Raw genomic sequence first — 72089 nt, 5'->3', positions numbered from 1 at the left:
GTGTATCATGTCAGGTGTGTGTGTATCATGGCAGGTGTGTGTGGATCATGTCAGGTGCATGTGTATCATGCTGCTGCATCTGTATCATGTCAAGTGCATGTGTATCATGTCAGGTGCATGTGTATCATGTCAAGTGCATGTGTATCATGTCAGGTGCATGTGTATCATGCTGCTGCATCTGTATCATGTCAAGTGCATGTGTATCATGTCAGGTGCATGTGTATCATGTCAAGTGCATGTGTATCATGTCAGGTGCATGTGTATCATGCTGGTGCGTGTTTATCATGTCAGGTGCATGTGTATCATGTCAGGTGTGTGTGTATCATGCTGGTGCGTGTGTATCATGTCAGGTGCGTGTGTATCATGTCAGGTGCGTGTATATCATGTCAGGTGCGTGTGTATCATGTCAGGTGCGTGTGTATCCTGTCAGGTGCATGTGTATCATGCTGCTGCATGTGTATAATGTCAAGTGCATGTGTATCATGTCAGGTGCATGTGTATCATGTCAAGTGCATGTGTATCATGTCAGGTGCATGGGTATCATGCTGGTGCGTGTATATCATGTCAGGTGCGTGTGTATCATGTCAGGTGCGTGTGTATCATGCTGGTGCGTGTGTATCACGTCAGGTGCGTGTGTATCATGTCAGGTGCATGTGTATCATGCTGGTGCGTGTGTATCATGTCAGGTGCGTGTGTATCATGTCAGGTGCGTATCATGCTGGTGCATATGTATCATGTCAGGTGCATGTGTATCATGTCAGGTGCATGTGTATCATGTCGGGTGCATGTGTATCATGTCAAGTGCATGTGTATCATGTCAGGTGCATGTGTATCATGTCAGGCGCATGTGTATCATGTCAGGTGCATGTGTATCATGCTGGTGCATGTGTTTCATGTCAGGTGCGTGTGTATCATGTCAGGTGCATGTGTATCATGCTGGTGTGTGTATATGAAGTCAGGTGCGTGTGTATCATGTCAGGTGCATGTGTATCATGTCAGGTGCATGTGTATCATGACAGGTGCGTGTGTATCATGTCAGGTGCATGTGTATCATGCTGGTGCATATGTATCATGTCAAGTGCATGTGTATCATGTCAGGTGCATGTGTATCATGTCAAGTGCATGTGTATCATGTCAGGTGCAAGTATCATGCTGCTGCATGTGTATCATGTCAAGTGCATGTGTATCATGTCAGGTGCATGTGTATCATGTCAAGTGCATGTGTATCTTGCTGGTACATGTGTATCATGCTGGTGCGTGTATATCATGTCAGGTGCGTGTGTATCATGTCAGGTGCGTGTGTATCATGCTGGTGCGTGTGTATCATGTCAGGTGCGTGTGTATCATGTCAGGTGCATGTGTATCATGCTGGTGCATATGTATCATGTCAAGTGCATGTGTATCATGTCAGGTGCATGTGTATCATGTCAAGTGCATGTGTATCATGTCAGGTGCATGTGTATCATGCTGCTGCATGTGTATAATGTCAAGTGCATGTGTATCATGTCAGGTGCATGTGTATCATGTCAGGCGCATGTGTATCATGTCAGGTGCGTGTGTATCATGCTGGTGCGTGTATATCATGTCAGGTGCGTGTGTATCATGTCAGGTGCGTGTGTATCATGCTGGTGCGTGTGTATCATGTCAGGTGCGTGTGTATCATGTCAGGTGCATGTGTATCATGCTGGTGCATATGTATCATGTCAAGTGCATGTGTATCATGTCAGGTGCGTGTGTATCATGTCAGGTGCGTGTGTATCATGTCAGGTGCGTATCATGCTGGTGCATATGTATCATGTCAGGTGCATGTGTATCATGTCAGGTGCATGTGTATCATGTCGGGTGCATGTGTATCATGTCAAGTGCATGTGTATCATGTCAGGTGCATGTGTATCATGTCAGGCGCATGTGTATCATGTCAGGTGCATGTGTATCATGCTGGTGCATGTGTATCATGTCAGGTGCGTGTGTATCATGTCAGGTGCATGTGTATCATGCTGGTGTGTGTATATCAAGTCAGGTGCGTGTGTATCATGTCAGGTGCATGTGGATCATGTCAGGTGCATGTGTATCATGTCAGGCGCATGTGTATCATGTCAGGTGCATGTGTATCATGCTGGTGCATGTGTATCATGTCAGGTGCGTGTGTATCATGTCAGGTGCATGTGTATCTTGCTGGTGTGTGTATATCAAGTCAGGTGCGTGTGTATCATGTCAGGTGCATGTGTATCATGCTGGTGCGTGTATATCAAGTCAGGTGCGTCTGTATCATGTCAGGTGCGTATCATGCTGGTGCATATGTATCATGTCAGGTGCATGTGTATCATGTCAGGTGCATGTATACCATGTCGGGTGCATGTGTATCATGTCAAGTGCATGTGTACCATGTCAGGTGCATGTGTATCATGTCAGGCGCATGTGTATCATGTCAGGTGCATGTGTATCATGCCGGTGCATGTGTATAATGCCGGTGTATGTGTATCATGCTGGTGCATATGTATCATGTCGAGTGCATGTGTATCATGCTGGTGCATGTGTATCATTTCAAGTGCATGTGTATCATGTCAGGTGCATGTGTATCATGCTGGTGCGTGTGTATCATGTCAGGTGCGTGTGTATCATGTCAGGTGCGTGTGTATCATGCTGGTGCATGTGTATCATGACAGGTGCGTGTGTATCATGTCAGGTGCGTGTGTATCATGGTGGTGCATGTGTATCATGTCAGGTGCGTGTGTATCATGTCAGGTGCATGTGTATCATGCTGGTGTGTGTATATCAAGTCAGGTGCGTGTGTATCATGTCAGGTGCATGTGTATCATGCTGGTGCGTGTATATCAAGTCAGGTGCGTGTGTATCATGTCAGGTGCTTATCATGCTAGTGCATATGTATCATGTCAGGTGCATGTGTATCATGTCAGGTGCATGTGTATCATGTCGGGTGCATGTGTATCATGTCAACTGCATGTGTATCATGTCAGGTGCATGTGTATCATGTCAGGCGCATGTGTATCATGTCAGGTGCATGTGTATCATGCCGGTGCATGTTTATAATGCCGGTGTATGTGTATCATGTCAGGTGCATGTGTATCATGTCAAGTGCATGTGTATCATGTCAGGTGCATGTGTATCATGCTGGTGCGTGTATATCATGTCAGGTGCGTGTGTATCATGTCAGGTGCGTGTGTATCATGCTGGTGCGTGTGTATCATGTCAGGTGCGTGTGTATCATGTCAAGTGCATGTGTATCTTGCTGTTACATGTGTATCATGCTGGTGCGTGTATATCATGTCAGGTGCGTGTGTATCATGTCAGGTGCGTGTGTATCATGTCAGGTGCGTGTGTATCATGTCAGGTGCATGTGTATCATGCTGCTGCATGTGTATAATGTCATGTGCATGTGTATCATGTCAGGTGCATGTGTATCATGTCAGGTGCATGTGTATCATGCTGCTGCATCTGTATCATGTCAAGTGCATGTGTATCATGTCAGGTGCATGTGTATCATGTCAAGTGCATGTGTATCATGTCAGGTGCATGTGTATCATGCTGGTGCGTGTTTATCATGTCAGGTGCATGTGTATCATGTCAGGTGCATGTGTATCATGCTGGTGCGTGTGTATCATGTCAGGTGCATGTGTATCATGCTGGTGCATGTGTATCATGTCAGGTGCATGTGTATCATGTCAGTTGCATGTGTATCATGCTGGTGCATATGTATCATGTCAAGTGCATGTGTATCATGTCAGGTGCATGTGTATCATGCTGCTGCATGTGTATCATGTCAAGTGCATGTGTATCATGTCAGGTGCATGTGTATCATGTCAAGTGCATGTGTATCTTGCTGGTACATGTGTATCATGCTGGTGCGTGTATATCATGTCAGGTGCGTGTGTATCATGTCAGGTGCGTGTGTATCATGTCAGGTGTGTGTGTATCATGGCAGGTGTGTGGATCATGTCAGGTGAATGTGTATCATGCTGCTGCATCTGTATCATGTCAAGTGCATGTGTATCATGTCAGGTGCATGTGTATCATGTCAAGTGCATGTGTATCATGTCAGGTGCATGTGTATCATGCTGCTGCATCTGTATCATGTCAAGTGCATGTGTATCATGTCAGGTGCATGTGTATCATGTCAAGTGCATGTGTATCATGTCAGGTGCATGTGTATCATGCTGGTGCGTGTTTATCATGTCAGGTGCATGTGTATCATGTCAGGTGTGTGTGTATCATGCTGGTGCGTGTGTATCATGTCAGGTGCGTGTGTATCATGTCAGGTGCGTGTATATCATGTCAGGTGCGTGTGTATCATGTCAGGTGCGTGTGTATCATGTCAGGTGCATGTGTATCATGCTGCTGCATGTGTATAATGTCAAGTGCATGTGTATCATGTCAGGTGCATGTGTATCATGTCAAGTGCATGTGTATCATGTCAGGTGCATGGGTATCATGCTGGTGCGTGTATATCATGTCAGGTGCGTGTGTATCATGTCAGGTGCGTGTGTATCATGCTGGTGCGTGTGTATCACGTCAGGTGCGTGTGTATCATGTCAGGTGCATGTGTATCATGCTGGTGCGTGTGTATCATGTCAGGTGCGTGTGTATCATGTCAGGTGCGTATCATGCTGGTGCATATGTATCATGTCAGGTGCATGTGTATCATGTCAGGTGCATGTGTATCATGTCGGGTGCATGTGTATCATGTCAAGTGCATGTGTATCATGTCAGGTGCATGTGTATCATGTCAGGCGCATGTGTATCATGTCAGGTGCATGTGTATCATGCTGGTGCATGTGTTTCATGTCAGGTGCGTGTGTATCATGTCAGGTGCATGTGTATCATGCTGGTGTGTGTATATGAAGTCAGGTGCGTGTGTATCATGTCAGGTGCATGTGTATCATGTCAGGTGCATGTGTATCATGACAGGTGCGTGTGTATCATGTCAGGTGCATGTGTATCATGCTGGTGCATATGTATCATGTCAAGTGCATGTGTATCATGTCAGGTGCATGTGTATCATGTCAAGTGCATGTGTATCATGTCAGGTGCATGTGTATCATGCTGCTGCATGTGTATCATGTCAAGTGCATGTGTATCATGTCAGGTGCATGTGTATCATGTCAAGTGCATGTGTATCTTGCTGGTACATGTGTATCATGCTGGTGCGTGTATATCATGTCAGGTGCGTGTGTATCATGTCAGGTGCGTGTGTATCATGCTGGTGCGTGTGTATCATGTCAGGTGCGTGTGTATCATGTCAGGTGCATGTGTATCATGCTGGTGCATATGTATCATGTCAAGTGCATGTGTATCATGTCAGGTGCATGTGTATCATGTCAAGTGCATGTGTATCATGTCAGGTGCATGTGTATCATGCTGCTGCATGTGTATAATGTCAAGTGCATGTGTATCATGTCAGGTGCATGTGTATCATGTCAGGCGCATGTGTATCATGTCAGGTGCGTGTGTATCATGCTGGTGTGTGTATATCAAGTCAGGTGCGTGTGTATCATGTCAGGTGCATATGTATCATGTCAGGTGCATGTGTATCATGTCAGGCGCATGTGTATCATGTCAGGTGCATGTGTATCATGCTGGTGCATGTGTATCATGTCAGGTGCGTGTGTATCATGTCAGGTGCATGTGTATCATGCTGGTGTGTGTATATCAAGTCAGGTGCGTGTGTATCATGTCAGGTGCATGTGTATCATGCTGGTGCGTGTATATCAAGTCAGGTGCGTGTGTATCATGTCAGGTGCTTATCATGCTGGTGCATATGTATCATGTCAGGTGCATGTGTATCATGTCAGGTGCATGTGTATCATGTCGGGTGCATGTGTATCATGTCAAGTGCATGTGTATCATGTCAGGTGCATGTGTATCATGTCAGGCGCATGTGTATCATGTGAGGTGCATGTGTATCATGCCGGTGCATGTTTATAATGCCGGTGTATGTGTATCATGTCAGGTGCATGTGTATCATGTCAAGTGCATGTGTATCATGTCAGGTGCATGTGTATCATGCTGCTGCATGTGTATCATGCTGCTGCATGTGTATCATGTCAAGTGCATGTGTATCATGTCAGGTGCATGTGTATCATGTCAAGTGCATGTGTATCTTGCTGGTACATGTGTATCATGCTGGTACGTGTATATCATGTCAGGTGCATGTGTATCATGTCAGGTGCGTGTGTATCATGTCAGGTGCGTTTGTATCATGTCAGGTGCGTGTGTATCATGTCAGGTGCATGTGTATCATGCTGCTGCATGTGTATAATGTCAAGTGCATGTGTATCATGTCAGGTGCATGTGTATCATGTCAAGTGCATGTGTATCATGTCAGGTGCATGTGTATCATGCTGGTGCGTGTATATCATGTCAGGTGCGTGTGTATCATGTCAGGTGCGTGTGTATCATGCTGGTGCGTGTGTATCATGTCAGGTGCATGTGTATCATGTCAGGTGCATGTGTATCATGCTGGTGCATATGTATCATGTCAAGTGCATGTGTTTCATGTCAGGTGCATGTGTATCATGTCAAGTTCATGTGTATCATGTCAGGTGCATGTGTATCATGCTGCTGCATGTGTATCATGCTGCTGCATGTGTATCATGTCAAGTGCATGTGTATCATGTCAGGTGCATGTGTATCATGTCAAGTGCATGTGTATCTTGCTGGTACATGTGTATCATGCTGGTGCGTGTATATCATGCTGGTGCGTATATATCATGTCAGGTGCGTGTGTATCATGTCAGGTGCGTGTGTATCATGTCAGGTGTGTGTGTATCATGGCAGGTGCGTGTGGATCATGTCAGGTACATGTGTATCATGCTGCTGCATGTGTATCATGTCAAGTGCATGTGTATCATGTCAGGTGCAAGTGTATCATGTCAAGTGCATGTGTATCATGTCAGGTGCATGTGTATCATGCTGCTGCATCTGTATCATGTCAAGTGCATGTGTATCATGTCAGGTGCATGTGTATCATGTCAAGTGCATGTGTATCATGTCAGGTGCATGTGTATCATGCTGGTGCGTGTTTATCATGTCAGGTGCATGTGTATCATGTCAGGTGTGTGTATCATGCTGGTGCCTGTGTATCATGTCAGGTGCGTGTGTATCATGTCAGGTGCATGTGTATCATGCTGGTGCGTGTGTATCATGTCAGGTGCGTGTGTATCATGTCAGGTGCGTATCATGCTGGTGCATATGTATCATGTCAGGTGCATGTGTATCATGTCAGGTGCATGTGTATCATGTCGGGTGCATGTGTATCATGTCAAGTGCATGTGTATCATGTCAGGTGCATGTGTATCATGTCAGGCGCATGTGTATCATGTCAGGTGCATGTGTATCATGCTGGTGCATGTGTATCATGTCAGGTGCATGTGTATCATGTCAAGTGCATGTGTATCATGCTGCTGCATGTGTATCATGCTGCTGCATGTGTATCATGCTGCTGCATGTGTATCATGTCAAGTGCATGTGTATCATGTCAGGTGCATGTGTATCATGTCAAGTGCATGTGTATCTTGCTGGTACATGTGTATCATGCTGGTGCGTGTATATCATGTCAGGTGCGTGTGTATCATGTCAGGTGCGTGTATATCATGCTGGTGCGTGTGTATCATGTCAGGTGCGTGTGTATCATGTCAGGTGCGTGTGTATCATGCTGGTGCGTGTGTATCATGTCAGGTGCGTGTGTATCATGTCAGGTGCATGTGTATCATGCTGGTGCATATGTATCATGTCAAGTGCATGTGTATCATGTCAGGTGCATGTGTATCATGTCAAGTTCATGTGTATCATGTTAGGTGCATGTGTATCATGCTGCTGCATGTGTATCATGCTGCTGCATGTGTATCATGCTGCTGCATGTGTATCATGTCAAGTGCATGTGTATCATGTCAGGTGCATGTGTATCATGTCAAGTGCATGTGTATCTTGCTGGTACATGTGTATCATGCTGGTGCGTGTATATCATGTCAGGTGCGTGTGTATCATGTCAGGTGTGTGTGTATCATGTCAGGTGCGTGTGTATCATGTCATGTGCGTGTGTATCATGTCAGGTGCATGTGTATCATGTCAGGTGCATGTGTATCATGTCAGGTGCGTGTGTATCATGTCAAGTGCATGTGTATCATGTCAGGTGCATGTGTACCATGCTGTTGCATGTGTATCATGTCAAATGCATGTGTATCATGCCAGGTGCATGTGTATCATGTCAAGTGCATGTGTATCATGTCAGGTGCATGGGTATCATGCTGGTGCGTGTATATCATGTCAGGTGCGTGTGTATCATGTCAGGTGCGTGTGTATCATGCTGGTGCGTGTGTATCATTTCAGGTGCGTGTGTATCATGTCAGGTGCGTGTGTATCATGCTGGTGCGTGTATATCATGTCAGTTGCGTGTGTATCATGCCAGGTGCATGTGTATCATGTCAAGTGCATGTGTATCATTTCAGGTGCATGTGTATCATGTCAAGTGCATGTGTATCTTGCTGGTACATGTGTATCATGCTGGTGCGTGTATATCATTTCAGGTGCGTGTGTATCATGTCAGGTGCGTGTGTATCATGTCAGGTGCGTGTGTATCATGTCAGGTGCGTGTGGATCATGTCAGGTGCATGTGTATCATGTCAGGTGCATGTGGATAATATCAGGTGCATGTGTATCATGCTGCTGCATCTGTATCATGTCAAGTGCATGTGTATCATGTCAGGTGCATGTGTATCATGTCAAGTGCATGTGTATCATGTCAGGTGCATGTGTATCATGTCAAGTGCATGTGTATCTTGCTGGTACATGTGTATCATGCTGGTGCGTGTATATCATGTCAGGTGCGTGTGTATCATGTCAGTTGTGTGTGTATCATGTCAGGTGCGTGTGTATCATGTCAGGTGCGTGTGTATCATGTCAGGTGCATGTGTATCATGTCAGGTGCATGTGTATCATGCCAGGTGCGTGTGTATCATGTCAAGTGCATGTGTATCATGTCAGGTGCATGTGTACCATGCTGTTGCATGTGTATCATGTCAAATGCATGTGTATCATGCCAGGTGCATGTGTATCATGTCAAGTGCATGTGTATCATGTCAGGTGCATGGGTATCATGCTGGTGCGTGTATATCATGTCAGGTGCGTGTGTATCATGTCAGGTGCGTGTGTATCATGCTGGTGCGCGTGTATCATTTCAGGTCCGTGTGTATCATGTCAGGTGCGTGTGTATCATGCTGGTGCGTGTATATCATGTCAGGTGCGTGTGTATCATGTCAGGTGCATTTGTATCATGCTGGTGCGTGTGTATCATGTCAGGTGCATGTGTATCATGTCAGGTGCGTGTGTATCATGCTGGTGGGTGTGTATCATGTCAAGTGCATGTGTATCATGTCAGGTGCATGTATATCATGTCAAGTGCATGTGTATCATGTCAGGTGCATGTGTATCATGCTGCTGCATGTGTATCATGCTGCTGCGTGTGTATCATGCTGCTGCATGTGTATCATGTCAACTGCATGTGTATCATGTCAGGTGCATGTGTATAATGTCAAGTGCATGTGTATCTTGCTGGTACATGTGTATCATGCTGGTGCGTGTATATCATGTCGGGTGCGTGTGTATCATGTCAGGTGCGTGTGAATCATGTCAGGTGCATGTGTATCATGTCAGGTGCGTGTGTATCATGTCAGGTGCGTGTGTATCATGCTGGTGCATACGTATCATGTCAAGTGCATGTGTATGATGTGAGGTGCATGTGTATCATGTCAAGTGCATGTGTATCATGTCAGGTGCATGTGTATCATGCTGCTGCATGTGTATCATGTCAAGTGCATGTGTATCATGTCAGGTGCATGTGTATCATGTCAAGTGCATGTGTATCTTGCTGGTACATGTGTATCATGCTGGTGCGTGTATATCATGTCAGGTGCGTGTGTATCATGTCAGGTGCGTGTGTATCATGTCAGGTGCGTGTGTATCATGTCAGGTGCATGTGTATCATGCTGGTGCCTGTATATCATGTCAGGTGCGTGTGTATCATGTCAGGTGCGTGTGTATCATGCTGGTGCATGTGTATCATGTCAGGTGCGTGTGTATCATGTCAGGTGCGTGTGTATCATGCTGGTGCATGTGTATCATGTCAAGTGCATGTGTATGATGTGAGGTGCATGTGTATCATGTCAAGTGCATGTGTATCATGTCAGGTGCATGTGTATCATGCTGCTGCATGTGTATCATGTCAAGTGCATGTGTATCATGTCAGGTGCATGTGTATCATGCTGCTGCATGTGTATAATGTCAAGTGCATGTGTATCATGTCAGGTGCATGTGTATCATGTCAAGTGCATGTGTATCATGTCAGGTGCATGTGTATCATGCTGGTGCGTGTATACCATGTCAGGTGCGTGTGTATCATGTCAGGTGCGTGTGTATCATGCTGGTGCGTGTGTATCATGTCAGGTGCGTGTGTATCATGTCAGGTGCGTGTGTATCATGCTGGTGCGTGTGTATCATGTCAGGTGCGTGTGTATCATGTCAAGTGCATGTGTATCTTGCTGTTACATGTGTATCATGCTGGTGCGTGTATATCATGTCAGGTGCGTGTGTATCATGTCAGGTGCGTGTGTATCATGTCATTTGCGTGTGTATCATGTCAGGTGCGTGTGTATCATGTCAGGTGCATGTGTATCATGCTGCTGCATGTGTATAATGACAAGTGCATGTGTATCATGTCAGGTGCATGTGTATCATGTCAAGTGCATGTGTATCATGTCAGGTGCATGTGTATCATGCTGGTGCGTGTATATCATGTCAGGTGCGTGTGTATCATGTCAGGTGCGTGTGTATCATGCTGGTGCGTGTGTATCATGTCAGGTGCGTGTGTATCATGTCAGGTGCATGTGTATCATGCTGGTGCATATGTATCATGTCAAGTGCATGTGTATCATGTCAAGTGCATGTGTATCATGTCAGGTGCATGTGTATCATGTCAAGTTCATGTGTATCATGTCAGGTGCATGTGTATCATGCTGCTGCATGTGTATCATGCTGCTGCATGTGTATCATGTCAAGTGCATGTGTATCATGTCAGGTGCATGTGTATCATGTCAAGTGCATGTGTATCTTGCTGGTACATGTGTATCATGCTGGTGCGTGTATATCATGTCAGGTGCGTGTGTATCATGTCAGGTGTGTGTGTATCATGTCAGGTGCGTGTGTATCATGTCAAGTGCATGTGTATCATGTCAGGTGCATGTGTACCATGCTGTTGCATGTATATCATGTCAAATGCATGTGTATCATGTCAGGTGCATGTGTATCATGTCAGGCGCATGTGTATCATGTCAGGTGCATGTGTATCATGCTGGTGCATGTGTATCATGTCAGGTGTGTGTGTATCATGTCAGGTGCATGTGTATCATGCTGGTGTGTGTATATCAAGTCAGGTGCGTGTGTATCATGTCAGGTGCATGTGTATCATGTCAGGTGCATGTGTATCATGTCAGGCACATGTGTATCATGTCAGGTGCATGTGTATCATGCTGGTGCATGTGTATCATGTCAGGTGCGTGTGTATCATGTCAGGTGCATGTGTATCATGTCAGGTGCATGTGTATCATGTCGGGTGCATGTGTATCATGTCAAGTGCATGTGTTCCATGTCAGGTGCATGTGTATCATGTCAGGCGCATGTGTATCATGTCAGGTGCATGTGTATCATGCCGGTGCATGTGTATCATGTCAGGTGCATGTGTATCATGTCAGGAGCATGTGTATCATGTCAGGTGCATGTGTATCATGCTGGTACACGTGTATCATGTCAAGTGCATGTGTATCATGTCAGGTGCATGGGTATTATGCTGGTGCGTGTATATCATGTCAGGTGCGTGTGTATCATGTCAGGTGCGTGTGTATCATGTCAGGTGCGTTTGTATCATGCTGGTGCGTGTGTATCATGTCAGGTGCGTGTGTATCATCTCAGGTGCATGTGTATCATGCTGGTGGGTGTGTATCATGTCAAGTGCATGTGTATCATGTCAGGTGCATGTGTATCATGTCAGGTGCATGTGTATCATGTCAAGTGCATGTGTATCTTGCTGGTACATGTGTATCATGCTGGTGCGTGTATATCATGTCAGGTGCGTGTGTATCATGTCAGGTGCGTGTGTATCATGTCAGGTGCGTGTGGATCATGTCAGGTGCGTGTGTATCATGCTGCTGCATCTGTATCATGTCAAGTGCATGTGTATCATGTCAGGTGCATGTGTATCATGTCAGGTGCATGTGTATCATGTCAGGTGCATGTGTACCATGCTGTTGCATGTGTATCATGTCAAATGCATGTGTATCATGCCAGGTGCATGTGTATCATGTCAAGTGCATGTGTATCATGTCAGGTGCATGGGTATCATGCTGGTGCGTGTATATCATGTCAGGTGCGTGTGTATCATGTCAGGTGCGTGTGTATCATGCTGCTGCATGTGTATCATGTCAACTGCATGTGTATCATGTCAGGTGCATGTGTATAATGTCAAGTGCATGTGTATCTTGCTGGTACATGTGTATCATGCTGGTGCGTGTATATCATGTCGGGTGCGTGTGTATCATGTCAGGTGCGTGTGTATCATGTCAGGTGCATGTGTATCATGTCAGGTGCGTGTGTATCATGTCAGGTGCATGTGTATCATGCTGGTGCATACGTATCATGTCAAGTGCATGTGTATCATGCTGCTGCATGTGTATCATGTCAAGTGCATGTGTATCATGTCAGGTGCATGTGTATCATGTCAAGTGCATGTGTATCATGTCAGGTGCGTGTGTATCATGCTGGTGTGTGTATATCAAGTCAGGTGCGTGTGTATCATGTCAGGTGCATATGTATCATGTCAGGTGCATGTGTATCATGTCAGGCGCATGTGTATCATGTCAGGTGCATGTGTATCATGCTGGTGCATGTGTATCATGTCAGGTGCGTGTGTATCATGTCAGGTGCATGTGTATCATGCTGGTGTGTGTATATCAAGTCAGGTGCGTGTGTATCATGTCAGGTGCATGTGTATCATGCTGGTGCGTGTATATCAAGTCAGGTGCGTGTGTATCATGTCAGGTGCTTATCATGCTGGTGCATATGTATCATGTCAGGTGCATGTGTATCATGTCAGGTGCATGTGTATCATGTCGGGTGCATGTGTATCATGTCAAGTGCATGTGTATCATGTCAGGTGCATGTGTATCATGTCAGGCGCATGTGTATCATGTGAGGTGCATGTGTATCATGCCGGTGCATGTTTATAATGCCGGTGTATGTGTATCATGTCAGGTGCATGTGTATCATGTCAAGTGCATGTGTATCATGTCAGGTGCATGTGTATCATGCTGCTGCATGTGTATCATGCTGCTGCATGTGTATCATGTCAAGTGCATGTGTATCATGTCAGGTGCATGTGTATCATGTCAAGTGCATGTGTATCTTGCTGGTACATGTGTATCATGCTGGTACGTGTATATCATGTCAGGTGCATGTGTATCATGTCAGGTGCGTGTGTATCATGTCAGGTGCGTTTGTATCATGTCAGGTGCGTGTGTATCATGTCAGGTGCATGTGTATCATGCTGCTGCATGTGTATAATGTCAAGTGCATGTGTATCATGTCAGGTGCATGTGTATCATGTCAAGTGCATGTGTATCATGTCAGGTGCATGTGTATCATGCTGGTGCGTGTATATCATGTCAGGTGCGTGTGTATCATGTCAGGTGCGTGTGTATCATGCTGGTGCGTGTGTATCATGTCAGGTGCATGTGTATCATGTCAGGTGCATGTGTATCATGCTGGTGCATATGTATCATGTCAAGTGCATGTGTTTCATGTCAGGTGCATGTGTATCATGTCAAGTTCATGTGTATCATGTCAGGTGCATGTGTATCATGCTGCTGCATGTGTATCATGCTGCTGCATGTGTATCATGCTGCTGCATGTGTATCATGTCAAGTGCATGTGTATCATGTCAGGTGCATGTGTATCATGTCAAGTGCATGTGTATCTTGCTGGTACATGTGTATCATGCTGGTGCGTGTATATCATGCTGGTGCGTATATATCATGTCAGGTGCGTGTGTATCATGTCAGGTGCGTGTGTATCATGTCAGGTGTGTGTGTATCATGGCAGGTGCGTGTGGATCATGTCAGGTACATGTGTATCATGCTGCTGCATGTGTATCATGTCAAGTGCATGTGTATCATGTCAGGTGCAAGTGTATCATGTCAAGTGCATGTGTATCATGTCAGGTGCATGTGTATCATGCTGCTGCATCTGTATCATGTCAAGTGCATGTGTATCATGTCAGGTGCATGTGTATCATGTCAAGTGCATGTGTATCATGTCAGGTGCATGTGTATCATGCTGGTGCGTGTTTATCATGTCAGGTGCATGTGTATCATGTCAGGTGTGTGTATCATGCTGGTGCCTGTGTATCATGTCAGGTGCGTGTGTATCATGTCAGGTGCATGTGTATCATGCTGGTGCGTGTGTATCATGTCAGGTGCGTGTGTATCATGTCAGGTGCGTATCATGCTGGTGCATATGTATCATGTCAGGTGCATGTGTATCATGTCAGGTGCATGTGTATCATGTCGGGTGCATGTGTATCATGTCAAGTGCATGTGTATCATGTCAGGTGCATGTGTATCATGTCAGGCGCATGTGTATCATGTCAGGTGCATGTGTATCATGCTGGTGCATGTGTATCATGTCAGGTGCATGTGTATCATGTCAAGTGCATGTGTATCATGCTGCTGCATGTGTATCATGCTGCTGCATGTGTATCATGCTGCTGCATGTGTATCATGTCAAGTGCATGTGTATCATGTCAGGTGCATGTGTATCATGTCAAGTGCATGTGTATCTTGCTGGTACATGTGTATCATGCTGGTGCGTGTATATCATGTCAGGTGCGTGTGTATCATGTCAGGTGCGTGTATATCATGCTGGTGCGTGTGTATCATGTCAGGTGCGTGTGTATCATGTCAGGTGCGTGTGTATCATGCTGGTGCGTGTGTATCATGTCAGGTGCGTGTGTATCATGTCAGGTGCATGTGTATCATGCTGGTGCATATGTATCATGTCAAGTGCATGTGTATCATGTCAGGTGCATGTGTATCATGTCAAGTTCATGTGTATCATGTTAGGTGCATGTGTATCATGCTGCTGCATGTGTATCATGCTGCTGCATGTGTATCATGCTGCTGCATGTGTATCATGTCAAGTGCATGTGTATCATGTCAGGTGCATGTGTATCATGTCAAGTGCATGTGTATCTTGCTGGTACATGTGTATCATGCTGGTGCGTGTATATCATGTCAGGTGCGTGTGTATCATGTCAGGTGTGTGTGTATCATGTCAGGTGCGTGTGTATCATGTCATGTGCGTGTGTATCATGTCAGGTGCATGTGTATCATGTCAGGTGCATGTGTATCATGTCAGGTGCGTGTGTATCATGTCAAGTGCATGTGTATCATGTCAGGTGCATGTGTACCATGCTGTTGCATGTGTATCATGTCAAATGCATGTGTATCATGCCAGGTGCATGTGTATCATGTCAAGTGCATGTGTATCATGTCAGGTGCATGGGTATCATGCTGGTGCGTGTATATCATGTCAGGTGCGTGTGTATCATGTCAGGTGCGTGTGTATCATGCTGGTGCGTGTGTATCATTTCAGGTGCGTGTGTATCATGTCAGGTGCGTGTGTATCATGCTGGTGCGTGTATATCATGTCAGTTGCGTGTGTATCATGCCAGGTGCATGTGTATCATGTCAAGTGCATGTGTATCATTTCAGGTGCATGTGTATCATGTCAAGTGCATGTGTATCTTGCTGGTACATGTGTATCATGCTGGTGCGTGTATATCATTTCAGGTGCGTGTGTATCATGTCAGGTGCGTGTGTATCATGTCAGGTGCGTGTGTATCATGTCAGGTGCGTGTGGATCATGTCAGGTGCATGTGTATCATGTCAGGTGCATGTGGATAATATCAGGTGCATGTGTATCATGCTGCTGCATCTGTATCATGTCAAGTGCATGTGTATCATGTCAGGTGCATGTGTATCATGTCAAGTGCATGTGTATCATGTCAGGTGCATGTGTATCATGTCAAGTGCATGTGTATCTTGCTGGTACATGTGTATCATGCTGGTGCGTGTATATCATGTCAGGTGCGTGTGTATCATGTCAGTTGTGTGTGTATCATGTCAGGTGCGTGTGTATCATGTCAGGTGCGTGTGTATCATGTCAGGTGCATGTGTATCATGTCAGGTGCATGTGTATCATGCCAGGTGCGTGTGTATCATGTCAAGTGCATGTGTATCATGTCAGGTGCATGTGTACCATGCTGTTGCATGTGTATCATGTCAAATGCATGTGTATCATGCCAGGTGCATGTGTATCATGTCAAGTGCATGTGTATCATGTCAGGTGCATGGGTATCATGCTGGTGCGTGTATATCATGTCAGGTGCGTGTGTATCATGTCAGGTGCGTGTGTATCATGCTGGTGCGCGTGTATCATTTCAGGTCCGTGTGTATCATGTCAGGTGCGTGTGTATCATGCTGGTGCGTGTATATCATGTCAGGTGCGTGTGTATCATGTCAGGTGCATTTGTATCATGCTGGTGCGTGTGTATCATGTCAGGTGCATGTGTATCATGTCAGGTGCGTGTGTATCATGCTGGTGGGTGTGTATCATGTCAAGTGCATGTGTATCATGTCAGGTGCATGTATATCATGTCAAGTGCATGTGTATCATGTCAGGTGCATGTGTATCATGCTGCTGCATGTGTATCATGCTGCTGCGTGTGTATCATGCTGCTGCATGTGTATCATGTCAACTGCATGTGTATCATGTCAGGTGCATGTGTATAATGTCAAGTGCATGTGTATCTTGCTGGTACATGTGTATCATGCTGGTGCGTGTATATCATGTCGGGTGCGTGTGTATCATGTCAGGTGCGTGTGAATCATGTCAGGTGCATGTGTATCATGTCAGGTGCGTGTGTATCATGTCAGGTGCGTGTGTATCATGCTGGTGCATACGTATCATGTCAAGTGCATGTGTATGATGTGAGGTGCATGTGTATCATGTCAAGTGCATGTGTATCATGTCAGGTGCATGTGTATCATGCTGCTGCATGTGTATCATGTCAAGTGCATGTGTATCATGTCAGGTGCATGTGTATCATGTCAAGTGCATGTGTATCTTGCTGGTACATGTGTATCATGCTGGTGCGTGTATATCATGTCAGGTGCGTGTGTATCATGTCAGGTGCGTGTGTATCATGCTGGTGCGTGTGGATCATGTCAGGTGCGTGTGTATCATGCTGCTGCATCTGTATCATGTCAAGTGCATGTGTATCATGTCAGGTGCATGTGTATCATGTCAGGTGCATGTGTATCATGTCAGGTGCATGTGTACCATGCTGTTGCATGTGTATCATGTCAAATGCATGTGTATCATGCCAGGTGCATGTGTATCATGTCAAGTGCATGTGTATCATGTCAGGTGCATGGGTATCATGCTGGTGCGTGTATATCATGTCAGGTGCGTGTGTATCATGTCAGGTGCGTGTGTATCATGCTGCTGCATGTGTATCATGTCAACTGCATGTGTATCATGTCAGGTGCATGTGTATAATGTCAAGTGCATGTGTATCTTGCTGGTACATGTGTATCATGCTGGTGCGTGTATATCATGTCGGGTGCGTGTGTATCATGTCAGGTGCGTGTGTATCATGTCAGGTGCATGTGTATCATGTCAGGTGCGTGTGTATCATGTCAGGTGCATGTGTATCATGCTGGTGCATACGTATCATGTCAGGTGCATGTGTATCATGCTGCTGCATGTGTATAATGTCAAGTGCATGTGTATCATGTCAGGTGCATGTGTATCATGTCAAGTGCATGTGTATCATGTCAGGTGCATGTGTATCATGCTGGTGCGTGTATATCATGTCAGGTGCGTGTGTATCATGTCAGGTGCGTGTGTATCATGCTGGTGCGTGTGTATCATGTCAGGTGCATGTGTATCATGTCAGGTGCATGTGTATCATGCTGGTGCATATGTATCATGTCAAGTGCATGTGTATCATGTCAGGTGCATGTGTATCATGTCAAGTTCATGTGTATCATGTCAGGTGCATGTGTATCATCCTGCTGCATGTGTATCATGCTGCTGCATGTGTATCATGTCAAGTGCATGTGTATCATGTCAGGTGCATGTGTATCATGTCAGGTGCATGTGTATCAAGTCAAGTGCACGTGTATCATGTCAGGTGCATGTGTACCATGCTGCTGCATGTGTATCATGTCAAATGCATGTGTATCATGCCAGGTGCATGTGTATCATGTCAAGTGCATGTGTATCATGTCAGGTGCATGTGTATCATGTCAAGTGCATGTGTATCTTGCTGGTACATGTGTATCATGCTGGTGCGTGTATATCATGTCAGGTGCGTGTGTATCATGTCAGGTGCGTGTGTATCATGTAAGGTGCGTGTGTATCATGCCAGGTGCGTGTGTATCATGTCAGGTGCATGTGTATCATGCTGCTGCATGTGTATAATGTCAAGTGCATGTGTATCATGTCAGGTGCATGTGTATCATGTCAAGTGCATGTGTATCATGTCAGGTGCATGTGTATCATGCTGGTGCGTGTATATCATGTCAGGTGCGTGTGTATCATGTCAGGTGCGTGTGTATCATGCTGGTGCGTGTGTATCATGTCAGGTGCGTGTGTATCATGTCAGGTGCATGTGTATCATGCTGGTGCATATGTATCATGTCAAGTGCATGTGTATCATGTCAGGTGCATGTGTATCATGTCAAGTTCATGTGTATCATGTTAGGTGCATGTGTATCATGCTGCTGCATGTGTATCATGCTGCTGCATGTGTATCATGCTGCTGCATGTGTATCATGTCAAGTGCATGTGTATCATGTCAGGTGCATGTGTATCATGTCAAGTGCATGTGTATCTTGCTGGTACATGTGTATCATGCTGGTGCGTGTATATCATGTCAGGTGCGTGTGTATCATGTCAGGTGCGTGTATATCATGCTGGTGCGTGTGTATCATGTCAGGTGCGTGTGTATCATGTCAGGTGCGTGTGTATCATGCTGGTGCGTGTGTATCATGTCAGGTGCGTGTGTATCATGTCAGGTGCATGTGTATCATGCTGGTGCATATGTATCATGTCAAGTGCATGTGTATCATGTCAGGTGCATGTGTATCATGTCAAGTTCATGTGTATCATGTTAGGTGCATGTGTATCATGCTGCTGCATGTGTATCATGCTGCTGCATGTGTATCATGCTGCTGCATGTGTATCATGTCAAGTGCATGTGTATCATGTCAGGTGCATGTGTATCATGTCAAGTGCATGTGTATCTTGCTGGTACATGTGTATCATGCTGGTGCGTGTATATCATGTCAGGTGCGTGTGTATCATGTCAGGTGTGTGTGTATCATGTCAGGTGCGTGTGTATCATGTCATGTGCGTGTGTATCATGTCAGGTGCATGTGTATCATGTCAGGTGCATGTGTATCATGTCAGGTGCGTGTGTATCATGTCAAGTGCATGTGTATCATGTCAGGTGCATGTGTACCATGCTGTTGCATGTGTATCATGTCAAATGCATGTGTATCATGCCAGGTGCATGTGTATCATGTCAAGTGCATGTGTATCATGTCAGGTGCATGGGTATCATGCTGGTGCGTGTATATCATGTCAGGTGCGTGTGTATCATGTCAGGTGCGTGTGTATCATGCTGGTGCGTGTGTATCATTTCAGGTGCGTGTGTATCATGTCAGGTGCGTGTGTATCATGCTGGTGCGTGTATATCATGTCAGTTGCGTGTGTATCATGCCAGGTGCATGTGTATCATGTCAAGTGCATGTGTATCATTTCAGGTGCATGTGTATCATGTCAAGTGCATGTGTATCTTGCTGGTACATGTGTATCATGCTGGTGCGTGTATATCATTTCAGGTGCGTGTGTATCATGTCAGGTGCGTGTGTATCATGTCAGGTGCGTGTGTATCATGTCAGGTGCGTGTGGATCATGTCAGGTGCATGTGTATCATGTCAGGTGCATGTGGATAATATCAGGTGCATGTGTATCATGCTGCTGCATCTGTATCATGTCAAGTGTATGTGTATCATGTCAGGTGCATGTGTGTCATGTCAAGTGCATGTGTATCATGTCAGGTGCATGTGTATCATGTCAAGTGCATGTGTATCTTGCTGGTACATGTGTATCATGCTGGTGCGTGTATATCATGTCAGGTGCGTGTGTATCATGTCAGTTGTGTGTGTATCATGTCAGGTGCGTGTGTATCATGTCAGGTGCATGTGTATCATGTCAGGTGCATGTGTATCATGTCAGGTGCATGTGTATCATGTCAGGTGCGTGTGTATCATGTCAAGTGCATGTGTATCATGTCAGGTGCATGTGTACCATGCTGTTGCATGTGTATCATGTCAAATGCATGTGTATCATGCCAGGTGCATGTGTATCATGTCAAGTGCATGTGTATCATGTCAGGTGCATGGGTATCATGCTGGTGCGTGTATATCATGTCAGGTGCGTGTGTATCATGTCAGGTGCGTGTGTATCATGCTGGTGCGCGTGTATCATTTCAGGTCCGTGTGTATCATGTCAGGTGCGTGTGTATCATGCTGGTGCGTGTATATCATGTCAGGTGCGTGTGTATCATGTCAGGTGCATTTGTATCATGCTGGTGCGTGTGTATCATGTCAGGTGCATGTGTATCATGTCAGGTGCGTGTGTATCATGCTGGTGGGTGTGTATCATGTCAAGTGCATGTGTATCATGTCAGGTGCATGTATATCATGTCAAGTGCATGTGTATCATGTCAGGTGCATGTGTATCATGCTGCTGCATGTGTATCATGCTGCTGCGTGTGTATCATGCTGCTGCATGTGTATCATGTCAACTGCATGTGTATCATGTCAGGTGCATGTGTATAATGTCAAGTGCATGTGTATCTTGCTGGTACATGTGTCTCATGCTGGTGCGTGTATATCATGTCGGGTGCGTGTGTATCATGTCAGGTGCGTGTGAATCATGTCAGGTGCATGTGTATCATGTCAGGTGCGTGTGTATCATGTCAGGTGCGTGTGTATCATGCTGGTGCATACGTATCATGTCAAGTGCATGTGTATGATGTGAGGTGCATGTGTATCATGTCAAGTGCATGTGTATCATGTCAGGTGCATGTGTATCATGCTGCTGCATGTGTATCATGTCAAGTGCATGTGTATCATGTCAGGTGCATGTGTATCATGTCAAGTGCATGTGTATCATGTCAGGGGCAGGTGTATCATGCTGGTGCGTGTATATCATGTCAGGTGCGTGTGTATCATGTCAGGTGCGTGTGTATCATGTCAGGTGCGTGTGTATCATGTCAGGTGCATGTGTATCATGCTGGTGCCTGTATATCATGTCAGGTGCGTGTGTATCATGTCAGGTGCGTGTGTATCATGCTGGTGCATGTGTATCATGTCAGGTGCGTGTGTATCATGTCAGGTGCGTGTGTATCATGCTGGTGCATGTGTATCATGTCAAGTGCATGTGTATGATGTGAGGTGCATGTGTATCATGTCAAGTGCATGTGTATCATGTCAGGTGCATGTGTATCATGCTGCTGCATGTGTATCATGTCAAGTGCATGTGTATCATGTCAGGTGCATGTGTATCATGCTGCTGCATGTGTATAATGTCAAGTGCATGTGTATCATGTCAGGTGCATGTGTATCATGTCAAGTGCATGTGTATCATGTCAGGTGCATGTGTATCATGCTGGTGCGTGTATACCATGTCAGGTGCGTGTGTATCATGTCAGGTGCGTGTGTATCATGCTGGTGCGTGTGTATCATGTCAGGTGCGTGTGTATCATGTCAGGTGCGTGTGTATCATGCTGGTGCGTGTGTATCATGTCAGGTGCGTGTGTATCATGTCAAGTGCATGTGTATCTTGCTGTTACATGTGTATCATGCTGGTGCGTGTATATCATGTCAGGTGCGTGTGTATCATGTCAGGTGCGTGTGTATCATGTCATTTGCGTGTGTATCATGTCAGGTGCGTGTGTATCATGTCAGGTGCATGTGTATCATGCTGCTGCATGTGTATAATGACAAGTGCATGTGTATCATGTCAGGTGCATGTGTATCATGTCAAGTGCATGTGTATCATGTCAGGTGCATGTGTATCATGCTGGTGCGTGTATATCATGTCAGGTGCGTGTGTATCATGTCAGGTGCGTGTGTATCATGCTGGTGCGTGTGTATCATGTCAGGTGCGTGTGTATCATGTCAGGTGCATGTGTATCATGCTGGTGCATATGTATCATGTCAAGTGCATGTGTATCATGTCAAGTGCATGTGTATCATGTCAGGTGCATGTGTATCATGTCAAGTTCATGTGTATCATGTCAGGTGCATGTGTATCATGCTGCTGCATGTGTATCATGCTGCTGCATGTGTATCATGTCAAGTGCATGTGTATCATGTCAGGTGCATGTGTATCATGTCAAGTGCATGTGTATCTTGCTGGTACATGTGTATCATGCTGGTGCGTGTATATCATGTCAGGTGCGTGTGTATCATGTCAGGTGTGTGTGTATCATGTCAGGTGCGTGTGTATCATGTCAAGTGCATGTGTATCATGTCAGGTGCATGTGTACCATGCTGTTGCATGTATATCATGTCAAATGCATGTGTATCATGTCAGGTGCATGTGTATCATGTCAGGCGCATGTGTATCATGTCAGGTGCATGTGTATCATGCTGGTGCATGTGTATCATGTCAGGTGTGTGTGTATCATGTCAGGTGCATGTGTATCATGCTGGTGTGTGTATATCAAGTCAGGTGCGTGTGTATCATGTCAGGTGCATGTGTATCATGTCAGGTGCATGTGTATCATGTCAGGCACATGTGTATCATGTCAGGTGCATGTGTATCATGCTGGTGCATGTGTATCATGTCAGGTGCGTGTGTATCATGTCAGGTGCATGTGTATCATGTCAGGTGCATGTGTATCATGTCGGGTGCATGTGTATCATGTCAAGTGCATGTGTTCCATGTCAGGTGCATGTGTATCATGTCAGGCGCATGTGTATCATGTCAGGTGCATGTGTATCATGCCGGTGCATGTGTATCATGTCAGGTGCATGTGTATCATGTCAGGAGCATGTGTATCATGTCAGGTGCATGTGTATCATGCTGGTACACGTGTATCATGTCAAGTGCATGTGTATCATGTCAGGTGCATGGGTATTATGCTGGTGCGTGTATATCATGTCAGGTGCGTGTGTATCATGTCAGGTGCGTGTGTATCATGTCAGGTGCGTTTGTATCATGCTGGTGCGTGTGTATCATGTCAGGTGCGTGTGTATCATCTCAGGTGCATGTGTATCATGCTGGTGGGTGTGTATCATGTCAAGTGCATGTGTATCATGTCAGGTGCATGTGTATCATGTCAGGTGCATGTGTATCATGTCAAGTGCATGTGTATCTTGCTGGTACATGTGTATCATGCTGGTGCGTGTATATCATGTCAGGTGCGTGTGTATCATGTCAGGTGCGTGTGTATCATGTCAGGTGCGTGTGGATCATGTCAGGTGCGTGTGTATCATGCTGCTGCATCTGTATCATGTCAAGTGCATGTGTATCATGTCAGGTGCATGTGTATCATGTCAGGTGCATGTGTATCATGTCAGGTGCATGTGTACCATGCTGTTGCATGTGTATCATGTCAAATGCATGTGTATCATGCCAGGTGCATGTGTATCATGTCAAGTGCATGTGTATCATGTCAGGTGCATGGGTATCATGCTGGTGCGTGTATATCATGTCAGGTGCGTGTGTATCATGTCAGGTGCGTGTGTATCATGCTGCTGCATGTGTATCATGTCAACTGCATGTGTATCATGTCAGGTGCATGTGTATAATGTCAAGTGCATGTGTATCTTGCTGGTACATGTGTATCATGCTGGTGCGTGTATATCATGTCGGGTGCGTGTGTATCATGTCAGGTGCGTGTGTATCATGTCAGGTGCATGTGTATCATGTCAGGTGCGTGTGTATCATGTCAGGTGCATGTGTATCATGCTGGTGCATACGTATCATGTCAAGTGCATGTGTATCATGCTGCTGCATGTGTATCATGTCAAGTGCATGTGTATCATGTCAGGTGCATGTGTATCATGTCAAGTGCATGTGTATCATGTCAGGGGCAGGTGTATCATGCTGGTGCGTGTATATCATGTCAGGTGCGTGTGTATCATGTCAGGTGCGTGTGTATCATGTCAGGTGCATGTGTATCATGCTGGTGCGTGTATATCATGTCAGGTGCGTGTGTATCATGTCAGGTGCATGTGTATCATGCTGCTGCATGTGTATAATGTCAAGTGCATGTGTATCATGTCAGGTGCATGTGTATCATGTCAAGTGCATGTGTATCATGTCAGGTGCATGTGTATCATGCTGGTGCGTGTATATCATGTCAGGTGCGTGTGTATCATGTCAGGTGCGTGTGTATCATGCTGGTGCGTGTGTATCATGTCAGGTGCGTGTGTATCATGTCAGGTGCATGTGTATCATGCTGGTGCATATGTATCATGTCAAGTGCATGTGTATCATGTCAGGTGCATGTGTATCATGTCAAGTTCATGTGTATCATGTTAGGTGCATGTGTATCATGCTGCTGCATGTGTATCATGCTGCTGCATGTGTATCATGCTGCTGCATGTGTATCATGTCAAGTGCATGTGTATCATGTCAGGTGCATGTGTATCATGTCAAGTGCATGTGTATCTTGCTGGTACATGTGTATCATGCTGGTGCGTGTATATCATGTCAGGTGCGTGTGTATCATGTCAGGTGCGTGTGTATCATGCTGGTGCGTGTGTATCATGTCAGGTGCGTGTGTATCATGTCAGGTGCGTGTGTATCATGCTGGTGCGTGTGTATCATGTCAGGTGCGTGTGTATCATGTCAGGTGCATGTGTATCATGCTGGTGCATATGTATCATGTCAAGTGCATGTGTATCATGTCAGGTGAATGTGTACCATGCTGTTGCATGTGTATCATGTCAAATGCATGTGTATCATGCCAGGTGCATGTGTATCATGTCAAGTGCATGTGTATCATGTCAGGTGCATGGGTATCATGCTGGTGCGTGTATATCATGTCAGGTGCGTGTGTATCATGTCAGGTGCGTGTGGATCATGCTGGTGCGTGTGTATCATTTCAGGTGCGTGTGTATCATGTCAGGTGCGTGTGTATCATGCTGGTGCGTGTATATCATGTCAGTTGCGTGTGTATCATGCCAGGTGCATGTGTATCATGTCAAGTGCATGTGTATCATTTCAGGTGCATGTGTATCATGTCAAGTGCATGTGTATCTTGCTGGTACATGTGTATCATGCTGGTGCGTGTATATCATTTCAGGTGCGTGTGTATCATGTCAGGTGCGTGTGTATCATGTCAGGTGCGTGTGTATCATGTCAGGTGCGTGTGGATCATGTCAGGTGCATGTGTATCATGTCAGGTGCATGTGGATAATATCAGGTGCATGTGTATCATGCTGCTGCATCTGTATCATGTCAAGTGCATGTGTATCATGTCAGGTGCATGTGTATCATGTCAAGTGCATGTGTATCATGTCAGGTGCATGTGTATCATGTCAAGTGCATGTGTATCTTGCTGGTACATGTGTATCATGCTGGTGCGTGTATATCATGTCAGGTGCGTGTGTATCATGTCAGTTGTGTGTGTATCATGTCAGGTGCGTGTGTATCATGTCAGGTGCGTGTGTATCATGTCAGGTGCATGTGTATCATGTCAGGTGCATGTGTATCATGTCAGGTGCGTGTGTATCATGTCAAGTGCATGTGTATCATGTCAGGTGCATGTGTACCATGCTGTTGCATGTGTATCATGTCAAATGCATGTGTATCATGCCAGGTGCATGTGTATCATGTCAAGTGCATGTGTATCATGTCAGGTGCATGGGTATCATGCTGGTGCGTGTATATCATGTCAGGTGCGTGTGTATCATGTCAGGTGCGTGTGTATCATGCTGGTGCGCGTGTATCATTTCAGGTCCGTGTGTATCATGACAGGTGCGTGTGTATCATGCTGGTGCGTGTATATCATGTCAGGTGCGTGTGTATCATGTCAGGTGCATTTGTATCATGCTGGTGCGTGTGTATCATGTCAGGTGCATGTGTATCATGTCAGGTGCGTGTGTATCATGCTGGTGGGTGTGTATCATGTCAAGTGCATGTGTATCATGTCAGGTGCATGTATATCATGTCAAGTGCATGTGTATCATGTCAGGTGCATGTGTATCATGCTGCTGCATGTGTATCATGCTGCTGCGTGTGTATCATGCTGCTGCATGTGTATCATGTCAACTGCATGTGTATCATGTCAGGTGCATGTGTATAATGTCAAGTGCATGTGTATCTTGCTGGTACATGTGTATCATGCTGGTGCGTGTATATCATGTCGGGTGCGTGTGTATCATGTCAGGTGCGTGTGAATCATGTCAGGTGCATGTGTATCATGTCAGGTGCGTGTGTATCATGTCAGGTGCGTGTGTATCATGCTGGTGCATACGTATCATGTCAAGTGCATGTGTATGATGTGAGGTGCATGTGTATCATGTCAAGTGCATGTGTATCATGTCAGGTGCATGTGTATCATGCTGCTGCATGTGTATCATGTCAAGTGCATGTGTATCATGTCAGGTGCATGTGTATCATGTCAAGTGCATGTGTATCATGTCAGGGGCAGGTGTATCATGCTGGTGCGTGTATATCATGTCAGGTGCGTGTGTATCATGTCAGGTGCGTGTGTATCATGTCAGGTGCGTGTGTATCATGTCAGGTGCATGTGTATCATGCTGGTGCCTGTATATCATGTCAGGTGCGTGTGTATCATGTCAGGTGCGTGTGTATCATGCTGGTGCATGTGTATCATGTCAGGTGCGTGTGTATCATGTCAGGTGCGTGTGTATCATGCTGGTGCATGTGTATCATGTCAAGTGCATGTGTATGATGTGAGGTGCATGTGTATCATGTCAAGTGCATGTGTATCATGTCAGGTGCATGTGTATCATGCTGCTGCATGTGTATCATGTCAAGTGCATGTGTATCATGTCAGGAGCATGTGTATCATGCTGCTGCATGTGTATCATGTCAAGTGCATGTGTATCATGTCAGGTGCATGTGTATCATGTCAAGTGCATATGTATCATGTCAGGGGCAGGTGTATCATGCTGGTGCGTGTATATCATGTCAGGTGCGTGTGTATCATGTCAGGTGCGTGTGTATCATGCTGGTGCGTGTGTATCATGTCAGGTGCGTGTGTTCCATGTCAGGTGCATGTGTATCATGCTGCTGCATGTGTATAATGTCAAGTGCATGTGTATCATGTCAGGTGCATGTGTATCATGTCAAGTGCATGTGTATCATGTCAGGTGCATGTGTATCATGCTGGTGCGTGTATATCATGTCAGGTGCGTGTGTATCATGTCAGGTGCGTGTGTATCATGCTGGTGCGTGTGTATCATGTCAGGTGCGTGTGTATCATGTCAGGTGCGTGTGTATCATGCTGGTGCGTGTGTATCATGTCAGGTGCGTGTGTATCATGTCAAGTGCATGTGTATCTTGCTGTTACATGTGTATCATGCTGGTGCGTGTATATCATGTCAGGTGCGTGTGTATCATGTCAGGTGCGTGTGTATCATGTCATTTGCGTGTGTATCATGTCAGGTGCGTGTGTATCATGTCAGGTGCATGTGTATCATGCTGCTGCATGTGTATAATGTCAAGTGCATGTGTATCATGTCAGGTGCATGTGTATCATGTCAAGTGCATGTGTATCATGTCAGCTGCATGTGTATCATGCTGGTGCGTGTATATCATGTCAGGTGCGTGTGTATCATGTCAGGTGCGTGTGTATCATGCTGGTGCGTGTGTATCATGTCAGGTGCGTGTGTATCATGTCAGGTGCATGTGTATCATGCTGGTGCATATGTATCATGTCAAGTGCATGTGTATCATGTCAAGTGCATGTGTATCATGTCAGGTGCATGTGTATCATGTCAAGTTCATGTGTATCATGTCAGGTGCATGTGTATCATGCTGCTGCATGTGTATCATGCTGCTGCATGTGTATCATGCTGCTGCATGTGTATCATGTCAAGTGCATGTGTATCATGTCAGGTGCATGTGTATCATGTCAAGTGCATGTGTATCTTGCTGGTACATGTGTATCATGCTGGTGCGTGTATATCATGTCAGGTGCGTGTGTATCATGTCAGGTGTATGTGTATCATGTCAGGTGCGTGTGTATCATGTCAAGTGCATGTGTATCATGTCAGGTGCATGTGTATCATGTCAAGTTCATGTGTATCATGTCAGGTGCATGTGTATCATGCTGCTGCATGTGTATCATGCTGCTGCATGTGTATCATGTCAAATGCATGTGTATCATGTCAGGTGCATGTGTATCATGTCAGGCGCATGTGTATCATGTCAGGTGCATGTGTATCATGCTGGTGCATGTGTATCATGTCAGGTGTGTGTGTATCATGTCAGGTGCATGTGTATCATGCTGGTGTGTGTATATCAAGTCAGGTGCCTGTGTATCATGTCAGGTGCATGTGTATCATGTCAGGTGCATGTGTATCATGTCAGGCACATGTGTATCATGTCAGGTGCATGTGTATCATGCTGGTGCATGTGTATCATGTCAGGTGCGTGTGTATCATGTCAGGTGCATGTGTATCATGTCAGGTGCATGTGTATCATGTCGGGTGCATGTGTATCATGTCAAGTGCATGTGTTCCATGTCAGGTGCATGTGTATCATGTCAGGCGCATGTGTATCATGTCAGGCGCATGTGTATCATGCCGGTGCATGTGTATCATGTCAGGTGCATGTGTATCATGTCAGGCGCATGTGTATCATGTCAGGTGCATGTGTATCATGCTGGTGCATGTGTATCATGCTGGTGCGTGTGTATCATGTCAGGTGCGTGTGTATCATGTCAGGTGCGTGTGTATCATGTCAGGTGCGTGTGTATCATGTCAGGTGCGTTTGTATCATGCTGGTGCGTGTGTATCATGTCAGGTGCGTGTGTATCATCTCAGGTGCATGTGTATCATGCTGGTGGGTGTGTATCATGTCAAGTGCATGTGTATCATGTCAGGTGCATGTGTATCATGTCAAGTGCATGTGTATCATGTCAGGTGCATGTGTATCATGCTGCTGCATGTGTATCATGCTGCTGCATGTGTATCATGCTGCTGCATGTGTATCATGTCAAGTGCATGTGTATCATGTCAGGTGCATGTGTATCATGTCAAGTGCATGTGTATCTTGCTGGTACATGTGTATCATGCTGGTGCGTGTATATCATGTCAGGTGCGTGTGTATCATGTCAGGTGCGTGTGTATCATGTCAGGTGCGTGTGGATCATGTCAGGTGCGTGTGTATCATGCTGCTGCATCTGTATCATGTCAAGTGCATGTGTATCATGTCAGGTGCATGTGTATCATGTCAGGTGCATGTGTATCATGTCAGGTGCATGTGTACCATGCTGTTGCATGTGTATCATGTCAAATGCATGTGTATCATGCCAGGTGCATGTGTATCATGTCAAGTGCATGTGTATCATGTCAGGTGCATGGGTATCATGCTGGTGCGTGTATATCATGTCAGGTGCGTGTGTATCATGTCAGGTGCGTGTGTATCATGTCAGGTGCGTGTGTATCATGCTGGTGCGCGTGTATCATTTCAGGTCCGTGTGTATCATGTCAGGTGCGTGTGTATCATGCTGGTGCGTGTATATCATGTCAGGTGCGTGTGTATCATGTCAGGTGCGTTTGTATCATGCTGGTGCGTGTGTATCATGTCAGGTGCGTGTGTATCATGTCAGGTGCGTGTGTATCATGCTGGTGGGTGTGTATCATGTCAAGTGCATGTGTATCATGTCAGGTGCATGTGTATCATGTCAGGTGCATGTGTATCATGCTGCTGCATGTGTATCATGCTGCTGCGTGTGTATCATGCTGCTGCATGTGTATCATGTCAACTGCATGTGTATCATGTCAGGTGCATGTGTATAATGTCAAGTGCATGTGTATCTTGCTGGTACATGTGTATCATGCTGGTGCGTGTATATCATGTCGGGTGCGTGTGTATCATGTCAGGTGCGTGTGTATCATGTCAGGTGCATGTGTATCATGTCAGGTGCGTGTGTATCATGTCAGGTGCATGTGTATCATGCTGGTGCATACGTATCATGTCAAGTGCATGTGTATGATGTGAGGTGCATGTGTATCATGTCAAGTGCATGTGTATCATGTCAGGTGCATGTGTATCATGCTGCTGCATGTGTATCATGTCAAGTGCATGTGTATCATGTCAGGTGCATGTGTATCATGTCAAGTGCATGTGTATCATGTCAGGGGCAGGTGTATCATGCTGGTGCGTGTATATCATGTCAGGTGCATGTGTATCATGTCAGGTGCGTGTGTATCATGTCAGGTGCATGTGTATCATGCTGGTGCGTGTATATCATGTCAGGTGCGTGTGTATCATGTCAGGTGCGTGTGTATCGTGCTGGTGCATGTGTATCATGTCAGGTGCGTGTATATCATGTCAGGTGCGTGTGTATCATGCTGGTGCATGTGTATCATGTCAAGTGCATGTGTATCATGTCAGGTGCATGTGTATCATGTCAAGTGCATGTGTATCATGTCAGGTGCATGTGTATCATGCTGGTGCGTGTATATCATGTCAGGTGCGTGTGTATCATGTCAGGTGCGTGTGTATCATGCTGGTGCGTGTGTATCATGTCAGGTGCGTGTGTTCCATGTCAGGTGCATGTGTATCATGCTGCTGCATGTGTATAATGTCAAGTGCATGTGTATCATGTCAGGTGCATGTGTATCATGTCAAGTGCATGTGTATCATGTCAGGTGCATGTGTATCATGCTGGTGCGTGTATATCATGTCAGGTGCGTGTGTATCATGTCAGGTGCGTGTGTATCATGCTGGTGCGTGTGTATCATGTCAGGTGCATGTGTATCATGTCAGGTGCATGTGTATCATGCTGGTGCATATGTATCATGTCAAGTGCATGTGTATCATGTCAGGTGCATGTGTATCATGTCAAGTTCATGTGTATCATGTCAGGTGCATGTGTATCATCCTGCTGCATGTGTATCATGCTGCTGCATGTGTATCATGTCAAGTGCATGTGTATCATGTCAGGTGCATGTGTATCATGTCAGGTGCATGTGTATCAAGTCAAGTGCACGTGTATCATGTCAGGTGCATGTGTACCATGTTGCTGCATGTGTATCATGTCAAATGCATGTGTATCATGCCAGGTGCATGTGTATCATGTCAAGTGCATGTGTATCATGTCAGGTGCATGTGTATCATGTCAAGTGCATGTGTATCTTGCTGTAACATGTGTATCATGCTGGTGCGTGTATATCATGTCAGGTGCGTGTGTATCATGTCAGGTGCGTGTGTATCATGTAAGGTGCGTGTGTATCATGTCAGGTGCGTGTGTATCATGTCAGGTGCATGTGTATCATGCTGCTGCATGTGTATAATGTCAAGTGCATGTGTATCATGTCAGGTGCATGTGTATCATGTCAAGTGCATGTGTATCATGTCAGGTGCATGTGTATCATGCTGGTGCGTGTATATCATGTCAGGTGCGTGTGTATCATGTCAGGTGCGTGTGTATCATGCTGGTGCGTGTGTATCATGTCAGGTGCGTGTGTATCATGTCAGGTGCATGTGTATCATGCTGGTGCATATGTATCATGTCAAGTGCATGTGTATCATGTCAGGTGCATGTGTATCATGTCAAGTTCATGTGTATCATGTTAGGTGCATGTGTATCATGCTGCTGCATGTGTATCATGCTGCTGCATGTGTATCATGCTGCTGCATGTGTATCATGTCAAGTGCATGTGTATCATGTCAGGTGCATGTGTATCATGTCAAGTGCATGTGTATCTTGCTGGTACATGTGTATCATGCTGGTGCGTGTATATCATGTCAGGTGCGTGTGTATCATGTCAGGTGCGTGTGTATCATGCTGGTGCGTGTGTATCATGTCAGGTGCGTGTGTATCATGTCAGGTGCGTGTGTATCATGCTGGTGCGTGTGTATCATGTCAGGTGCGTGTGTATCATGTCAGGTGCATGTGTATCATGCTGGTGCATATGTATCATGTCAAGTGCATGTGTATCATGTCAGGTGCATGTGTATCATGTCAAGTTCATGTGTATCATGTTAGGTGCATGTGTATCATGCTGCTGCATGTGTATCATGCTGCTGCATGTGTATCATGCTGCTGCATGTGTATCATGTCAAGTGCATGTGTATCATGTCAGGTGCATGTGTATCATGTCAAGTGCATGTGTATCTTGCTGGTACATGTGTATCATGCTGGTGCGTGTATATCATGTCAGGTGCGTGTGTATCATGTCAGGTGTGTGTGTATCATGTCAGGTGCGTGTGTATCATGTCATGTGCGTGTGTATCATGTCAGGTGCATGTGTATCATGTCAGGTGCATGTGTATCATGTCAGGTGCGTGTGTATCATGTCAAGTGCATGTGTATCATGTCAGGTGCATGTGTACCATGCTGTTGCATGTGTATCATGTCAAATGCATGTGTATCATGCCAGGTGCTTGTGTATCATGTCAAGTGCATGTGTATCATGTCAGGTGCATGGGTATCATGCTGGTGCGTGTATATCATGTCAGGTGCGTGTGTATCATGTCAGGTGCGTGTGTATCATGCTGGTGCGTGTGTATCATTTCAGGTGCGTGTGTATCATGTCAGGTGCGTGTGTATCATGCTGGTGCGTGTATATCATGTCAGTTGCGTGTGTATCATGCCAGGTGCATGTGTATCATGTCAAGTGCATGTGTATCATTTCAGGTGCATGTGTATCATGTCAAGTGCATGTGTATCTTGCTGGTACATGTGTATCATGCTGGTGCGTGTATATCATTTCAGGTGCGTGTGTATCATGTCAGGTGCGTGTGTATCATGTCAGGTGCGTGTGTATCATGTCAGGTGCGTGTGGATCATGTCAGGTGCATGTGTATCATGTCAGGTGCATGTGGATAATATCAGGTGCATGTGTATCATGCTGCTGCATCTGTATCATGTCAAGTGCATGTGTATCATGTCAGGTGCATGTGTATCATGTCAAGTGCATGTGTATCATGTCAGGTGCATGTGTATCATGTCAAGTGCATGTGTATCTTGCTGGTACATGTGTATCATGCTGGTGCGTGTATATCATGTCAGGTGCGTGTGTATCATGTCAGTTGTGTGTGTATCATGTCAGGTGCGTGTGTATCATGTCAGGTGCGTGTGTATCATGTCAGGTGCATGTGTATCATGTCAGGTGCATGTGTATCATGTCAGGTGCGTGTGTATCATGTCAAGTGCATGTGTATCATGTCAGGTGCATGTGTACCATGCTGTTGCATGTGTATCATGTCAAATGCATGTGTATCATGCCAGGTGCATGTGTATCATGTCAAGTGCATGTGTATCATGTCAGGTGCATGGGTATCATGCTGGTGCGTGTATATCATGTCAGGTGCGTGTGTATCATGTCAGGTGCGTGTGTATCATGCTGGTGCGCGTGTATCATTTCAGGTCCGTGTGTATCATGTCAGGTGCGTGTGTGTCATGCTGGTGCGTGTATATCATGTCAGGTGCGTGTGTATCATGTCAGGTGCATTTGTATCATGCTGGTGCGTGTGTATCATGTCAGGTGCATGTGTATCATGTCAGGTGCGTGTGTATCATGCTGGTGGGTGTGTATCATGTCAAGTGCATGTGTATCATGTCAGGTGCATGTATATCATGTCAAGTGCATGTGTATCATGTCAGGTGCATGTGTATAATGTCAAGTGCATGTGTATCTTGCTGGTACATGTGTATCATGCTGGTGCGTGTATATCATGTCGGGTGCGTGTATCATGTCAGGTGCGTGTGAATCATGTCAGGTGCATGTGTATCATGTCAGGTGCGTGTGTATCATGCTGGTGGGTGTGTATCATGTCAAGTGCATGTGTATCATGTCAGGTGCATGTATATCATGTCAAGTGCATGTGTATCATGTCAGGTGCATGTGTATCATGCTGCTGCATGTGTATCATGCTGCTGCGTGTGTATCATGCTGCTGCATGTGTATCATGTCAACTGCATGTGTATCATGTCAGGTGCATGTGTATAATGTCAAGTGCATGTGTATCTTGCTGGTACATGTGTATCATGCTGGTGCGTGTATATCATGTCGGGTGCGTGTGTATCATGTCAGGTGCGTGTGAATCATGTCAGGTGCATGTGTATCATGTCAGGTGCGTGTGTATCATGTCAGGTGCGTGTGTATCATGCTGGTGCATACGTATCATGTCAAGTGCATGTGTATGATGTGAGGTGCATGTGTATCATGTCAAGTGCATGTGTATCATGTCAGGTGCGTGTGTATCATGCTGCTGCATGTGTATCATGTCAAGTGCATGTGTATCATGTCAGGTGCATGTGTATCATGTCAAGTGCATGTGTATCATGTCAGGGGCAGGTGTATCATGCTGGTGCGTGTATATCATGTCAGGTGCGTGTGTATCATGTCAGGTGCGTGTGTATCATGTCAGGTGCGTGTGTATCATGTCAGGTGCATGTGTATCATGCTGGTGCCTGTATATCATGTCAGGTGCGTGTGTATCATGTCAGGTGCGTGTGTATCATGCTGGTGCATGTGTATCATGTCAGGTGCGTGTGTATCATGTCAGGTGCGTGTGTATCATGCTGGTGCATGTGTATCATGTCAAGTGCATGTGTATGATGTGAGGTGCATGTGTATCATGTCAAGTGCATGTGTATCATGTCAGGTGCATGTGTATCATGCTGCTGCATGTGTATCATGTCAAGTGCATGTGTATCATGTCAGGTGCATGTGTATCATGCTGCTGCATGTGTATCATGTCAAGTGCATGTGTATCATGTCAGGTGCATGTGTATCATGTCAAGTGCATGTGTATCATGTCAGGGGCAGGTGTATCATGCTGGTGCGTGTATATCATGTCAGGTGCGTGTGTATCATGTCAGGTGCGTGTGTATCATGCTGGTGCGTGTGTATCATGTCAGGTGCGTGTGTTCCATGTCAGGTGCATGTGTATCATGCTGCTGCATGTGTATAATGTCAAGTGCATGTGTATCATGTCAGGTGCATGTGTATCATGTCAAGTGCATGTGTATCATGTCAGGTGCATGTGTATCATGCTGGTGCGTGTATATCATGTCAGGTGCGTGTGTATCATGTCAGGTGCGTGTGTATCATGCTGGTGCGTGTGTATCATGTCAGGTGCGTGTGTATCATGTCAGGTGCGTGTGTATCATGCTGGTGCGTGTGTATCATGTCAGGTGCGTGTGTATCATGTCAAGTGCATGTGTATCTTGCTGTTACATGTGTATCATGCTGGTGCGTGTATATCATGTCAGGTGCGTGTGTATCATGTCAGGTGCGTGTGTATCATGTCATTTGCGTGTGTATCATGTCAGGTGCGTGTGTATCATGTCAGGTGCATGTGTATCATGCTGCTGCATGTGTATAATGTCAAGTGCATGTGTATCATGTCAGGTGCATGTGTATCATGTCAAGTGCATGTGTATCATGTCAGCTGCATGTGTATCATGCTGGTGCGTGTATATCATGTCAGGTGCGTGTGTATCATGTCAGGTGCGTGTGTATCATGCTGGTGCGTGTGTATCATGTCAGGTGCGTGTGTATCATGTCAGGTGCATGTGTATCATGCTGGTGCATATGTATCATGTCAAGTGCATGTGTATCATGTCAAGTGCATGTGTATCATGTCAGGTGCATGTGTATCATGTCAAGTTCATGTGTATCATGTCAGGTGCATGTGTATCATGCTGCTGCATGTGTATCATGCTGCTGCATGTGTATCATGCTGCTGCATGTGTATCATGTCAAGTGCATGTGTATCATGTCAGGTGCATGTGTATCATGTCAAGTGCATGTGTATCTTGCTGGTACATGTGTATCATGCTGGTGCGTGTATATCATGTCAGGTGCGTGTGTATCATGTCAGGTGTGTGTGTATCATGTCAGGTGCGTGTGTATCATGTCAAGTGCATGTGTATCATGTCAGGTGCATGTGTATCATGTCAAGTTCATGTGTATCATGTCAGGTGCATGTGTATCATGCTGCTGCATGTGTATCATGCTGCTGCATGTGTATCATGTCAAATGCATGTGTATCATGTCAGGTGCATGTGTATCATGTCAGGCGCATGTGTATCATGTCAGGTGCATGTGTATCATGCTGGTGCATGTGTATCATGTCAGGTGTGTGTGTATCATGTCAGGTGCATGTGTATCATGCTGGTGTGTGTATATCAAGTCAGGTGCCTGTGTATCATGTCAGGTGCATGTGTATCATGTCAGGTGCATGTGTATCATGTCAGGCACATGTGTATCATGTCAGGTGCATGTGTATCATGCTGGTGCATGTGTATCATGTCAGGTGCGTGTGTATCATGTCAGGTGCATGTGTATCATGTCAGGTGCATGTGTATCATGTCGGGTGCATGTGTATCATGTCAAGTGCATGTGTTCCATGTCAGGTGCATGTGTATCATGTCAGGCGCATGTGTATCATGTCAGGCGCATGTGTATCATGCCGGTGCATGTGTATCATGTCAGGTGCATGTGTATCATGTCAGGCGCATGTGTATCATGTCAGGTGCATGTGTATCATGCTGGTACACGTGTATCATGTCAAGTGCATGTGTATCATGTCAGGTGCATGGGTATTATGCTGGTGCGTGTATATCATGTCAGGTGCGTGTGTATCATGTCAGGTGCGTGTGTATCATGTCAGGTGCGTTTGTATCATGCTGGTGCGTGTGTATCATGTCAGGTGCGTGTGTATCATCTCAGGTGCATGTGTATCATGCTGGTGGGTGTGTATCATGTCAAGTGCATGTGTATCATGTCAGGTGCATGTGTATCATGTCAAGTGCATGTGTATCATGTCAGGTGCATGTGTATCATGCTGCTGCATGTGTATCATGCTGCTGCATGTGTATCATGCTGCTGCATGTGTATCATGTCAAGTGCATGTGTATCATGTCAGGTGCATGTGTATCATGTCAAGTGCATGTGTATCTTGCTGGTACATGTGTATCATGCTGGTGCGTGTATATCATGTCAGGTGCGTGTGTATCATGTCAGGTGCGTGTGTATCATGTCAGGTGCGTGTGGATCATGTCAGGTGCATGTGTATCATGTCAGGTGCATGTGGATAATATCAGGTGCATGTGTATCATGCTGCTGCATCTGTATCATGTCAAGTGCATGTGTATCATGTCAGGTGCATGTGTATCATGTCAAGTGCATGTGTATCATGTCAGGTGCATGTGTATCATGTCAAGTGCATGTGTATCTTGCTGGTACATGTGTATCATGCTGGTGCGTGTATATCATGTCAGGTGCGTGTGTATCATGTCAGTTGTGTGTGTATCATGTCAGGTGCGTGTGTATCATGTCAGGTGCGTGTGTATCATGTCAGGTGCATGTGTATCATGTCAGGTGCATGTGTATCATGTCAGGTGCGTGTGTATCATGTCAAGTGCATGTGTATCATGTCAGGTGCATGTGTACCATGCTGTTGCATGTGTATCATGTCAAATGCATGTGTATCATGCCAGGTGCATGTGTATCATGTCAAGTGCATGTGTATCATGTCAGGTGCATGGGTATCATGCTGGTGCGTGTATATCATGTCAGGTGCGTGTGTATCATGTCAGGTGCGTGTGTATCATGCTGGTGCGCGTGTATCATTTCAGGTCCGTGTGTATCATGTCAGGTGCGTGTGTGTCATGCTGGTGCGTGTATATCATGTCAGGTGCGTGTGTATCATGTCAGGTGCATTTGTATCATGCTGGTGCGTGTGTATCATGTCAGGTGCATGTGTATCATGTCAGGTGCGTGTGTATCATGCTGGTGGGTGTGTATCATGTCAAGTGCATGTGTATCATGTCAGGTGCATGTATATCATGTCAAGTGCATGTGTATCATGTCAGGTGCATGTGTATAATGTCAAGTGCATGTGTATCTTGCTGGTACATGTGTATCATGCTGGTGCGTGTATATCATGTCGGGTGCGTGTATCATGTCAGGTGCGTGTGAATCATGTCAGGTGCATGTGTATCATGTCAGGTGCGTGTGTATCATGCTGGTGGGTGTGTATCATGTCAAGTGCATGTGTATCATGTCAGGTGCATGTATATCATGTCAAGTGCATGTGTATCATGTCAGGTGCATGTGTATCATGCTGCTGCATGTGTATCATGCTGCTGCGTGTGTATCATGCTGCTGCATGTGTATCATGTCAACTGCATGTGTATCATGTCAGGTGCATGTGTATAATGTCAAGTGCATGTGTATCTTGCTGGTACATGTGTATCATGCTGGTGCGTGTATATCATGTCGGGTGCGTGTGTATCATGTCAGGTGCGTGTGAATCATGTCAGGTGCATGTGTATCATGTCAGGTGCGTGTGTATCATGTCAGGTGCGTGTGTATCATGCTGGTGCATACGTATCATGTCAAGTGCATGTGTATGATGTGAGGTGCATGTGTATCATGTCAAGTGCATGTGTATCATGTCAGGTGCGTGTGTATCATGCTGCTGCATGTGTATCATGTCAAGTGCATGTGTATCATGTCAGGTGCATGTGTATCATGTCAAGTGCATGTGTATCATGTCAGGGGCAGGTGTATCATGCTGGTGCGTGTATATCATGTCAGGTGCGTGTGTATCATGTCAGGTGCGTGTGTATCATGTCAGGTGCGTGTGTATCATGTCAGGTGCATGTGTATCATGCTGGTGCCTGTATATCATGTCAGGTGCGTGTGTATCATGTCAGGTGCGTGTGTATCATGCTGGTGCATGTGTATCATGTCAGGTGCGTGTGTATCATGTCAGGTGCGTGTGTATCATGCTGGTGCGTGTGTATCATGTCAGGTGCGTGTGTATCATGTCAGGTGCATGTGTATCATGCTGGTGCATATGTATCATGTCAAGTGCATGTGTATCATGTCAGGTGCATGTGTATCATGTCAAGTTCATGTGTATCATGTTAGGTGCATGTGTATCATGCTGCTGCATGTGTATCATGCTGCTGCATGTGTATCATGCTGCTGCATGTGTATCATGTCAAGTGCATGTGTATCATGTCAGGTGCATGTGTATCATGTCAAGTGCATGTGTATCTTGCTGGTACATGTGTATCATGCTGGTGCGTGTATATCATGTCAGGTGCGTGTGTATCATGTCAGGTGCGTGTGTATCATGCTGGTGCGTGTGTATCATGTCAGGTGCGTGTGTATCATGTCAGGTGCGTGTGTATCATGCTGGTGCGTGTGTATCATGTCAGGTGCGTGTGTATCATGTCAGGTGCATGTGTATCATGCTGGTGCATATGTATCATGTCAAGTGCATGTGTATCATGTCAGGTGCATGTGTATCATGTCAAGTTCATGTGTATCATGTTAGGTGCATGTGTATCATGCTGCTGCATGTGTATCATGCTGCTGCATGTGTATCATGCTGCTGCATGTGTATCATGTCAAGTGCATGTGTATCATGTCAGGTGCATGTGTATCATGTCAAGTGCATGTGTATCTTGCTGGTACATGTGTATCATGCTGGTGCGTGTATATCATGTCAGGTGCGTGTGTATCATGTCAGGTGTGTGTGTATCATGTCAGGTGCGTGTGTATCATGTCATGTGCGTGTGTATCATGTCAGGTGCATGTGTATCATGTCAGGTGCATGTGTATCATGTCAGGTGCGTGTGTATCATGTCAAGTGCATGTGTATCATGTCAGGTGCATGTGTACCATGCTGTTGCATGTGTATCATGTCAAATGCATGTGTATCATGCCAGGTGCATGTGTATCATGTCAAGTGCATGTGTATCATGTCAGGTGCATGGGTATCATGCTGGTGCGTGTATATCATGTCAGGTGCGTGTGTATCATGTCAGGTGCGTGTGTATCATGCTGGTGCGTGTGTATCATTTCAGGTGCGTGTGTATCATGTCAGGTGCGTGTGTATCATGCTGGTGCGTGTATATCATGTCAGTTGCGTGTGTATCATGCCAGGTGCATGTGTATCATGTCAAGTGCATGTGTATCATTTCAGGTGCATGTGTATCATGTCAAGTGCATGTGTATCTTGCTGGTACATGTGTATCATGCTGGTGCGTGTATATCATTTCAGGTGCGTGTGTATCATGTCAGGTGCGTGTGTATCATGTCAGGTGCGTGTGTATCATGTCAGGTGCGTGTGGATCATGTCAGGTGCATGTGTATCATGTCAGGTGCATGTGGATAATATCAGGTGCATGTGTATCATGCTGCTGCATCTGTATCATGTCAAGTGCATGTGTATCATGTCAGGTGCATGTGTATCATGTCAAGTGCATGTGTATCATGTCAGGTGCATGTGTATCATGTCAAGTGCATGTGTATCTTGCTGGTACATGTGTATCATGCTGGTGCGTGTATATCATGTCAGGTGCGTGTGTATCATGTCAGTTGTGTGTGTATCATGTCAGGTGCGTGTGTATCATGTCAGGTGCGTGTGTATCATGTCAGGTGCATGTGTATCATGTCAGGTGCATGTGTATCATGTCAGGTGCGTGTGTATCATGTCAAGTGCATGTGTATCATGTCAGGTGCATGTGTACCATGCTGTTGCATGTGTATCATGTCAAATGCATGTGTATCATGCCAGGTGCATGTGTATCATGTCAAGTGCATGTGTATCATGTCAGGTGCATGGGTATCATGCTGGTGCGTGTATATCATGTCAGGTGCGTGTGTATCATGTCAGGTGCGTGTGTATCATGCTGGTGCGCGTGTATCATTTCAGGTCCGTGTGTATCATGTCAGGTGCGTGTGTGTCATGCTGGTGCGTGTATATCATGTCAGGTGCGTGTGTATCATGTCAGGTGCATTTGTATCATGCTGGTGCGTGTGTATCATGTCAGGTGCATGTGTATCATGTCAGGTGCGTGTGTATCATGCTGGTGGGTGTGTATCATGTCAAGTGCATGTGTATCATGTCAGGTGCATGTATATCATGTCAAGTGCATGTGTATCATGTCAGGTGCATGTGTATAATGTCAAGTGCATGTGTATCTTGCTGGTACATGTGTATCATGCTGGTGCGTGTATATCATGTCGGGTGCGTGTATCATGTCAGGTGCGTGTGAATCATGTCAGGTGCATGTGTATCATGTCAGGTGCGTGTGTATCATGCTGGTGGGTGTGTATCATGTCAAGTGCATGTGTATCATGTCAGGTGCATGTATATCATGTCAAGTGCATGTGTATCATGTCAGGTGCATGTGTATCATGCTGCTGCATGTGTATCATGCTGCTGCGTGTGTATCATGCTGCTGCATGTGTATCATGTCAACTGCATGTGTATCATGTCAGGTGCATGTGTATAATGTCAAGTGCATGTGTATCTTGCTGGTACATGTGTATCATGCTGGTGCGTGTATATCATGTCGGGTGCGTGTGTATCATGTCAGGTGCGTGTGAATCATGTCAGGTGCATGTGTATCATGTCAGGTGCGTGTGTATCATGTCAGGTGCGTGTGTATCATGCTGGTGCATACGTATCATGTCAAGTGCATGTGTATGATGTGAGGTGCATGTGTATCATGTCAAGTGCATGTGTATCATGTCAGGTGCGTGTGTATCATGCTGCTGCATGTGTATCATGTCAAGTGCATGTGTATCATGTCAGGTGCATGTGTATCATGTCAAGTGCATGTGTATCATGTCAGGGGCAGGTGTATCATGCTGGTGCGTGTATATCATGTCAGGTGCGTGTGTATCATGTCAGGTGCGTGTGTATCATGTCAGGTGCGTGTGTATCATGTCAGGTGCATGTGTATCATGCTGGTGCCTGTATATCATGTCAGGTGCGTGTGTATCATGTCAGGTGCGTGTGTATCATGCTGGTGCATGTGTATCATGTCAGGTGCGTGTGTATCATGTCAGGTGCGTGTGTATCATGCTGGTGCATGTGTATCATGTCAAGTGCATGTGTATGATGTGAGGTGCATGTGTATCATGTCAAGTGCATGTGTATCATGTCAGGTGCATGTGTATCATGCTGCTGCATGTGTATCATGTCAAGTGCATGTGTATCATGTCAGGTGCATGTGTATCATGCTGCTGCATGTGTATCATGTCAAGTGCATGTGTATCATGTCAGGTGCATGTGTATCATGTCAAGTGCATGTGTATCATGTCAGGGGCAGGTGTATCATGCTGGTGCGTGTATATCATGTCAGGTGCGTGTGTATCATGTCAGGTGCGTGTGTATCATGCTGGTGCGTGTGTATCATGTCAGGTGCGTGTGTTCCATGTCAGGTGCATGTGTATCATGCTGCTGCATGTGTATAATGTCAAGTGCATGTGTATCATGTCAGGTGCATGTGTATCATGTCAAGTGCATGTGTATCATGTCAGGTGCATGTGTATCATGCTGGTGCGTGTATATCATGTCAGGTGCGTGTGTATCATGTCAGGTGCGTGTGTATCATGCTGGTGCGTGTGTATCATGTCAGGTGCGTGTGTATCATGTCAGGTGCGTGTGTATCATGCTGGTGCGTGTGTATCATGTCAGGTGCGTGTGTATCATGTCAAGTGCATGTGTATCTTGCTGTTACATGTGTATCATGCTGGTGCGTGTATATCATGTCAGGTGCGTGTGTATCATGTCAGGTGCGTGTGTATCATGTCATTTGCGTGTGTATCATGTCAGGTGCGTGTGTATCATGTCAGGTGCATGTGTATCATGCTGCTGCATGTGTATAATGTCAAGTGCATGTGTATCATGTCAGGTGCATGTGTATCATGTCAAGTGCATGTGTATCATGTCAGCTGCATGTGTATCATGCTGGTGCGTGTATATCATGTCAGGTGCGTGTGTATCATGTCAGGTGCGTGTGTATCATGCTGGTGCGTGTGTATCATGTCAGGTGCGTGTGTATCATGTCAGGTGCATGTGTATCATGCTGGTGCATATGTATCATGTCAAGTGCATGTGTATCATGTCAAGTGCATGTGTATCATGTCAGGTGCATGTGTATCATGTCAAGTTCATGTGTATCATGTCAGGTGCATGTGTATCATGCTGCTGCATGTGTATCATGCTGCTGCATGTGTATCATGCTGCTGCATGTGTATCATGTCAAGTGCATGTGTATCATGTCAGGTGCATGTGTATCATGTCAAGTGCATGTGTATCTTGCTGGTACATGTGTATCATGCTGGTGCGTGTATATCATGTCAGGTGCGTGTGTATCATGTCAGGTGTGTGTGTATCATGTCAGGTGCGTGTGTATCATGTCAAGTGCATGTGTATCATGTCAGGTGCATGTGTATCATGTCAAGTTCATGTGTATCATGTCAGGTGCATGTGTATCATGCTGCTGCATGTGTATCATGCTGCTGCATGTGTATCATGTCAAATGCATGTGTATCATGTCAGGTGCATGTGTATCATGTCAGGCGCATGTGTATCATGTCAGGTGCATGTGTATCATGCTGGTGCATGTGTATCATGTCAGGTGTGTGTGTATCATGTCAGGTGCATGTGTATCATGCTGGTGTGTGTATATCAAGTCAGGTGCCTGTGTATCATGTCAGGTGCATGTGTATCATGTCAGGTGCATGTGTATCATGTCAGGCACATGTGTATCATGTCAGGTGCATGTGTATCATGCTGGTGCATGTGTATCATGTCAGGTGCGTGTGTATCATGTCAGGTGCATGTGTATCATGTCAGGTGCATGTGTATCATGTCGGGTGCATGTGTATCATGTCAAGTGCATGTGTTCCATGTCAGGTGCATGTGTATCATGTCAGGCGCATGTGTATCATGTCAGGCGCATGTGTATCATGCCGGTGCATGTGTATCATGTCAGGTGCATGTGTATCATGTCAGGCGCATGTGTATCATGTCAGGTGCATGTGTATCATGCTGGTACACGTGTATCATGTCAAGTGCATGTGTATCATGTCAGGTGCATGGGTATTATGCTGGTGCGTGTATATCATGTCAGGTGCGTGTGTATCATGTCAGGTGCGTGTGTATCATGTCAGGTGCGTTTGTATCATGCTGGTGCGTGTGTATCATGTCAGGTGCGTGTGTATCATCTCAGGTGCATGTGTATCATGCTGGTGGGTGTGTATCATGTCAAGTGCATGTGTATCATGTCAGGTGCATGTGTATCATGTCAAGTGCATGTGTATCATGTCAGGTGCATGTGTATCATGCTGCTGCATGTGTATCATGCTGCTGCATGTGTATCATGCTGCTGCATGTGTATCATGTCAAGTGCATGTGTATCATGTCAGGTGCATGTGTATCATGTCAAGTGCATGTGTATCTTGCTGGTACATGTGTATCATGCTGGTGCGTGTATATCATGTCAGGTGCGTGTGTATCATGTCAGGTGCGTGTGTATCATGTCAGGTGCGTGTGGATCATGTCAGGTGCATGTGTATCATGTCAGGTGCATGTGGATAATATCAGGTGCATGTGTATCATGCTGCTGCATCTGTATCATGTCAAGTGCATGTGTATCATGTCAGGTGCATGTGTATCATGTCAAGTGCATGTGTATCATGTCAGGTGCATGTGTATCATGTCAAGTGCATGTGTATCTTGCTGGTACATGTGTATCATGCTGGTGCGTGTATATCATGTCAGGTGCGTGTGTATCATGTCAGTTGTGTGTGTATCATGTCAGGTGCGTGTGTATCATGTCAGGTGCGTGTGTATCATGTCAGGTGCATGTGTATCATGTCAGGTGCATGTGTATCATGTCAGGTGCGTGTGTATCATGTCAAGTGCATGTGTATCATGTCAGGTGCATGTGTACCATGCTGTTGCATGTGTATCATGTCAAATGCATGTGTATCATGCCAGGTGCATGTGTATCATGTCAAGTGCATGTGTATCATGTCAGGTGCATGGGTATCATGCTGGTGCGTGTATATCATGTCAGGTGCGTGTGTATCATGTCAGGTGCGTGTGTATCATGCTGGTGCGCGTGTATCATTTCAGGTCCGTGTGTATCATGTCAGGTGCGTGTGTGTCATGCTGGTGCGTGTATATCATGTCAGGTGCGTGTGTATCATGTCAGGTGCATTTGTATCATGCTGGTGCGTGTGTATCATGTCAGGTGCATGTGTATCATGTCAGGTGCGTGTGTATCATGCTGGTGGGTGTGTATCATGTCAAGTGCATGTGTATCATGTCAGGTGCATGTATATCATGTCAAGTGCATGTGTATCATGTCAGGTGCATGTGTATAATGTCAAGTGCATGTGTATCTTGCTGGTACATGTGTATCATGCTGGTGCGTGTATATCATGTCGGGTGCGTGTATCATGTCAGGTGCGTGTGAATCATGTCAGGTGCATGTGTATCATGTCAGGTGCGTGTGTATCATGCTGGTGGGTGTGTATCATGTCAAGTGCATGTGTATCATGTCAGGTGCATGTATATCATGTCAAGTGCATGTGTATCATGTCAGGTGCATGTGTATCATGCTGCTGCATGTGTATCATGCTGCTGCGTGTGTATCATGCTGCTGCATGTGTATCATGTCAACTGCATGTGTATCATGTCAGGTGCATGTGTATAATGTCAAGTGCATGTGTATCTTGCTGGTACATGTGTATCATGCTGGTGCGTGTATATCATGTCGGGTGCGTGTGTATCATGTCAGGTGCGTGTGAATCATGTCAGGTGCATGTGTATCATGTCAGGTGCGTGTGTATCATGTCAGGTGCGTGTGTATCATGCTGGTGCATACGTATCATGTCAAGTGCATGTGTATGATGTGAGGTGCATGTGTATCATGTCAAGTGCATGTGTATCATGTCAGGTGCGTGTGTATCATGCTGCTGCATGTGTATCATGTCAAGTGCATGTGTATCATGTCAGGTGCATGTGTATCATGTCAAGTGCATGTGTATCATGTCAGGGGCAGGTGTATCATGCTGGTGCGTGTATATCATGTCAGGTGCGTGTGTATCATGTCAGGTGCGTGTGTATCATGTCAGGTGCGTGTGTATCATGTCAGGTGCATGTGTATCATGCTGGTGCCTGTATATCATGTCAGGTGCGTGTGTATCATGTCAGGTGCGTGTGTATCATGCTGGTGCATGTGTATCATGTCAGGTGCGTGTGTATCATGTCAGGTGCGTGTGTATCATGCTGGTGCATGTGTATCATGTCAAGTGCATGTGTATGATGTGAGGTGCATGTGTATCATGTCAAGTGCATGTGTATCATGTCAGGTGCATGTGTATCATGCTGCTGCATGTGTATCATGTCAAGTGCATGTGTATCATGTCAGGTGCATGTGTATCATGCTGCTGCATGTGTATCATGTCAAGTGCATGTGTATCATGTCAGGTGCATGTGTATCATGTCAAGTGCATGTGTATCATGTCAGGGGCAGGTGTATCATGCTGGTGCGTGTATATCATGTCAGGTGCGTGTGTATCATGTCAGGTGCGTGTGTATCATGCTGGTGCGTGTGTATCATGTCAGGTGCGTGTGTTCCATGTCAGGTGCATGTGTATCATGCTGCTGCATGTGTATAATGTCAAGTGCATGTGTATCATGTCAGGTGCATGTGTATCATGTCAAGTGCATGTGTATCATGTCAGGTGCATGTGTATCATGCTGGTGCGTGTATATCATGTCAGGTGCGTGTGTATCATGTCAGGTGCGTGTGTATCATGCTGGTGCGTGTGTATCATGTCAGGTGCGTGTGTATCATGTCAGGTGCGTGTGTATCATGCTGGTGCGTGTGTATCATGTCAGGTGCGTGTGTATCATGTCAAGTGCATGTGTATCTTGCTGTTACATGTGTATCATGCTGGTGCGTGTATATCATGTCAGGTGCGTGTGTATCATGTCAGGTGCGTGTGTATCATGTCATTTGCGTGTGTATCATGTCAGGTGCGTGTGTATCATGTCAGGTGCATGTGTATCATGCTGCTGCATGTGTATAATGTCAAGTGCATGTGTATCATGTCAGGTGCATGTGTATCATGTCAAGTGCATGTGTATCATGTCAGCTGCATGTGTATCATGCTGGTGCGTGTATATCATGTCAGGTGCGTGTGTATCATGTCAGGTGCGTGTGTATCATGCTGGTGCGTGTGTATCATGTCAGGTGCGTGTGTATCATGTCAGGTGCATGTGTATCATGCTGGTGCATATGTATCATGTCAAGTGCATGTGTATCATGTCAAGTGCATGTGTATCATGTCAGGTGCATGTGTATCATGTCAAGTTCATGTGTATCATGTCAGGTGCATGTGTATCATGCTGCTGCATGTGTATCATGCTGCTGCATGTGTATCATGCTGCTGCATGTGTATCATGTCAAGTGCATGTGTATCATGTCAGGTGCATGTGTATCATGTCAAGTGCATGTGTATCTTGCTGGTACATGTGTATCATGCTGGTGCGTGTATATCATGTCAGGTGCGTGTGTATCATGTCAGGTGTGTGTGTATCATGTCAGGTGCGTGTGTATCATGTCAAGTGCATGTGTATCATGTCAGGTGCATGTGTATCATGTCAAGTTCATGTGTATCATGTCAGGTGCATGTGTATCATGCTGCTGCATGTGTATCATGCTGCTGCATGTGTATCATGTCAAATGCATGTGTATCATGTCAGGTGCATGTGTATCATGTCAGGCGCATGTGTATCATGTCAGGTGCATGTGTATCATGCTGGTGCATGTGTATCATGTCAGGTGTGTGTGTATCATGTCAGGTGCATGTGTATCATGCTGGTGTGTGTATATCAAGTCAGGTGCCTGTGTATCATGTCAGGTGCATGTGTATCATGTCAGGTGCATGTGTATCATGTCAGGCACATGTGTATCATGTCAGGTGCATGTGTATCATGCTGGTGCATGTGTATCATGTCAGGTGCGTGTGTATCATGTCAGGTGCATGTGTATCATGTCAGGTGCATGTGTATCATGTCGGGTGCATGTGTATCATGTCAAGTGCATGTGTTCCATGTCAGGTGCATGTGTATCATGTCAGGCGCATGTGTATCATGTCAGGCGCATGTGTATCATGCCGGTGCATGTGTATCATGTCAGGTGCATGTGTATCATGTCAGGCGCATGTGTATCATGTCAGGTGCATGTGTATCATGCTGGTACACGTGTATCATGTCAAGTGCATGTGTATCATGTCAGGTGCATGGGTATTATGCTGGTGCGTGTATATCATGTCAGGTGCGTGTGTATCATGTCAGGTGCGTGTGTATCATGTCAGGTGCGTTTGTATCATGCTGGTGCGTGTGTATCATGTCAGGTGCGTGTGTATCATCTCAGGTGCATGTGTATCATGCTGGTGGGTGTGTATCATGTCAAGTGCATGTGTATCATGTCAGGTGCATGTGTATCATGTCAAGTGCATGTGTATCATGTCAGGTGCATGTGTATCATGCTGCTGCATGTGTATCATGCTGCTGCATGTGTATCATGCTGCTGCATGTGTATCATGTCAAGTGCATGTGTATCATGTCAGGTGCATGTGTATCATGTCAAGTGCATGTGTATCTTGCTGGTACATGTGTATCATGCTGGTGCGTGTATATCATGTCAGGTGCGTGTGTATCATGTCAGGTGCGTGTGTATCATGTCAGGTGCGTGTGGATCATGTCAGGTGCGTGTGTATCATGCTGCTGCATCTGTATCATGTCAAGTGCATGTGTATCATGTCAGGTGCCTGTGTATCATGTCAGGTGCATGTGTACCATGCTGTTGCATGTGTATCATGTCAAATGCATGTGTATCATGCCAGGTGCATGTGTATCATGTCAAGTGCATGTGTATCATGTCAGGTGCATGGGTATCATGCTGGTGCGTGTATATCATGTCAGGTGCGTGTGTATCATGTCAGGTGCGTGTGTATCATGTCAGGTGCGTGTGTATCATGCTGGTGCGCGTGTATCATTTCAGGTCCGTGTGTATCATGTCAGGTGCGTGTGTATCATGCTGGTGCGTGTATATCATGTCAGGTGCGTGTGTATCATGTCAGGTGCGTTTGTATCATGCTGGTGCGTGTGTATCATGTCAGGTGCGTGTGTATCATGTCAGGTGCGTGTGTATCATGCTGGTGGGTGTGTATCATGTCAAGTGCATGTGTATCATGTCAGGTGCATGTGTATCATGTCAAGTGCATGTGTATCATGTCAGGTGCATGTGTATCATGCTGCTGCATGTGTATCATGCTGCTGCGTGTGTATCATGCTGCTGCATGTGTATCATGTCAACTGCATGTGTATCATGTCAGGTGCATGTGTATAATGTCAAGTGCATGTGTATCTTGCTGGTACATGTGTATCATGCTGGTGCATGTATATCATGTCGGGTGCGTGTGTATCATGTCAGGTGCGTGTGTATCATGTCAGGTGCATGTGTATCATGTCAGGTGCGTGTGTATCATGTCAGGTGCATGTGTATCATGCTGGTGCATACGTATCATGTCAAGTGCATGTGTATGATGTGAGGTGCATGTGTATCATGTCAAGTGCATGTGTATCATGTCAGGTGCATGTGTATCATGCTGCTGCATGTGTATCATGTCAAGTGCATGTGTATCATGTCAGGTGCATGTGTATCATGTCAAGTGCATGTGTATCATGTCAGGGGCAGGTGTATCATGCTGGTGCGTGTATATCATGTCAGGTGCGTGTGTATCATGTCAGGTGCGTGTGTATCATGTCAGGTGCATGTGTATCATGCTGGTGCGTGTATATCATGTCAGGTGCGTGTGTATCATGTCAGGTGCGTGTGTATCGTGCTGGTGCATGTGTATCATGTCAGGTGCGTGTATATCATGTCAGGTGCGTGTGTATCATGCTGGTGCATGTGTATCATGTCAAGTGCATGTGTATCATGTCAGGTGCATGTGTATCATGTCAAGTGCATGTGTATCATGTCAGGTGCATGTGTATCATGCTGGTGCGTGTATATCATGTCAGGTGCGTGTGTATCATGTCAGGTGCGTGTGTATCATGCTGGTGCGTGTGTATCATGTCAGGTGCGTGTGTTCCATGTCAGGTGCATGTGTATCATGCTGCTGCATGTGTATAATGTCAAGTGCATGTGTATCATGTCAGGTGCATGTGTATCATGTCAAGTGCATGTGTATCATGTCAGGTGCATGTGTATCATGCTGGTGCGTGTATATCATGTCAGGTGCGTGTGTATCATGTCAGGTGCGTGTGTATCATGCTGGTGCGTGTGTATCATGTCAGGTGCATGTGTATCATGTCAGGTGCATGTGTATCATGCTGGTGCATATGTATCATGTCAAGTGCATGTGTATCATGTCAGGTGCATGTGTATCATGTCAAGTTCATGTGTATCATGTCAGGTGCATGTGTATCATCCTGCTGCATGTGTATCATGCTGCTGCATGTGTATCATGTCAAGTGCATGTGTATCATGTCAGGTGCATGTGTATCATGTCAGGTGCATGTGTATCAAGTCAAGTGCACGTGTATCATGTCAGGTGCATGTGTACCATGCTGCTGCATGTGTATCATGTCAAATGCATGTGTATCATGCCAGGTGCATGTGTATCATGTCAAGTGCATGTGTATCATGTCAGGTGCATGTGTATCATGTCAAGTGCATGTGTATCTTGCTGTAACATGTGTATCATGCTGGTGCGTGTATATCATGTCAGGTGCGTGTGTATCATGTCAGGTGCGTGTGTATCATGTAAGGTGCGTGTGTATCATGTCAGGTGCGTGTGTATCATGTCAGGTGCATGTGTATCATGCTGCTGCATGTGTATAATGTCAAGTGCATGTGTATCATGTCAGGTGCATGTGTATCATGTCAAGTGCATGTGTATCATGTCAGGTGCATGTGTATCATGCTGGTGCGTGTATATCATGTCAGGTGCGTGTGTATCATGTCAGGTGCGTGTGTATCATGCTGGTGCGTGTGTATCATGTCAGGTGCGTGTGTATCATGTCAGGTGCATGTGTATCATGCTGGTGCATATGTATCATGTCAAGTGCATGTGTATCATGTCAGGTGCATGTGTATCATGTCAAGTTCATGTGTATCATGTTAGGTGCATGTGTATCATGCTGCTGCATGTGTATCATGCTGCTGCATGTGTATCATGCTGCTGCATGTGTATCATGTCAAGTGCATGTGTATCATGTCAGGTGCATGTGTATCATGTCAAGTGCATGTGTATCTTGCTGGTACATGTGTATCATGCTGGTGCGTGTATATCATGTCAGGTGCGTGTGTATCATGTCAGTTGCGTGTGTATCATGCTGGTGCGTGTGTATCATGTCAGGTGCGTGTGTATCATGTCAGGTGCGTGTGTATCATGCTGGTGCGTGTGTATCATGTCAGGTGCGTGTGTATCATGTCAGGTGCATGTGTATCATGCTGGTGCATATGTATCATGTCAAGTGCATGTGTATCATGTCAGGTGCATGTGTATCATGTCAAGTTCATGTGTATCATGTTAGGTGCATGTGTATCATGCTGCTGCATGTGTATCATGCTGCTGCATGTGTATCATGCTGCTGCATGTGTATCATGTCAAGTGCATGTGTATCATGTCAGGTGCATGTGTATCATGTCAAGTGCATGTGTATCTTGCTGGTACATGTGTATCATGCTGGTGCGTGTATATCATGTCAGGTGCGTGTGTATCATGTCAGGTGTGTGTGTATCATGTCAGGTGCGTGTGTATCATGTCATGTGCGTGTGTATCATGTCAGGTGCATGTGTATCATGTCAGGTGCATGTGTATCATGTCAGGTGCGTGTGTATCATGTCAAGTGCATGTGTATCATGTCAGGTGCATGTGTACCATGCTGTTGCATGTGTATCATGTCAAATGCATGTGTATCATGCCAGGTGCATGTGTATCATGTCAAGTGCATGTGTATCATGTCAGGTGCATGGGTATCATGCTGGTGCGTGTATATCATGTCAGGTGCGTGTGTATCATGTCAGGTGCGTGTGTATCATGCTGGTGCGTGTGTATCATTTCAGGTGCGTGTGTATCATGTCAGGTGCGTGTGTATCATGCTGGTGCGTGTATATCATGTCAGTTGCGTGTGTATCATGCCAGGTGCATGTGTATCATGTCAAGTGCATGTGTATCATTTCAGGTGCATGTGTATCATGTCAAGTGCATGTGTATCTTGCTGGTACATGTGTATCATGCTGGTGCGTGTATATCATTTCAGGTGCGTGTGTATCATGTCAGGTGCGTGTGTATCATGTCAGGTGCGTGTGTATCATGTCAGGTGCGTGTGGATCATGTCAGGTGCATGTGTATCATGTCAGGTGCATGTGGATAATATCAGGTGCATGTGTATCATGCTGCTGCATCTGTATCATGTCAAGTGCATGTGTATCATGTCAGGTGCATGTGTATCATGTCAAGTGCATGTGTATCATGTCAGGTGCATGTGTATCATGTCAAGTGCATGTGTATCTTGCTGGTACATGTGTATCATGCTGGTGCGTGTATATCATGTCAGGTGCGTGTGTATCATGTCAGTTGTGTGTGTATCATGTCAGGTGCGTGTGTATCATGTCAGGTGCGTGTGTATCATGTCAGGTGCATGTGTATCATGTCAGGTGCATGTGTATCATGTCAGGTGCGTGTGTATCATGTCAAGTGCATGTGTATCATGTCAGGTGCATGTGTACCATGCTGTTGCATGTGTATCATGTCAAATGCATGTGTATCATGCCAGGTGCATGTGTATCATGTCAAGTGCATGTGTATCATGTCAGGTGCATGGGTATCATGCTGGTGCGTGTATATCATGTCAGGTGCGTGTGTATCATGTCAGGTGCGTGTGTATCATGCTGGTGCGCGTGTTTCATTTCAGGTCCGTGTGTATCATGTCAGGTGCGTGTGTGTCATGCTGGTGCGTGTATATCATGTCAGGTGCGTGTGTATCATGTCAGGTGCATTTGTATCATGCTGGTGCGTGTGTATCATGTCAGGATGCATGTGTATCATGTCAGGTGCGTGTGTATCATGCTGGTGGGTGTGTATCATGTCAAGTGCATGTGTATCATGTCAGGTGCATGTATATCATGTCAAGTGCATGTGTATCATGTCAGGTGCATGTGTATAATGTCAAGTGCATGTGTATCTTGCTGGTACATGTGTATCATGCTGGTGCGTGTATATCATGTCGGGTGCGTGTGTATCATGTCAGGTGCGTGTGAATCATGTCAGGTGCATGTGTATCATGTCAGGTGCGTGTGTATCATGTCAGGTGCGTGTGTATCATGCTGGTGCATACGTATCATGTCAAGTGCATGTGTATGATGTGAGGTGCATGTGTATCATGTCAAGTGCATGTGTATCATGTCAGGTGCATGTGTATCATGCTGCTGCATGTGTATCATGTCAAGTGCATGTGTATCATGTCAGGTGCATGTGTATCATGTCAAGTGCATGTGTATCATGTCAGGGGCAGGTGTATCATGCTGGTGCGTGTATATCATGTCAGGTGCGTGTGTATCATGTCAGGTGCGTGTGTATCATGTCAGGTGCGTGTGTATCATGTCAGGTGCATGTGTATCATGCTGGTGCCTGTATATCATGTCAGGTGCGTGTGTATCATGTCAGGTGCGTGTGTATCATGCTGGTGCATGTGTATCATGTCAGGTGCGTGTGTATCATGTCAGGTGCGTGTGTATCATGCTGGTGCATGTGTATCATGTCAAGTGCATGTGTATGATGTGAGGTGCATGTGTATCATGTCAAGTGCATGTGTATCATGTCAGGTGCATGTGTATCATGCTGCTGCATGTGTATCATGTCAAGTGCATGTGTATCATGTCAGGTGCATGTGTATCATGCTGCTGCATGTGTATAATGTCAAGTGCATGTGTATCATGTCAGGTGCATGTGTATCATGTCAAGTGCATGTGTATCATGTCAGGTGCATGTGTATCATGCTGGTGCGTGTATATCATGTCAGGAGCGTGTGTATCATGTCAGGTGCGTGTGTATCATGCTGGTGCGTGTGTATCATGTCAGGTGCGTGTGTATCATGTCAGGTGCGTGTGTATCATGCTGGTGCGTGTGTATCATGTCAGGTGCGTGTGTATCATGTCAAGTGCATGTGTATCTTGCTGTTACATGTGTATCATGCTGGTGCGTGTATATCATGTCAGGTGCGTGTGTATCATGTCAGGTGCGTGTGTATCATGTCATTTGCGTGTGTATCATGTCAGGTGCGTGTGTATCATGTCAGGTGCATGTGTATCATGCTGCTGCATGTGTATAATGACAAGTGCATGTGTATCATGTCAGGTGCATGTGTATCATGTCAAGTGCATGTGTATCATGTCAGGTGCATGTGTATCATGCTGGTGCGTGTATATCATGTCAGGTGCGTGTGTATCATGTCAGGTGCGTGTGTATCATGCTGGTGCGTGTGTATCATGTCAGGTGCGTGTGTATCATGTCAGGTGCATGTGTATCATGCTGGTGCATATGTATCATGTCAAGTGCATGTGTATCATGTCAAGTGCATGTGTATCATGTCAGGTGCATGTGTATCATGTCAAGTTCGTGTGTATCATGTCAGGTGCATGTGTATCATGCTGCTGCATGTGTATCATGCTGCTGCATGTGTATCATGTCAAGTGCATGTGTATCATGTCAGGTGCATGTGTATCATGTCAAGTGCATGTGTATCTTGCTGGTACATGTGTATCATGCTGGTGCGTGTATATCATGTCAGGTGCGTGTGTATCATGTCAGGTGTGTGTGTATCATGTCAGGTGCGTGTGTATCATGTCAAGTGCATGTGTATCATGTCAGGTGCATGTGTACCATGCTGTTGCATGTGTATCATGTCAAATGCATGTGTATCATGTCAGGTGCATGTGTATCATGTCAGGCGCATGTGTATCATGTCAGGTGCATGTGTATCATGCTGGTGCATGTGTATCATGTCAGGTGCGTGTGTATCATGTCAGGTGCATGTGTATCATGCTGGTGCATATGTATCATGTCAAGTGCATGTGTATCATGTCAGGTGCATGTGTATCATGTCAAGTTCATGTGTATCATGTTAGGTGCATGTGTATCATGCTGCTGCATGTGTATCATGCTGCTGCATGTGTATCATGCTGCTGCATGTGTATCATGTCAAGTGCATGTGTATCATGTCAGGTGCATGTGTATCATGTCAAGTGCATGTGTATCTTGCTGGTACATGTGTATCATGCTGGTGCGTGTATATCATGTCAGGTGCGTGTGTATCATGTCAGGTGTGTGTGTATCATGTCAGGTGCGTGTGTATCATGTCATGTGCGTGTGTATCATGTCAGGTGCATGTGTATCATGTCAGGTGCATGTGTATCATGTCAGGTGCGTGTGTATCATGTCAAGTGCATGTGTATCATGTCAGGTGCATGTGTACCATGCTGTTGCATGTGTATCATGTCAAATGCATGTGTATCATGCCAGGTGCATGTGTATCATGTCAAGTGCATGTGTATCATGTCAGGTGCATGGGTATCATGCTGGTGCGTGTATATCATGTCAGGTGCGTGTGTATCATTTCAGGTGCGTGTGTATCATGTCAGGTGCGTGTGTATCATGCTGGTGCGTGTATATCATGTCAGTTGCGTGTGTATCATGCCAGGTGCATGTGTATCATGTCAAGTGCATGTGTATCATTTCAGGTGCATGTGTATCATGTCAAGTGCATGTGTATCTTGCTGGTACATGTGTATCATGCTGGTGCGTGTATATCATTTCAGGTGCGTGTGTATCATGTCAGGTGCGTGTGTATCATGTCAGGTGCGTGTGTATCATGTCAGGTGCGTGTGGATCATGTCAGGTGCATGTGTATCATGTCAGGTGCATGTGGATAATATCAGGTGCATGTGTATCATGCTGCTGCATCTGTATCATGTCAAGTGCATGTGTATCATGTCAGGTGCATGTGTATCATGTCAAGTGCATGTGTATCATGTCAGGTGCATGTGTATCATGTCAAGTGCATGTGTATCTTGCTGGTACATGTGTATCATGCTGGTGCGTGTATATCATGTCAGGTGCGTGTGTATCATGTCAGTTGTGTGTGTATCATGTCAGGTGCGTGTGTATCATGTCAGGTGCGTGTGTATCATGTCAGGTGCATGTGTATCATGTCAGGTGCATGTGTATCATGTCAGGTGCGTGTGTATCATGTCAAGTGCATGTGTATCATGTCAGGTGCATGTGTACCATGCTGTTGCATGTGTATCATGTCAAATGCATGTGTATCATGCCAGGTGCATGTGTATCATGTCAAGTGCATGTGTATCATGTCAGGTGCATGGGTATCATGCTGGTGCGTGTATATCATGTCAGGTGCGTGTGTATCATGTCAGGTGCGTGTGTATCATGCTGGTGCGCGTGTATCATTTCAGGTCCGTGTGTATCATGTCAGGTGCGTGTGTATCATGCTGGTGCGTGTATATCATGTCAGGTGCGTGTGTATCATGTCAGGTGCATTTGTATCATGCTGGTGCGTGTGTATCATGTCAGGTGCATGTGTATCATGTCAGGTGCGTGTGTATCATGCTGGTGGGTGTGTATCATGTCAAGTGCATGTGTATCATGTCAGGTGCATGTATATCATGTCAAGTGCATGTGTATCATGTCAGGTGCATGTGTATCATGTCAGGTGCATTTGTATCATGCTGGTGCGTGTGTATCATGTCAGGTGCATGTGTATCATGTCAGGTGCGTGTGTATCATGCTGGTGCGTGTGTATCATGTCAGGTGCATGTGTATCATGTCAGGTGCATGTGGATAATATCAGGTGCATGTGTATCATGCTGCTGCATCTGTATCATGTCAAGTGCATGTGTATCATGTCAGGTGCATGTGTATCATGTCAAGTGCATGTGTATCATGTCAGGTGCATGTGTATCATGTCAAGTGCCTGTGTATCTTGCTGGTACATGTGTATCATGCTGGTGCGTGTATATCATGTCAGGTGCGTGTGTATCATGTCAGTTGCGTGTGTATCATGTCAGGTGCGTGTGTATCATGCTGGTGCGCGTGTATCATTTCAGGTCCGTGTGTATCATGTCAGGTGCGTGTGTGTCATGCTGGTGCGTGTATATCATGTCAGGTGCGTGTGTATCATGTCAGGTGCATTTGTATCATGCTGGTGCGTGTGTATCATGTCAGGTGCATGTGTATCATGTCAGGTGCGTGTGTATCATGCTGGTGGGTGTGTATCATGTCAAGTGCATGTGTATCATGTCAGGTGCATGTATATCATGTCAAGTGCATGTGTATCATGTCAGGTGCATGTGTATAATGTCAAGTGCATGTGTATCTTGCTGGTACATGTGTATCATGCTGGTGCGTGTATATCATGTCGGGTGCGTGTATCATGTCAGGTGCGTGTGAATCATGTCAGGTGCATGTGTATCATGTCAGGTGCGTGTGTATCATGCTGGTGGGTGTGTATCATGTCAAGTGCATGTGTATCATGTCAGGTGCATGTATATCATGTCAAGTGCATGTGTATCATGTCAGGTGCATGTGTATCATGCTGCTGCATGTGTATCATGCTGCTGCGTGTGTATCATGCTGCTGCATGTGTATCATGTCAACTGCATGTGTATCATGTCAGGTGCATGTGTATAATGTCAAGTGCATGTGTATCTTGCTGGTACATGTGTATCATGCTGGTGCGTGTATATCATGTCGGGTGCGTGTGTATCATGTCAGGTGCGTGTGAATCATGTCAGGTGCATGTGTATCATGTCAGGTGCGTGTGTATCATGTCAGGTGCGTGTGTATCATGCTGGTGCATACGTATCATGTCAAGTGCATGTGTATGATGTGAGGTGCATGTGTATCATGTCAAGTGCATGTGTATCATGTCAGGTGCGTGTGTATCATGCTGCTGCATGTGTATCATGTCAAGTGCATGTGTATCATGTCAGGTGCATGTGTATCATGTCAAGTGCATGTGTATCATGTCAGGGGCAGGTGTATCATGCTGGTGCGTGTATATCATGTCAGGTGCGTGTGTATCATGTCAGGTGCGTGTGTATCATGTCAGGTGCGTGTGTATCATGTCAGGTGCATGTGTATCATGCTGGTGCCTGTATATCATGTCAGGTGCGTGTGTATCATGTCAGGTGCGTGTGTATCATGCTGGTGCATGTGTATCATGTCAGGTGCGTGTGTATCATGTCAGGTGCGTGTGTATCATGCTGGTGCATGTGTATCATGTCAAGTGCATGTGTATGATGTGAGGTGCATGTGTATCATGTCAAGTGCATGTGTATCATGTCAGGTGCATGTGTATCATGCTGCTGCATGTGTATCATGTCAAGTGCATGTGTATCATGTCAGGTGCATGTGTATCATGCTGCTGCATGTGTATCATGTCAAGTGCATGTGTATCATGTCAGGTGCATGTGTATCATGTCAAGTGCATGTGTATCATGTCAGGGGCAGGTGTATCATGCTGGTGCGTGTATATCATGTCAGGTGCGTGTGTATCATGTCAGGTGCGTGTGTATCATGCTGGTGCGTGTGTATCATGTCAGGTGCGTGTGTTCCATGTCAGGTGCATGTGTATCATGCTGCTGCATGTGTATAATGTCAAGTGCATGTGTATCATGTCAGGTGCATGTGTATCATGTCAAGTGCATGTGTATCATGTCAGGTGCATGTGTATCATGCTGGTGCGTGTATATCATGTCAGGTGCGTGTGTATCATGTCAGGTGCGTGTGTATCATGCTGGTGCGTGTGTATCATGTCAGGTGCGTGTGTATCATGTCAGGTGCGTGTGTATCATGCTGGTGCGTGTGTATCATGTCAGGTGCGTGTGTATCATGTCAAGTGCATGTGTATCTTGCTGTTACATGTGTATCATGCTGGTGCGTGTATATCATGTCAGGTGCGTGTGTATCATGTCAGGTGCGTGTGTATCATGTCATTTGCGTGTGTATCATGTCAGGTGCGTGTGTATCATGTCAGGTGCATGTGTATCATGCTGCTGCATGTGTATAATGTCAAGTGCATGTGTATCATGTCAGGTGCATGTGTATCATGTCAAGTGCATGTGTATCATGTCAGCTGCATGTGTATCATGCTGGTGCGTGTATATCATGTCAGGTGCGTGTGTATCATGTCAGGTGCGTGTGTATCATGCTGGTGCGTGTGTATCATGTCAGGTGCGTGTGTATCATGTCAGGTGCATGTGTATCATGCTGGTGCATATGTATCATGTCAAGTGCATGTGTATCATGTCAAGTGCATGTGTATCATGTCAGGTGCATGTGTATCATGTCAAGTTCATGTGTATCATGTCAGGTGCATGTGTATCATGCTGCTGCATGTGTATCATGCTGCTGCATGTGTATCATGCTGCTGCATGTGTATCATGTCAAGTGCATGTGTATCATGTCAGGTGCATGTGTATCATGTCAAGTGCATGTGTATCTTGCTGGTACATGTGTATCATGCTGGTGCGTGTATATCATGTCAGGTGCGTGTGTATCATGTCAGGTGTGTGTGTATCATGTCAGGTGCGTGTGTATCATGTCAAGTGCATGTGTATCATGTCAGGTGCATGTGTATCATGTCAAGTTCATGTGTATCATGTCAGGTGCATGTGTATCATGCTGCTGCATGTGTATCATGCTGCTGCATGTGTATCATGTCAAATGCATGTGTATCATGTCAGGTGCATGTGTATCATGTCAGGCGCATGTGTATCATGTCAGGTGCATGTGTATCATGCTGGTGCATGTGTATCATGTCAGGTGTGTGTGTATCATGTCAGGTGCATGTGTATCATGCTGGTGTGTGTATATCAAGTCAGGTGCCTGTGTATCATGTCAGGTGCATGTGTATCATGTCAGGTGCATGTGTATCATGTCAGGCACATGTGTATCATGTCAGGTGCATGTGTATCATGCTGGTGCATGTGTATCATGTCAGGTGCGTGTGTATCATGTCAGGTGCATGTGTATCATGTCAGGTGCATGTGTATCATGTCGGGTGCATGTGTATCATGTCAAGTGCATGTGTTCCATGTCAGGTGCATGTGTATCATGTCAGGCGCATGTGTATCATGTCAGGCGCATGTGTATCATGCCGGTGCATGTGTATCATGTCAGGTGCATGTGTATCATGTCAGGCGCATGTGTATCATGTCAGGTGCATGTGTATCATGCTGGTACACGTGTATCATGTCAAGTGCATGTGTATCATGTCAGGTGCATGGGTATTATGCTGGTGCGTGTATATCATGTCAGGTGCGTGTGTATCATGTCAGGTGCGTGTGTATCATGTCAGGTGCGTTTGTATCATGCTGGTGCGTGTGTATCATGTCAGGTGCGTGTGTATCATCTCAGGTGCATGTGTATCATGCTGGTGGGTGTGTATCATGTCAAGTGCATGTGTATCATGTCAGGTGCATGTGTATCATGTCAAGTGCATGTGTATCATGTCAGGTGCATGTGTATCATGCTGCTGCATGTGTATCATGCTGCTGCATGTGTATCATGCTGCTGCATGTGTATCATGTCAAGTGCATGTGTATCATGTCAGGTGCATGTGTATCATGTCAAGTGCATGTGTATCTTGCTGGTACATGTGTATCATGCTGGTGCGTGTATATCATGTCAGGTGCGTGTGTATCATGTCAGGTGCGTGTGTATCATGTCAGGTGCGTGTGGATCATGTCAGGTGCATGTGTATCATGTCAGGTGCATGTGGATAATATCAGGTGCATGTGTATCATGCTGCTGCATCTGTATCATGTCAAGTGCATGTGTATCATGTCAGGTGCATGTGTATCATGTCAAGTGCATGTGTATCATGTCAGGTGCATGTGTATCATGTCAAGTGCATGTGTATCTTGCTGGTACATGTGTATCATGCTGGTGCGTGTATATCATGTCAGGTGCGTGTGTATCATGTCAGTTGTGTGTGTATCATGTCAGGTGCGTGTGTATCATGTCAGGTGCGTGTGTATCATGTCAGGTGCATGTGTATCATGTCAGGTGCATGTGTATCATGTCAGGTGCGTGTGTATCATGTCAAGTGCATGTGTATCATGTCAGGTGCATGTGTACCATGCTGTTGCATGTGTATCATGTCAAATGCATGTGTATCATGCCAGGTGCATGTGTATCATGTCAAGTGCATGTGTATCATGTCAGGTGCATGGGTATCATGCTGGTGCGTGTATATCATGTCAGGTGCGTGTGTATCATGTCAGGTGCGTGTGTATCATGCTGGTGCGCGTGTATCATTTCAGGTCCGTGTGTATCATGTCAGGTGCGTGTGTGTCATGCTGGTGCGTGTATATCATGTCAGGTGCGTGTGTATCATGTCAGGTGCATTTGTATCATGCTGGTGCGTGTGTATCATGTCAGGTGCATGTGTATCATGTCAGGTGCGTGTGTATCATGCTGGTGGGTGTGTATCATGTCAAGTGCATGTGTATCATGTCAGGTGCATGTATATCATGTCAAGTGCATGTGTATCATGTCAGGTGCATGTGTATAATGTCAAGTGCATGTGTATCTTGCTGGTACATGTGTATCATGCTGGTGCGTGTATATCATGTCGGGTGCGTGTATCATGTCAGGTGCGTGTGAATCATGTCAGGTGCATGTGTATCATGTCAGGTGCGTGTGTATCATGCTGGTGGGTGTGTATCATGTCAAGTGCATGTGTATCATGTCAGGTGCATGTATATCATGTCAAGTGCATGTGTATCATGTCAGGTGCATGTGTATCATGCTGCTGCATGTGTATCATGCTGCTGCGTGTGTATCATGCTGCTGCATGTGTATCATGTCAACTGCATGTGTATCATGTCAGGTGCATGTGTATAATGTCAAGTGCATGTGTATCTTGCTGGTACATGTGTATCATGCTGGTGCGTGTATATCATGTCGGGTGCGTGTGTATCATGTCAGGTGCGTGTGAATCATGTCAGGTGCATGTGTATCATGTCAGGTGCGTGTGTATCATGTCAGGTGCGTGTGTATCATGCTGGTGCATACGTATCATGTCAAGTGCATGTGTATGATGTGAGGTGCATGTGTATCATGTCAAGTGCATGTGTATCATGTCAGGTGCGTGTGTATCATGCTGCTGCATGTGTATCATGTCAAGTGCATGTGTATCATGTCAGGTGCATGTGTATCATGTCAAGTGCATGTGTATCATGTCAGGGGCAGGTGTATCATGCTGGTGCGTGTATATCATGTCAGGTGCGTGTGTATCATGTCAGGTGCGTGTGTATCATGTCAGGTGCGTGTGTATCATGTCAGGTGCATGTGTATCATGCTGGTGCCTGTATATCATGTCAGGTGCGTGTGTATCATGTCAGGTGCGTGTGTATCATGCTGGTGCATGTGTATCATGTCAGGTGCGTGTGTATCATGTCAGGTGCGTGTGTATCATGCTGGTGCATGTGTATCATGTCAAGTGCATGTGTATGATGTGAGGTGCATGTGTATCATGTCAAGTGCATGTGTATCATGTCAGGTGCATGTGTATCATGCTGCTGCATGTGTATCATGTCAAGTGCATGTGTATCATGTCAGGTGCATGTGTATCATGCTGCTGCATGTGTATCATGTCAAGTGCATGTGTATCATGTCAGGTGCATGTGTATCATGTCAAGTGCATGTGTATCATGTCAGGGGCAGGTGTATCATGCTGGTGCGTGTATATCATGTCAGGTGCGTGTGTATCATGTCAGGTGCGTGTGTATCATGCTGGTGCGTGTGTATCATGTCAGGTGCGTGTGTTCCATGTCAGGTGCATGTGTATCATGCTGCTGCATGTGTATAATGTCAAGTGCATGTGTATCATGTCAGGTGCATGTGTATCATGTCAAGTGCATGTGTATCATGTCAGGTGCATGTGTATCATGCTGGTGCGTGTATATCATGTCAGGTGCGTGTGTATCATGTCAGGTGCGTGTGTATCATGCTGGTGCGTGTGTATCATGTCAGGTGCGTGTGTATCATGTCAGGTGCGTGTGTATCATGCTGGTGCGTGTGTATCATGTCAGGTGCGTGTGTATCATGTCAAGTGCATGTGTATCTTGCTGTTACATGTGTATCATGCTGGTGCGTGTATATCATGTCAGGTGCGTGTGTATCATGTCAGGTGCGTGTGTATCATGTCATTTGCGTGTGTATCATGTCAGGTGCGTGTGTATCATGTCAGGTGCATGTGTATCATGCTGCTGCATGTGTATAATGTCAAGTGCATGTGTATCATGTCAGGTGCATGTGTATCATGTCAAGTGCATGTGTATCATGTCAGCTGCATGTGTATCATGCTGGTGCGTGTATATCATGTCAGGTGCGTGTGTATCATGTCAGGTGCGTGTGTATCATGCTGGTGCGTGTGTATCATGTCAGGTGCGTGTGTATCATGTCAGGTGCATGTGTATCATGCTGGTGCATATGTATCATGTCAAGTGCATGTGTATCATGTCAAGTGCATGTGTATCATGTCAGGTGCATGTGTATCATGTCAAGTTCATGTGTATCATGTCAGGTGCATGTGTATCATGCTGCTGCATGTGTATCATGCTGCTGCATGTGTATCATGCTGCTGCATGTGTATCATGTCAAGTGCATGTGTATCATGTCAGGTGCATGTGTATCATGTCAAGTGCATGTGTATCTTGCTGGTACATGTGTATCATGCTGGTGCGTGTATATCATGTCAGGTGCGTGTGTATCATGTCAGGTGTGTGTGTATCATGTCAGGTGCGTGTGTATCATGTCAAGTGCATGTGTATCATGTCAGGTGCATGTGTATCATGTCAAGTTCATGTGTATCATGTCAGGTGCATGTGTATCATGCTGCTGCATGTGTATCATGCTGCTGCATGTGTATCATGTCAAATGCATGTGTATCATGTCAGGTGCATGTGTATCATGTCAGGCGCATGTGTATCATGTCAGGTGCATGTGTATCATGCTGGTGCATGTGTATCATGTCAGGTGTGTGTGTATCATGTCAGGTGCATGTGTATCATGCTGGTGTGTGTATATCAAGTCAGGTGCCTGTGTATCATGTCAGGTGCATGTGTATCATGTCAGGTGCATGTGTATCATGTCAGGCACATGTGTATCATGTCAGGTGCATGTGTATCATGCTGGTGCATGTGTATCATGTCAGGTGCGTGTGTATCATGTCAGGTGCATGTGTATCATGTCAGGTGCATGTGTATCATGTCGGGTGCATGTGTATCATGTCAAGTGCATGTGTTCCATGTCAGGTGCATGTGTATCATGTCAGGCGCATGTGTATCATGTCAGGCGCATGTGTATCATGCCGGTGCATGTGTATCATGTCAGGTGCATGTGTATCATGTCAGGCGCATGTGTATCATGTCAGGTGCATGTGTATCATGCTGGTACACGTGTATCATGTCAAGTGCATGTGTATCATGTCAGGTGCATGGGTATTATGCTGGTGCGTGTATATCATGTCAGGTGCGTGTGTATCATGTCAGGTGCGTGTGTATCATGTCAGGTGCGTTTGTATCATGCTGGTGCGTGTGTATCATGTCAGGTGCGTGTGTATCATCTCAGGTGCATGTGTATCATGCTGGTGGGTGTGTATCATGTCAAGTGCATGTGTATCATGTCAGGTGCATGTGTATCATGTCAAGTGCATGTGTATCATGTCAGGTGCATGTGTATCATGCTGCTGCATGTGTATCATGCTGCTGCATGTGTATCATGCTGCTGCATGTGTATCATGTCAAGTGCATGTGTATCATGTCAGGTGCATGTGTATCATGTCAAGTGCATGTGTATCTTGCTGGTACATGTGTATCATGCTGGTGCGTGTATATCATGTCAGGTGCGTGTGTATCATGTCAGGTGCGTGTGTATCATGTCAGGTGCGTGTGGATCATGTCAGGTGCGTGTGTATCATGCTGCTGCATCTGTATCATGTCAAGTGCATGTGTATCATGTCAGGTGCCTGTGTATCATGTCAGGTGCATGTGTACCATGCTGTTGCATGTGTATCATGTCAAATGCATGTGTATCATGCCAGGTGCATGTGTATCATGTCAAGTGCATGTGTATCATGTCAGGTGCATGGGTATCATGCTGGTGCGTGTATATCATGTCAGGTGCGTGTGTATCATGTCAGGTGCGTGTGTATCATGTCAGGTGCGTGTGTATCATGCTGGTGCGCGTGTATCATTTCAGGTCCGTGTGTATCATGTCAGGTGCGTGTGTATCATGCTGGTGCGTGTATATCATGTCAGGTGCGTGTGTATCATGTCAGGTGCGTTTGTATCATGCTGGTGCGTGTGTATCATGTCAGGTGCGTGTGTATCATGTCAGGTGCGTGTGTATCATGCTGGTGGGTGTGTATCATGTCAAGTGCATGTGTATCATGTCAGGTGCATGTGTATCATGTCAAGTGCATGTGTATCATGTCAGGTGCATGTGTATCATGCTGCTGCATGTGTATCATGCTGCTGCGTGTGTATCATGCTGCTGCATGTGTATCATGTCAACTGCATGTGTATCATGTCAGGTGCATGTGTATAATGTCAAGTGCATGTGTATCTTGCTGGTACATGTGTATCATGCTGGTGCATGTATATCATGTCGGGTGCGTGTGTATCATGTCAGGTGCGTGTGTATCATGTCAGGTGCATGTGTATCATGTCAGGTGCGTGTGTATCATGTCAGGTGCATGTGTATCATGCTGGTGCATACGTATCATGTCAAGTGCATGTGTATGATGTGAGGTGCATGTGTATCATGTCAAGTGCATGTGTATCATGTCAGGTGCATGTGTATCATGCTGCTGCATGTGTATCATGTCAAGTGCATGTGTATCATGTCAGGTGCATGTGTATCATGTCAAGTGCATGTGTATCATGTCAGGGGCAGGTGTATCATGCTGGTGCGTGTATATCATGTCAGGTGCGTGTGTATCATGTCAGGTGCGTGTGTATCATGTCAGGTGCATGTGTATCATGCTGGTGCGTGTATATCATGTCAGGTGCGTGTGTATCATGTCAGGTGCGTGTGTATCGTGCTGGTGCATGTGTATCATGTCAGGTGCGTGTATATCATGTCAGGTGCGTGTGTATCATGCTGGTGCATGTGTATCATGTCAAGTGCATGTGTATCATGTCAGGTGCATGTGTATCATGTCAAGTGCATGTGTATCATGTCAGGTGCATGTGTATCATGCTGGTGCGTGTATATCATGTCAGGTGCGTGTGTATCATGTCAGGTGCGTGTGTATCATGCTGGTGCGTGTGTATCATGTCAGGTGCGTGTGTTCCATGTCAGGTGCATGTGTATCATGCTGCTGCATGTGTATAATGTCAAGTGCATGTGTATCATGTCAGGTGCATGTGTATCATGTCAAGTGCATGTGTATCATGTCAGGTGCATGTGTATCATGCTGGTGCGTGTATATCATGTCAGGTGCGTGTGTATCATGTCAGGTGCGTGTGTATCATGCTGGTGCGTGTGTATCATGTCAGGTGCATGTGTATCATGTCAGGTGCATGTGTATCATGCTGGTGCATATGTATCATGTCAAGTGCATGTGTATCATGTCAGGTGCATGTGTATCATGTCAAGTTCATGTGTATCATGTCAGGTGCATGTGTATCATCCTGCTGCATGTGTATCATGCTGCTGCATGTGTATCATGTCAAGTGCATGTGTATCATGTCAGGTGCATGTGTATCATGTCAGGTGCATGTGTATCAAGTCAAGTGCACGTGTATCATGTCAGGTGCATGTGTACCATGCTGCTGCATGTGTATCATGTCAAATGCATGTGTATCATGCCAGGTGCATGTGTATCATGTCAAGTGCATGTGTATCATGTCAGGTGCATGTGTATCATGTCAAGTGCATGTGTATCTTGCTGTAACATGTGTATCATGCTGGTGCGTGTATATCATGTCAGGTGCGTGTGTATCATGTCAGGTGCGTGTGTATCATGTAAGGTGCGTGTGTATCATGTCAGGTGCGTGTGTATCATGTCAGGTGCATGTGTATCATGCTGCTGCATGTGTATAATGTCAAGTGCATGTGTATCATGTCAGGTGCATGTGTATCATGTCAAGTGCATGTGTATCATGTCAGGTGCATGTGTATCATGCTGGTGCGTGTATATCATGTCAGGTGCGTGTGTATCATGTCAGGTGCGTGTGTATCATGCTGGTGCGTGTGTATCATGTCAGGTGCGTGTGTATCATGTCAGGTGCATGTGTATCATGCTGGTGCATATGTATCATGTCAAGTGCATGTGTATCATGTCAGGTGCATGTGTATCATGTCAAGTTCATGTGTATCATGTTAGGTGCATGTGTATCATGCTGCTGCATGTGTATCATGCTGCTGCATGTGTATCATGCTGCTGCATGTGTATCATGTCAAGTGCATGTGTATCATGTCAGGTGCATGTGTATCATGTCAAGTGCATGTGTATCTTGCTGGTACATGTGTATCATGCTGGTGCGTGTATATCATGTCAGGTGCGTGTGTATCATGTCAGTTGCGTGTGTATCATGCTGGTGCGTGTGTATCATGTCAGGTGCGTGTGTATCATGTCAGGTGCGTGTGTATCATGCTGGTGCGTGTGTATCATGTCAGGTGCGTGTGTATCATGTCAGGTGCATGTGTATCATGCTGGTGCATATGTATCATGTCAAGTGCATGTGTATCATGTCAGGTGCATGTGTATCATGTCAAGTTCATGTGTATCATGTTAGGTGCATGTGTATCATGCTGCTGCATGTGTATCATGCTGCTGCATGTGTATCATGCTGCTGCATGTGTATCATGTCAAGTGCATGTGTATCATGTCAGGTGCATGTGTATCATGTCAAGTGCATGTGTATCTTGCTGGTACATGTGTATCATGCTGGTGCGTGTATATCATGTCAGGTGCGTGTGTATCATGTCAGGTGTGTGTGTATCATGTCAGGTGCGTGTGTATCATGTCATGTGCGTGTGTATCATGTCAGGTGCATGTGTATCATGTCAGGTGCATGTGTATCATGTCAGGTGCGTGTGTATCATGTCAAGTGCATGTGTATCATGTCAGGTGCATGTGTACCATGCTGTTGCATGTGTATCATGTCAAATGCATGTGTATCATGCCAGGTGCATGTGTATCATGTCAAGTGCATGTGTATCATGTCAGGTGCATGGGTATCATGCTGGTGCGTGTATATCATGTCAGGTGCGTGTGTATCATGTCAGGTGCGTGTGTATCATGCTGGTGCGTGTGTATCATTTCAGGTGCGTGTGTATCATGTCAGGTGCGTGTGTATCATGCTGGTGCGTGTATATCATGTCAGTTGCGTGTGTATCATGCCAGGTGCATGTGTATCATGTCAAGTGCATGTGTATCATTTCAGGTGCATGTGTATCATGTCAAGTGCATGTGTATCTTGCTGGTACATGTGTATCATGCTGGTGCGTGTATATCATTTCAGGTGCGTGTGTATCATGTCAGGTGCGTGTGTATCATGTCAGGTGCGTGTGTATCATGTCAGGTGCGTGTGGATCATGTCAGGTGCATGTGTATCATGTCAGGTGCATGTGGATAATATCAGGTGCATGTGTATCATGCTGCTGCATCTGTATCATGTCAAGTGCATGTGTATCATGTCAGGTGCATGTGTATCATGTCAAGTGCATGTGTATCATGTCAGGTGCATGTGTATCATGTCAAGTGCATGTGTATCTTGCTGGTACATGTGTATCATGCTGGTGCGTGTATATCATGTCAGGTGCGTGTGTATCATGTCAGTTGTGTGTGTATCATGTCAGGTGCGTGTGTATCATGTCAGGTGCGTGTGTATCATGTCAGGTGCATGTGTATCATGTCAGGTGCATGTGTATCATGTCAGGTGCGTGTGTATCATGTCAAGTGCATGTGTATCATGTCAGGTGCATGTGTACCATGCTGTTGCATGTGTATCATGTCAAATGCATGTGTATCATGCCAGGTGCATGTGTATCATGTCAAGTGCATGTGTATCATGTCAGGTGCATGGGTATCATGCTGGTGCGTGTATATCATGTCAGGTGCGTGTGTATCATGTCAGGTGCGTGTGTATCATGCTGGTGCGCGTGTTTCATTTCAGGTCCGTGTGTATCATGTCAGGTGCGTGTGTGTCATGCTGGTGCGTGTATATCATGTCAGGTGCGTGTGTATCATGTCAGGTGCATTTGTATCATGCTGGTGCGTGTGTATCATGTCAGGATGCATGTGTATCATGTCAGGTGCGTGTGTATCATGCTGGTGGGTGTGTATCATGTCAAGTGCATGTGTATCATGTCAGGTGCATGTATATCATGTCAAGTGCATGTGTATCATGTCAGGTGCATGTGTATAATGTCAAGTGCATGTGTATCTTGCTGGTACATGTGTATCATGCTGGTGCGTGTATATCATGTCGGGTGCGTGTGTATCATGTCAGGTGCGTGTGAATCATGTCAGGTGCATGTGTATCATGTCAGGTGCGTGTGTATCATGTCAGGTGCGTGTGTATCATGCTGGTGCATACGTATCATGTCAAGTGCATGTGTATGATGTGAGGTGCATGTGTATCATGTCAAGTGCATGTGTATCATGTCAGGTGCATGTGTATCATGCTGCTGCATGTGTATCATGTCAAGTGCATGTGTATCATGTCAGGTGCATGTGTATCATGTCAAGTGCATGTGTATCATGTCAGGGGCAGGTGTATCATGCTGGTGCGTGTATATCATGTCAGGTGCGTGTGTATCATGTCAGGTGCGTGTGTATCATGTCAGGTGCGTGTGTATCATGTCAGGTGCATGTGTATCATGCTGGTGCCTGTATATCATGTCAGGTGCGTGTGTATCATGTCAGGTGCGTGTGTATCATGCTGGTGCATGTGTATCATGTCAGGTGCGTGTGTATCATGTCAGGTGCGTGTGTATCATGCTGGTGCATGTGTATCATGTCAAGTGCATGTGTATGATGTGAGGTGCATGTGTATCATGTCAAGTGCATGTGTATCATGTCAGGTGCATGTGTATCATGCTGCTGCATGTGTATCATGTCAAGTGCATGTGTATCATGTCAGGTGCATGTGTATCATGCTGCTGCATGTGTATAATGTCAAGTGCATGTGTATCATGTCAGGTGCATGTGTATCATGTCAAGTGCATGTGTATCATGTCAGGTGCATGTGTATCATGCTGGTGCGTGTATATCATGTCAGGAGCGTGTGTATCATGTCAGGTGCGTGTGTATCATGCTGGTGCGTGTGTATCATGTCAGGTGCGTGTGTATCATGTCAGGTGCGTGTGTATCATGCTGGTGCGTGTGTATCATGTCAGGTGCGTGTGTATCATGTCAAGTGCATGTGTATCTTGCTGTTACATGTGTATCATGCTGGTGCGTGTATATCATGTCAGGTGCGTGTGTATCATGTCAGGTGCGTGTGTATCATGTCATTTGCGTGTGTATCATGTCAGGTGCGTGTGTATCATGTCAGGTGCATGTGTATCATGCTGCTGCATGTGTATAATGACAAGTGCATGTGTATCATGTCAGGTGCATGTGTATCATGTCAAGTGCATGTGTATCATGTCAGGTGCATGTGTATCATGCTGGTGCGTGTATATCATGTCAGGTGCGTGTGTATCATGTCAGGTGCGTGTGTATCATGCTGGTGCGTGTGTATCATGTCAGGTGCGTGTGTATCATGTCAGGTGCATGTGTATCATGCTGGTGCATATGTATCATGTCAAGTGCATGTGTATCATGTCAAGTGCATGTGTATCATGTCAGGTGCATGTGTATCATGTCAAGTTCGTGTGTATCATGTCAGGTGCATGTGTATCATGCTGCTGCATGTGTATCATGCTGCTGCATGTGTATCATGTCAAGTGCATGTGTATCATGTCAGGTGCATGTGTATCATGTCAAGTGCATGTGTATCTTGCTGGTACATGTGTATCATGCTGGTGCGTGTATATCATGTCAGGTGCGTGTGTATCATGTCAGGTGTGTGTGTATCATGTCAGGTGCGTGTGTATCATGTCAAGTGCATGTGTATCATGTCAGGTGCATGTGTACCATGCTGTTGCATGTGTATCATGTCAAATGCATGTGTATCATGTCAGGTGCATGTGTATCATGTCAGGCGCATGTGTATCATGTCAGGTGCATGTGTATCATGCTGGTGCATGTGTATCATGTCAGGTGCGTGTGTATCATGTCAGGTGCATGTGTATCATGCTGGTGCATATGTATCATGTCAAGTGCATGTGTATCATGTCAGGTGCATGTGTATCATGTCAAGTTCATGTGTATCATGTTAGGTGCATGTGTATCATGCTGCTGCATGTGTATCATGCTGCTGCATGTGTATCATGCTGCTGCATGTGTATCATGTCAAGTGCATGTGTATCATGTCAGGTGCATGTGTATCATGTCAAGTGCATGTGTATCTTGCTGGTACATGTGTATCATGCTGGTGCGTGTATATCATGTCAGGTGCGTGTGTATCATGTCAGGTGTGTGTGTATCATGTCAGGTGCGTGTGTATCATGTCATGTGCGTGTGTATCATGTCAGGTGCATGTGTATCATGTCAGGTGCATGTGTATCATGTCAGGTGCGTGTGTATCATGTCAAGTGCATGTGTATCATGTCAGGTGCATGTGTACCATGCTGTTGCATGTGTATCATGTCAAATGCATGTGTATC

Source organism: Microtus oregoni, unplaced genomic scaffold (genome assembly GCF_018167655.1).
Source record: "Microtus oregoni isolate MIOR12 unplaced genomic scaffold, Mior012 000167F_ref0000252, whole genome shotgun sequence".
In the NCBI taxonomy this organism is placed as follows: Eukaryota; Metazoa; Chordata; class Mammalia; order Rodentia; family Cricetidae; genus Microtus; species Microtus oregoni.
This window is presented reverse-complemented; position numbering follows the sequence as displayed.